The 72,089-nt window shown below is 43.0% G+C and overlaps 2 long non-coding RNA genes, 1 other non-coding gene and 4 pseudogenes across 3 annotated transcripts in view; 4 read left to right on the forward strand and 3 right to left on the reverse strand.

Annotated features, from left to right (window-relative positions):
- The first annotated feature begins 14,945 nt into the window (after positions 1 to 14,945).
- On the forward strand, positions 14,946 to 15,664 carry LOC118992532 (translationally-controlled tumor protein-like; annotated as a pseudogene).
- Positions 15,665 to 32,471: 16,807 nt separating this feature from the next.
- Positions 32,472 to 36,707, forward strand: LOC118992496 (nuclear pore complex protein Nup88-like; annotated as a pseudogene).
- Positions 36,708 to 37,317: 610 nt separating this feature from the next.
- LOC118992497 (procathepsin L-like) lies at positions 37,318 to 38,570 on the forward strand (annotated as a pseudogene).
- Positions 38,571 to 38,783: 213 nt separating this feature from the next.
- Positions 38,784 to 39,747, forward strand: LOC118992533 (Y-box-binding protein 1-like; annotated as a pseudogene).
- A 1,049-nt stretch (positions 39,748 to 40,796) lies between these two features.
- On the reverse strand, positions 40,797 to 40,961 carry LOC118992671 (U1 spliceosomal RNA). Its single transcript, XR_005067689.1, has one exon. It is a non-coding gene; the product is annotated as a U1 spliceosomal RNA (small nuclear RNA).
- A 6,986-nt stretch (positions 40,962 to 47,947) lies between these two features.
- LOC118992369 (uncharacterized) lies at positions 47,948 to 51,708 on the reverse strand. Its single transcript, XR_005067616.1, has 3 exons — positions 51,521 to 51,708; positions 49,122 to 49,279; positions 47,948 to 48,305 (listed from the first exon to the last, which is right to left on the reverse strand). It is a non-coding gene; the product is annotated as an uncharacterized LOC118992369 (long non-coding RNA).
- A 5,685-nt stretch (positions 51,709 to 57,393) lies between these two features.
- The window catches only part of LOC118992371 (uncharacterized), a 15,532-nt gene continuing 836 nt past the window's right edge, over positions 57,394 to 72,089 (reverse strand). The window contains exon 2 of the long non-coding RNA XR_005067617.1: positions 57,394 to 57,552. This is a non-coding gene — a long non-coding RNA (uncharacterized LOC118992371). The remainder of the gene's footprint in view (positions 57,553 to 72,089) is intronic.

Genomic DNA, 72,089 nt, shown 5'->3' on the forward strand with positions numbered 1-72,089 from the left:
GGCTCCTTGGCATGATAACCATTAGGGATATTGGTCAGTGGTTTTTGTGTGTACGTAGTATCTTTGTCATATTTTGGTGTCTGTTATATTCACTGAAATTATTATAAAGTGATACTACTAATAATATTATAAATGAATTGTTAATTATATTTAATAGAACATATAATTATACAAAATAAAGCTATTAATATTAAGAATTTAAAATAAAAATTTAGTGTGTAAGTTATTAGTAATTTCCTATATATTTAATGCAAGGGAGCAGTTTAAATAGCATTGTAAATGTCTTTAGCAATTTTATATTGTGATTCTCAACCTTTGGCTACATCTGAAATCACCTGGGGAGTTTTCTTAAAAACTACTGATACCTCCCACAGATGCTGATGTAATTGGTCCGGGGCACACACAGCCTGGGGTCCTAGATTTTTCAGAAGCTTTCAAAGTAATGGTAATGTAATGGGAGAGCCAGAGCCCACTGGTTTAGTAGAAGGGCCCCTACGAAACCCTCTGGGTGGTGAGCTTGTGTAGGACAGCAGTCTGACCTCTTTCTCAGCTTCTATTTTAGTTGGCCTGTTTAGATTTTTTTCTGTTGGGAAGTATCATTAAATTATACTTTCTTAGATAGTCATATCATCAAGATTTTTAAATTTATATGCAAGGTTGAGCAAAGTCAGCTTTTAGGAGCATTTTAATTTCTTCTGTACCTGTGACAATTTTTCCTTGTTTTATTTATTTTGTGTATTCAAGATTTCTCTTTTTTCCCTCTTTATTTTTTAGATAAGATTTTATTTGCCTTTTTTTAGTTTTTAAAGCACCAGCTATTGGGATTTATTTATACCCTTTTTCTGTTTTTTAATTCATTGATCTGTACTTTTATCCTTATTGCTTTATTCTGTTTTCCTTAGAAAAGAAACAAGAAAAATAAAAGTAACATATCAAATGATCAAAGCTTAAAGTTTTCAATTTTTCTTTCTAATTTATTTAGATATAATTATTATTTACAGCTATGAGATTTCCTGGGATTGCTGTTTTAGTTGTATCCCTAAGGTCTGATTTGTAGTGTTTTCATTATTCTGTATTTCACATATTCTGAAATGTCAATTTTTATTTCCTCTTTGATCCAAGTTTTGTCTATTGAGATACTATCCTTTAACCAATATCTATCAACTCTCCATACAAACACCGATAAGATTATGTTTCCTCTTTATCTTCCTTCCCTTTCTTCTCCCACCTAATTTTAGTTTATTATCTATTATTTATATTATATTATTATAAGAAAGATTACATTATCTTTGTTAGTAACTGGTAATTATGCCCATATTCTCATTAATCAATTTCTCAGTTTGAAGAAACATTTTGGCCCACAGCTATTTTTAAAAAATAGAGGAATCAGTGTCCTACCTTTTCTTCAATCCCCTCTCCACTTTCTTGTTCCAATTGTTTTCACTTTGTCAAAGTTTACAGCATTTACATTCAGGTCTGCAAGCACAATTCTAACTTTTGTTTTAGTTCTAGTCCCACAATTAGATAGATTCAGTGCTCACAGGTCGTTCTTTACAGAAGCTCCTCTGTTTATGTCTTGACTGCAGTTTGTGCTCTGATGGTTCCTGCAGTGAGAGCTCATGGAACAATATTTCCTGAGTGTTTGAGTATTGCATGTTCAAAATCATTTGTTGCCTTTAGAAGTGAATGATGGTTTGAAGTATAAACTTCCTGGGAGAGTTTTCTAGACATCGCTACATTCCCTGTCCGATATTAATTGTTATCATGGAGAAATCTGAGGCCAATCTGATTTTTTTCCCTTGTAGATGTCTTGATTCCTCCCTTCCTACATCTCCTTCCGCGTTGGCTGGTAAAGGAATTCTTTATTTTATTGATTTCTTTTAAAAAAGATTTTTAAATTTATTTTCAGGAGAGGGAAGGGAGGAATTGAGAGGGAGAGAAACATCCACCAGTTTCTCTCTGTTTCTCACATGCCCCCCAAACTGAGGATCAGCCTGCAACCCGGCCATGTGCCCTGACTGGAGACCTTTCCCTTTGCAGGATCATGCCCAGCCAACTGAGCCAACACCAGCCTGGGCTTTCCTTTATTTTAAAATTATCTTTCATTGTCCTGGCTGAGGAGCTCAGTTGGTTACAGCAACGTCCCGATTCACCAAGGTTGTGGGTTTGATCCCTGCTCAGGGCACATGCAAGTCAATCCATATTTCTCTCTTTCTCTCTCTCTAAAAATCAATTATTAAAAGCCTATCTTTTAAAAAATAAAATAAAATAATATTTTATCTTCAGCATTTAGTAAACTTATGACCATTCTGGTTGAAGATCTTTATGAAATATGGTATGCCGTTTCAGTTGATAAATATAAGTCTTTTATTCCAGGAAAGTTTTCTTGAAATGTATTTTTAAATGTCTGTTCTTGTCTATTATTCATGTTATCTTCTCAGGTTCTCTTATTTTGTGAATACTTGTTTACTCCTGCTTTTATATTTATATTTTCATTTCTCCCTGAACATTTTGTCTTTATTTACATTTCATTTTGTACCTTTTGCTCATTTCCAAACCCTATATTCCATACTGTAACTCTTTTCCCTTGCTCTCCCTCCCGTTTTGCATACATCTCTGCCAGGGTTTTGTTTTTTTCTTTTTCATTCACGTTTTCCCTGAGCTCTGTCAGTTTATGTTTCATCTTTTATTATCTCATTCTCTGTTTTCTGAGTTGTTTGTTTCATGTTTGTTTTCTGGAAACAGTTGCTTTATTAAATGTCTTTAAAATTTAAGGTAAATGATGTGTTCAAAATTGTCCTCTGCTCTGAGGTAACATTTTCATGGCAACTCTTCATCTGCATTTGTTGCTCTGTTTTTTAATTTTTTTCCTTATACTTTTGTCAGTTCCTTTTTATTCTCATCTTTGAATGAGGATAATTTTTCCTAGATTAACTATTTATTTACAGGAGTTTTGTGTTGTGAGGGGGCCCAGGGATGTGAAACACGAGATCTGTTTGGAAAAAGCCCAGCCATTGTTAATACAACAAGAACACTTTGTGTGACATCAATGTAACCTGGCAACCAAAGAGGCTGGACTGGAATGCTCATGTGCGAACAATGACGACTTCACTGTACTAGTCAGTGGGGGTGGTAGACACCACTGAGTATGTGTACTGTGTGGCCATTCGAAATGACTGAGCGAGTAGACCAAAAAATCTGCATCCAATTTTACATTAAACTTGAACATTCCTCCGCAGAAACTATTTGGAAGATTCACCACAGCTATGGGCAGTGGGTGACTGGCAGCTTCATCACAACACACTGGCTCATTCATCACATCTCGTGCAGAGTTTTTTGGTGAAACATCAAATCACCCAGGTCACACAGTCCCCCAACAGCCCACATTTGGCGTTCTGCAACTTCTGGCTTTTCCCAAAACTAAAATCAGCCTTGAAAGGGAAGAGATTTCAGACTGTCAGTAAGATCCAGGAGAATACAACAGGGCTGCTGATGGCAATTAGGAGAACAGTGTGAAATCCCAAGGTGCCTACTTTGAAGGGGACTGAGGTTTCATTGTCCTACGCACAATGTTTCTTCTATCTTGTATTTTCTTCAATAAATGTCTCTATTTTTCATATTACATGGCTGGATACTTTTCTTCTCCCCAGCCAATAAAGATAGGGAGCTGCAGAGCAGAGGAGAAAAAAGAGACTACACATATGTCCTCATGAATATACAACCGCCTGGGAATATGACTTTGTGGAATTCTATTTAATCCTGTCTCTCCTGCTATGCAAAACCAAACTAGATCCAGGGAAACTCATGCTACCAGCTGGCCCATCTGAATTAGCTGATTAAGGCTGTTGTAAAAAACTAGCACAGACTAGTTGGCTTAAAAAATAGAATTATATGCTCTCACAGTTCTGGAGGCTAGAAGTTTGAAAGGTATTAGTAGTGTTGGTTCCTTGCAGAGGTGTCCAACCCATGGCCCGTGGGCCACATGCAGCCCAGGATGGCTATGAATGTGGCCCAACACAAAACTGTAAATTTACTTAAAATGTTATGAGATTATTTGTGTGTGATAATGTGTCATAGTGCATTTAATGTGTGGCCCAAAACAACTCTTCTTCCAGTGTGGCCCAGAGAGGTCAAAAGTTTGGACACCTAGGGACTCTGAGGGAGAATCTGTTGTATGCCTCTATCCTAGTCCCTGGTGGCTGCTGGCAGCCCTGGTGTTTCTCAGCCAGTAAGTGCATCACTCCAATCTCTGTCCCTGTCTTCCCGTGACATTCTCCTCTCTGTGTCTCATTGTCTAGATTTCTGTCTTCTTGTGAAGACATCAGTCATTGCATTAGGACCCACCCTAATCCAGGGTGACCTCATCTTACCTTAGTTATATCTGTTAACTCTATTTCCAAATAAGGTCGTATTCATAGATACCAGTGGTTAGAATTTCAACACATCTTTAGTGGGGGACACAATTCAACCCATAATACCGCCATATTCCCAATGCTGTACAAACAGAATCTTTGATTTTTCACCTCAGTATATGCATCTTATAGGCTGAACTATTAAGCTCTTTCTGATGTACATATTCTTGGGTGCCCTCATTCAGCTTCCTTTCATGCCTTTTCTCAAACTCCACTACTTTTGGTACCCCTTCCACATTTTCTAAGAGTCTCACCTGTTTTAAATTTTTGATTGAAGATGGGATTTTTATTTCTCTCTCTTGCTTTCTTTTTTGTTGTTGGGTGGCTTCTGAGAGATGGCAAAAATGCCAACATTTTGTGACATCTCCAGACTCAAAATGACTTGGGTTTCTCTCATTCTTTAGGGGTCACTAACACTGAATTGAATAAGAAAGGGAAAGTATATGATTTTTAGTGCTTATTTCAGTAAAGTAATCTTCTAGTGTCCTAGTCTCAGTCTAGTGTGCTGGTTCCACCAACACTGTCTCATAGGTAGAGACTATTCAAATTTGCTTATATCGAAAATTAAATATTTTTATAAGGGTTATATTGAGGTTATATGCAATTGTGATTATTTTTTACTTTTATATAATAATTAGTGTCATATTTATTTAATTATATGGTAGCTAAGAAGTTAATATTTATTCTCCTCAGTATATAACAAGTCTGTATAGCATCTTTATAATTATGTATTATTGAAAATATTTTAAGTTTAAATTATTTTTCTTCTAGTTGAGTCTTTCTAAACATTTTAAGAAATCTTAACTACCCTATCAACTTCAGGAGTTCATTTCCAGGAATAACCATCACTTCTTAAATATAGAAAATACTTAAAATATTCTTAGTCCCCAAATATTCCTGGAATCTGCTGATTTACTGAGACTTATTCTTCTAATACTTTCCACTATAGTCTACTAAATACCTGATTTTGTTAAATGTCAATATCAAGCATGACTGTTCAAGTCTGTCCAAGCTTGTGAATTTTGAATTATTATCACTTCAGTTTCAATGTGATTCTTCTCAGTGGCAGAGTGAGCAGTTACATGCTGCTATGTAATAGTTGCACTCAACGTACAGAACTGCTCAGAATTACGGAACACATGAAGCAGCTATTTCAACCACTTCTTTGCTCGGGACTATGAAAGGTAAAATGTAATTCTATGAACTACATTTTTGCCAAAGTTGGCATTTGGGGTTGTCCAAATTTTGAATAACAAGATTCCTGAGCTACTATTAACCTAATCATGTGAACACCAATGTAGCACAGTGTTTATGAATGTAGACTTGGAGCCCAACTGCCTGGGTTCAGATCTTGGCTCTGCAAACTATCTGAGCTTGGGCAAGCTTCTTACCCCTCCTGCACCTCGGTCTCTTCATCTACAAAATTAGGTTGGTGTTGTAGTAAATTGGCTAATGTATGTAAAGCACTTTGATCTGTGCCTGGCTCACCTTAACCAGTTGTGTTAGTTATCAGGACAAGCATTAATTATTTTCTTTGTTTACTCCCCGGACCGTCAGCCAAACCAGCAGAGCAGCAACTACCGACTAAGTACATCGAGAATTGCTGGTGAAGTGACAGTCGGTGTTCAGAAACCGTTGTTGGAACTAGTCACTGACTGGAGAAGTGGTGTATTAAGGATGGGACTCCAAGATTGAACCCTCACCTCAACATCTGCCAGACAGGGTGCTGCATTCAAAAGATAAAGCACCTCAAATCTCCAAGAACAGTGTCTGGCATATGAGTGCTCTGTAGCTGTGGGAGGAATTTGCATAGTTAATGAGACTGTTTCAGAGTGGGAATGTTTAAAGCACTCATTCCAACTATAGAAAAGGAAGGATAAAGTACTGAACACCAGGGGAGGGATTGTTTCTAATAGGAAGAAATCAACTTGTAATTCTTTCAAGCAAATAAAAATTGCTGGTCCAGGAAGTAAGCATCTGGAAAAAAAAATGAATGAGATTAAGTAATAAGATTAAGTTACTGTATCTGGTCTGTTCTGTGAATAGTTTGATTCTTGTGAGTAAAACTTTTCTGTGCCTTTTCAGGAAGGACTTATAAATTTTTAACAATTAAAAGTTCTGAGCAAGGTGTTTGGTTTCCGTTTCTGTCTGTGTGGAAAGGCTGAGGTATGGCGGTTGGAATCACCCATCCTCTGTATATCCCTGACCTCTCTCACAGTCCTCAACTCACTGTTCCTCGTGACATACTTCGGTTTCTTATGGGAAGACAAAGACTTGTAAAGCTATATTGGTGCAGGTAACAGGAGGCCTGCGGATCAGATGGAAAATAAGAGCCCTGTTTAATAGGTCTGATGGTGCCATGAAAAGAACAAAGGCTTTGGAGTTACAGACTGAATTTGCAATCCAGGCTCCAGGACTAACCAGCTGGGTGATTTTAGGCCAAGTTACTTAACCCCTTTGAATCACATTTTTCCTGTCTGGAAAATGGGGTTAATATTACCTTCTGAGGCTGTTGTGAGGATTAAAGATAATCTTTGTAAAATGCTAGGGACAAAGACGGCCTTCAGTAATAGTATTTTTTCTCAAGAGTAACTGAAGACCCAGCATCTGACCTGATTCTGTTTAAGCCAGCTTGGTATTATTTCCTGTATCCAGCAGTGAGGTGAAAACTAAGAATGCTTATATCATATAAAGATTCTATTCAAAGTCTCTATGCATTAGAGAATAATAAAGGATCTAAACTTTTAGAAAACCTTCTCATATCAAACGATCAGAACAATATGGACACTTGCTTATAATGAAACAAATGAGTTTTGATGTTAGCTGAGTGGTGATATAAATAAAATAAAATTTAGACTCTGAGGGCGGGAAATACCTCCTTTTGGATTCCCGGAAACAGCTGCTCTGGTGTGACATACACAGGAAGTGCTGAAAGGTGCTTAAGTATTTTACTAAAGTGCACGTTATACATATTTATACACACATACATCCTTATTACTTATTTCTGTACCTTTGAGAATGAGTCTTAAAAATGTAGTCTAGCAAAGCTTTTGCTAGGATTGTCAAGGTTATTAGGACTGACCATTGATCCATCCTTTGTCATTGTCAACAACTCCCAGGGCCACACAAAACCAGCAAGCCTGAGTAGGCAGAGATATGTGAGGGGAGTAAGGAAGAATGTGGACTGCAGTTCTTTTAGTGCCTGCACCTCAGGTAATTTTTTCTACCTATTCTAATTTTCTTGAGTAAACTTATTACTTTTATACTTTTAAATTCTGACCTTTTCCTTCTAATCATGGAATATAAACATGCATATGTCTCCCTCCTACCCCTCTTCCACCCCAATACACACACACCCTTCTACAGATTTATTCTTGGCTAGGCTGAAAGTAAACTAAAAGATTAAGCATAGGACTGATGGACTCAGTGAAAGGGCCCTTGTTTCATTGTTCTTTTGGGATTTAAGTACTGATGTGTCAGAACAAAGTCTAAAGAGGTTTGGTTCTTGTATATAGAAGCTGACCTTAAACACATCATTTTGTCCATTGCCTTTCTTTATTTTTTAAATTATATTATGTTGCCCTGGCTGGTGTATCTCAGTGGATTGAGTGTCGGCTGTGAACCAAAGGGATGCTGGTTCGATTCCCAGTAGGGACCCATGCCTGGGTTGTGGACCTGCTCCCCAGTGGGGGCCACATGAGAGGTCACCACACACTGATGTTTCTCTTCTTTTTCTCCCTCCCTTCCCCTCTTTCTAAAAATAAATTTAAAAAATTTTTTACATTATGTCTTATTGATCATGCTATTGCAGCTGTCTCCGTTTTTGCCCCTTTCCCCCCTCCACTCAGCACCCCTCCCCCAACTCCTTCAGGCAAAACTCCCACCATTGTTCATGTCCATGGCTTATGCGTATAAGTTCTTTGGCTACTCCATTTCCTATACTGTACATCCCCGTGCCTATTCTGTAACTAACTACCTGTTTGTTCTTCTTACCTCACCTTTTCACCCATTTCTCCACATCCCCCTCCCATTTGGCAACCAACAAAATGCTCTAGGTATCCATGATTCTGTCTCTGTTTTTGTTTGCTTAGTTTGTTTTTTAGATTCAATTGTTGATAGATATGTATTTTTTGCCATTTTGTTGTTCATAGTTTTTATCTTCTTCTATTTCTTAAATAAGTCCCTTTAACATTTCATATAATAATGGTTTTGTGATGATTGAACCCCTTTAGTTTCTTCTTGTCTGGGAATCTCTTTATTTGACCTTCAATTCTAAATGGTATCTTTGTTGGGCAGAGCAATCTTGGTTATAGGTCCTTGCTTTTCATGACTTAGAATATTTCTTGCCAATTCCTCCTAGCCTGCAAAGTTTCTTCTGAGATATCAGCTGACAATGTTATGGGAACTCCTCTGTAGGTAACTAACTGATTTTCTCTGGCTGCTTTTAAGATTCTCTCTTTATCTTTAACCTTTCACATTTTAATTATGATATGTCTTGGAGCGACCCTCTTTGTATCCATCTTGTTTGAGGCTCTTTGTGCTTCCTGGACTTGCATGTTTATTTCCTTTACCAAATTAGGGAACTTTTTTTCTGTCATTATTTTTTCAAATAGATTTCCAATTTCTTGCTCTTTTTCTTCTCTTTCTGGTACCCCTATAACGAGAATGTTGGACCTCTTGAAGTTGTTCCAGAGGCTTCTTATACTATCCTTGCTGTTTTGGATTCTTTTTTCTTCTTGTTCTAATTGGTTATTTTTTGCTTCCTTATATTTCAAACCATAGATTCTATTCTCAGCCCTATCCACTCTACTGTTGTTTCCCAGTGCATTGCCCTTTATTTCAGTTAGTGTACCCTTCATTTCTGCCTGGATTTTTTTTTTACATTGTTGAGATCCTCACAAAGTTCCTTGAGCCAGTGTTTCATAATCAGAGCTCATAACCAGTGTTTTGAACTCTGCATCTGACAGACTGCTTATCTCCATTTCATTTATCTCTTTTTCTGGAATTTTGATCTGTTCTTTCATTTAGGCCTTGTTTCTTTGTCTCCTTGTTTGGGCAGCCTCCCTCTGTTTGTTTCTATGTATTAGGTAGAGATGCTTTGACTCTGTGTCCTGGTAGTGTAGGCTAATTTAGTATATGTCCTGTAGGGTCTGGTGGCACATCCTCCCCTATCATCCAAGCTGGGTACTCAAGGTTCATCCTTTGCGTGGGCTGAGTACACCCTCCTGTTATAGTTGAGCCTTGCTTGCTGTTGGCAGGTCACTGGGAGGGATTTACCCAGGCCAGTCAACTGCAAGGACTAGCTATTGCCACTGACCCCCAACTTCCACCATCAGTGGAGGATCAGGTGTGCAGGGGCAGGGTGATGGTTGCTCCAAAATGGTCTGCAGCTGTCCACTGGGTGTGCTGGCCTTGGGGTTTCTCGGGTGGTACAGGCCAAGTTTAGCCTCCACCTGTGTTTGCTTTGGCTGCCCTTCCTGAGCTACAAAGCAATCTGAGATGGCTGCTACTTGTGCTGGGCTTGAAGATTCCCATGTGATGCCAAGCTGTGAAACTAGTCTGGCTACTGCTAGTGTTGGTCCTGGGGCTTTCTGAAGCCAGCTATTGCTTGTTTGATGGGATTTAGGAAGTTGTGAAGCATAAGCCAAGACCAGCCATTCATGTGGAAAAGCAGCTTGGGTGGGCCCATAAGTGGGGTGGAAAAGAGTCTCTGGGGATCTCCACAGTGTGTCAAACAGTGTTAGTAGATTGATGGAGTCTCAGTTATGGCACCAGCTTGCAGGCTCTGTGGGGGAAGGGTTTAGAAAAGGGACAATTGCCTTTGCTTGCTCTGATACCAGACACTTTAATTACTCTCTGTTAAGCCACTGGTAACTTTCAAGCATCTAACCCAGTCCTATAGCTCAGAGGAAGTGAGTCTGAGTAGGTGAGTCTATGTGTGGGTTCTTTAAGAGGAACTGCTTGGGGCTCCAGAAATTTCTTCCACCAACTCAATCCCTGCTGGTTTTGCAGCCAGAACTTGTGGGGATTTGTCTTCCTGTCACTGGAGTCCTGGACTGGGAGGCTGGTGTGGAGCTGGGACTCCATGCTCCTGAAATATTCCTCCCAAATTTTTCTCCTCCACATGTGGGTGTGGGGTCAGCCTGTTCTGCATCTCTGACCCTCCCACCAGTCTGGAATGAGGTGGTTTCTTTAATTCTGTAGTTGTCAGACTTCCATTCAATTCAATGTCTGATGGTTCTGAGTGGTGGTTGTTTTATATTTTAGTTGTAATTTTGATGTGGTTGTGGGAGGAGCTGAGCCATGTCTCCCTACGTCACCAACTGGAAATCCCCATAGTCTTGAATTTTGATTTGATCAAAATTCAAAGATCAAATTCTGATTTGATTTGATTTTGAATTTTGATCCTTTGTCGAGGATCCCAGAAAATATGTCAAAATATTATACAACAGATTTGAATTTTAAAAATCAAGGTTATGTGAGCGTGTAATGTACATAGTTTTTGTACTGGTAATCTATTCCTCCATTAAAAAATTACCCTAAAATTCAATGCCCTAAAACACTTACCATCTCACAGTCTGCAGGCCGAGAATTTGGGACCAGCTCAGCTGGGTGGTTCTGGGGTCTTTTGGGGTCTTTCATGAGGTTGCAATCAAGATGCTGGCATTTTGAAGCTACAAAATCTGAAGGCTTGACTGGGGCGGGAGAATCCTCTTCCAAAGGAGCTCCTTCTTATGGTTGACAAGTTGGTACTGGATGTTGGCAGAAGGCCTCAGTTTCTCACCACTTGGGCTTCTCCACAGGGCTACTTGTGTGTCTTTATGGCATGACGGCTGGCCTCTCTCAAATCATCTGATCCGAGAGAGAAGGAAGCTGCAATATCTCTTAGGACTTAGTCTCAGAAGTCACATTCCATTGTTTCCACAATATCCTATTGTTTACATGGGTCAGGCCTACACAATATGGAAGGGACTACACAACAGTGTGAATGCCACCAGGCAAGCATTATCAAGGTCAGCTTGAAGGCTAACTACCAGAATTCTACAAAGTTTGATTCATTAAAAAAATCATTTTTTCACACTGTGAAGAAGAGATGGGAGTATGAGTGTGTGGAGATATTTCCTTCTCTTCCGAGGTAGTAATTTTCAACTTTAAGCCAATTCTTTTGTTATACTTACTTTTGGATATAAATTTTCTCTCCCACTTTTCTCAGTGCTTGTTCCTATCAATGTGCCTGTTTCTAAAATGTTCTCCCCTCTTTTTATTCACATTCTAGTCTGCCTGGATTTGTGGGCAAATAAAAGTATGGGGTAATGATGAAGGAGCTGAAGTGTCCTTTTCTGAGTAAAACATTTAAGTCTCAGGGAATAATTTCTCTATAATGATATATAAAAGAAAACACAAATTGGACCATGTTTAAAATATGAACATACTGATTGGGTTGGCCAAGTAATTCCTTTGGTTTTTTTCATAAGATGGCTCTAGTGGTGCTTAGTTGTCTTTAACTTCATTCAAAACAATTTTGTTAGATTGTCATATCAGCATGCATTTAAAAAACTTATCAAAATGGTAAATTTTTGTGTAGCCATTTTAATACTGAAGATGGAAGAAAATATGCAACATTTTTGGTATAGTATGCTTCATTATTTCAAGAAAGGTAAAAAAGCAACTGAAATGCAGAAAAGGATTTGTGCAGTGTATGGAGGAGGTGCTGTGACTGATTGAATGTGTCAAAAGTGGTTTAAGAAGTTTTGTGCTAGAGATTTCTTGCTGGATGATGCTCCATGATTTGGGTAGACAAGTTGAAGTTGATAGTGATCAAATCAAGACACTAATTGAGAATAATCAATACTCTTCCACATGGGAGATAGCCAACAAAGTCAAAATATCCAAATCAATAAAATTATTGGTGAAAATAAAAAATGTATTCTTTATTTTACAGGGGAAAAATTATACAGGCTTTTTGTCCAACCCAAGGCAATTGGTCATGAGAGAAAGAAATAGAATTCACTATCTATGCAATAAAGACACTTGGGCATCAAGCACTCGTGTGATACATTATGAAGTTAGATTTATTAGAAGTGATTTCTGGCCTCAAAACCACCACGTAGAGAAGAGCCAAGATGAATTTATACATTTGTAAAGATAGTTTGATGATTGTGTATTTGTAAAAAGAATACCTACTTAACCTCCATGTAAGCTCTTCAGTAGATTCATGTTTGCCAACTCTACAGGGCTATGTGTTGCTCCCAGTGTCTGGAAGAACCCACTTCATGAGATGATGCTCTTCTTCAGAGTCCATAGTAGGAGGGCTCCTTGCCCTGAGGGATGTCTGTGAGTCAGTCAATGAAAAGCATTGGGAAGGGTGGATTCTGGGTCTTCCTTTAAGAGTTTTTCGAGCTTTTTCTAACTCCACCTGTTATCTATCAATATTTTCTGTGGTCAGCCTTTACTGCACGGTTACTTCTAAGTTTTTATTTCTTCAGAACTGCTGTGAACCAGGAAAGGGAATAACCAAGTGTGGACAAAAAGGGGTTCTATGGAAAGTAATGTCGCAGTAAATAATCTGATCATAAATTCCTAAATGGGTCATGCCCCAGGCACATGACTTCTTTAGTAAATGGCTTATCTGTGCCTTAAGCAAGCCCTGCCCATTGTTTTTGCCCATCTAGGTTAACAGCTTTGAAACGCCTCTTTTCAGACCCCTGCTGCTAAAGTGAAATGGTGACCACCCTCAAGAGAGCACATAATCTTAACTATTCTGTAACCCAATCCATGTCTCGCTTTCTCCCACCTCCATGTAATCTTCCTCATGTCCCCTCCTTAATTCCACATGCATAAAAGATGGTGCAAACTATCATTTCTCAGAAGCATTTCTCTCAGCCTGTTGAGATCTTGCTTCCAGGCATATCCTCTGTTTGATGCAAATAGTTTTTATAAAATTTTTCTACAGATCTGTAAGTTCTCCTGTCCACACAAGCATATTTCATTTAAGCCTAAACATGGATATAATATTATTACTGAAATGAATAATGTAATGCTGCTTAGGCAGTATTACATGAATACAACCATTGGGACCACCTAGGATTGGCTACAAGTTGGAGGGAGCCCAGTGCTGGGGGGGGGAGGGTCACAGTAGAAGAGCTGTGAGTTAACCCAGGTAAAATGCTGACCTACCAGTCCTAAATTACTTGTGAAGAACAACTCCAAAGGAAGCCTCCTCGGGGCATTCCAAGAAGGCAAACGCATGTGACAAATGTGTGGTAGGCACAGGGGCTGTAAGAGGGCCTTTGGATTCAGTTAGTCCGGCACCTTCAGCTTACCAGCTGTGTGACTTTGAGCAGTTTCTTTACACCTCTTTTGAAAAATGGGAGATGAAAGTACCAAGTAAATAAGATTGCCATAAAAATTAATGAAAAATGTGTGTAGGGGTTTTCTTACCCGACACACAAGTTTTAAAATATTAGCCTTTATTTAAACACACACACACACACACACCTTGGATTCTCACTGTATTTCATTACTGGAGCCCATTTTTAATAGGCAAATGAGAATCTTCAGAAATTAAAACCTCTTGGTTAAAGAATAGTGTTTCAAGAATGGTCTCATGAACTAGTACTTAGGATATGATTATTGGATGGAACGTCTCCATGTATGTGTGCATTGAAGACTGTAAGCCTTTGGAAAGTATGGGTTACTATAGAAAGTGTCCCAGTAAGAGTTAGATTTTGACCTTAGTTTAAAGGGCTACAGGGGAGGATGTGGAGAATTTAGGGCAAAAAACAAAAAAGGCAAGAAGATAACCATCTAAATAAGTCATGCAGAAGCTAGGGAGAAGATGAGGTTAGGTGTTTATTAGTAGGAAAGATCTGGAAGAAAGAACTGCATCCTAGTAAAAGTGGGACTTGATTATTCACGGAAATGAAATCCAGGCTAACCTCGGCTCCCGGCAGGGCTGGATCCAAGGCTCAAATGGTGTGGTGTGGAATGGTTCCTGCCTCCACCTGCTAGTCAGAGTCTCTCTAAGTGGTGAGCAAGACACATTTTTTCAGCTCAGGACCAGCCAGGGAGTCTTTTTTGAGAAATCAAATTTCAAAGAGGCCTTCAACCTACCTGGATCATAGGTCCAACTTTCTTTAGTTACTGTGGCCTTGGAAGAAATGGGAGGTGCCAGGGAAGGGTCAGCTGATGGAACCACGCGGGCGGGTTCTCCACCACCAAGAGTTTTGTTTGCTTCCAGCAGGCAGGGCAAAATATGCTGAGCAGGCAAGAGGAACATAGCCACAGCAGGTGCTGCTCTGCCTAACCTCCCACACCATCTGCTAGCACCCCTTGGGCAGATGTAGCTTCTGTTTCAGCTTGGCACCAGCCCCCTGAGCCAACAGAAACCCGTGAGGCAATTGTGGAGTTGTGTGCTCACACAAGTTCCTAGAAAACTCATCTTACAGCAGATAGCTGTCACGAGGACTAAGTGTAGCTTTTCCCGCCCATTTCCCCCACCCACAGAGCACCACTCAGGTTGTGCTGCTCGATAGAGCTCCGGTCTCCTGCAAGCCAGCGCCACTGTCATCTCCTCCCAACCGCCACCATGATCATCTACTGGGACCTCATCAGCCATGATGAGATGTCTCCGACAGCTACAAGATCCAGGAGGTCACAGATGCACTGTATTTGGAGGCAGAGGGGAAGATGGTCAGCAGGACAGAGGGTGATGACTCGCCTGTTGGTGGAAATGCCTCCATGGAAGGCCCCGAGGGCAAGGAATGGAAAGCACAATAATTGCTGATGTTGATATTGTCATGAACCATACTTTGCAGCAAACCAGCTTCATAAAAGTAGCCTACAAGAAGGACATCAAAGATGACATGAAGTCAATCAAGGAGGAACTTGAAAAACAGAGACCAGAAAGAGTAAAGCCTTTTATGACAGGGGCTGCAGAAAAAATCAAGCACATCCTTGCTAATTTCAAAAACTACCAGTGCTTTCTGGGTGTCACCATGAATCCAGATGACATGGTTGCTCTGCTGGATGACTATGAGGAGGACAGTGTGACCCTGTATATAATTTTCTTTAAGGATGGTATAGAAATGGAAAATGTTAAAAAATGTGGCAATTTGGATTTGTCATAACCATCTGCTGCTTTCATCCCTACACCAGGACTAGGACAATGGGGCTGATGTTATCTTGAGCTCTTCATTTATTTTGACCTTGATTTATTTAGAGCGGAGACATTGTTTTTAAGAAAAAACATATCAGGTTTATCAGGTAGGTTATCTAAGAATAAAATGCATTTAAACTTTAAAAAAAGAGGACTAAGCTCTAGCTGGTGTAGCTCATTGGATTGAGTGCAGGCCTATGAACCAAAGGATCTCAGTTCAATTCCCAGTCAGGGCACATGCCTGGGTTGCAGGCCAGTTCCCAGCAGGGAATGCACAAGAGGCAACCATACATTGATATTTCTCTCCCTCTCTCATTCCCTTCCCCTCTAAAGATAAATTTTAAAAAAGGACTAAGCGTAGGTAGTTCTTTTGTTCCCAGGAATTTGGAGCTATGACAGAACCCACTGAATACCAGGTCAGTGGAACAGAGTGAAATGAGGGTATGGCTCAGGTGGTATTCAATGAATGCAGCCATCAGGACCACCTGGGATGGGCCACAGGTGGGAGCCCAGTGCTGAGTAGGTCACAGGAAAAGAGTTGTGAGTTAACTCTGGGAAAACGCTGACCCACTAATACTGAATTACATGTACAGCCCCCTTGCCAGTGTCCTTCCCATGTACTATATGTGGTCTTCAGTTCAATGGGATATGACTATTTGTGCCTAGTAGAAAAAGCCCATGAGTATTTTTAGAGAATTGCTTATTGGCCACAAGAATTAGCACACACCCTGTGCTTGACATGCATGCTTCAAAAACTTCTGTGTGAGGAGGCAGGGAGGACCGGGGCAAGAACGAGCAGAGAGAACGAGCACAGATTACTAGAATGCTTTAGAAATCCTCTCTTGCTTCAGATAAGTGGCTAATTAAATTTGGGGTTGGCTGCTGGAAAAGTGCCAGTTATGGAAACGAGCATCTGTTGATCACACGTTGCTGCAGCTCCTTGGCTCCTTACTAGAGCTGTGTTGGAAAGACAGCAGGGCACTGCTGTTAGCACCAGACAAGCAGGCAGAGTAGGAGGAATGATTCATCATATTTACTTTCAGGCTTTCGTCTTGTAACAAGATTAATTCAGTAGAACTCAACTTGCAGAGAAAAATGGACCACTCGCTGTTTTAGATTCAGGCTTAGGCACAGCAGGTGGGTTTTCCAAGTTGCCTCATCTGACGTTTCCTAGAAATGTAAGCTAACATTATTCCATTTTTTGGCAACTGGAAAGTTATATTTGAGCATTCTACAAGTCAGTTGGAAGGACTGGGAATTTCAAACACTTAACTATCTCTCTTGAGCCTGAGCTTGATTTTGTCAGGCGATTTTTAACTGTGAGACCATTTTTTTTAGACCTGGAAATTGACTCAGAAAAGTTATTTACCAAAGGTCACACATTAGAGCTGGGAATTGATGAATATTGTTTAAATCCAGTTCTTTTATATCTTGGAGTCACTTGTAATAAGTGACTTTAATTTACGAAGTGTGTAATTTTGTTTAGCACATGGACTAAGTGAAGATTTTTGACATCCCTCTTTTCCTGGCTTTTTCCCTTGGTACTTGCAGGGTTTGCTTACTGTGGTGGCTGTCTTACCGTAAGGGAGCACTGAAAGCTGCAAATCACATTTGCTCTTCCATAAGCAAACTTTCCTGCTGTGCTGGGCAGATCCCACAGGCAAATCCACTTTGCCAACAGTGATATCATATTCCAGATAATGACGTCCTTTGATCTTTTTGATTGGAAATGGTAGGACTAAGCAAATTAAGTCCAATCAAGCACCATTAGTTAATGATTTCTTAATTGTCAGACAGGTCTGATCCTCACTAGTTGACTCTCAGACACAAGTTTAATTCACTATTTTAATATATTTTATACAACTTTGGGGTTTCTCTATTCAATAATATTTTAGGTCATTCTTTGTTTTGTTTGTTTTTATGGATGTCACAGATTTCCCCCACATTCCTCTGTACTTTTGGGCTTATTTAATATAAATGTAATCTTTTCTTGTTTATAGAATTTCTGATATTTGAAAATACTTCTTGGGTTGATAAAACACAGGCATTTTCTGGATGTGTGGGTTTGAGAAGAAGAGATGAACCAGACAATGAATTTTGATGTAGACTTCTTTATTCAGATGCCTCTAGTATACCCAGGGGGAGATGGCCAATATGTACTTAGAAGTGGTTTGGAACTCAGAAGAGAATTTAGGGATAAAGATAGATCTTTGGAATTATCAGTTTAAAAGTTATATGTGAAACTATGAGAACAGATGTAAATATCCAAGGGAGAAAATATAAGTTGAGAAAGTCTAGTATTGAGGACAGTTGGGTGAGGTATGAGCGACTGGTGAGAGAGAAGACACTACATTCAAAACGACTGGCAAGTGAGAAGGTGAGAAGTACAACTGAGAAGTTTTTCAGGGTGAAGGGTGTTGACCATGTTTCTTAAACAGAAGAGGAAAAGGAGAAATTCGTGGCAAGAAAGAAATTAATGAAAGAAGAAAATGGGGCCTACTGATGACTTGAGGTTTCAGGGTGGTGAGGGTAGTCCCAGGGGCTCCATAGTAAGTCTTGGAGGGGGTCCACATCCTCCAGCTAGAAGGAAAGGCAGGACTGAAAGTCTAAGTTAGGAAGTAGAAAGGAGAGTGACTGTGGGAGTTAACTGTCCTGATGCCCTTTCCCGTCTCAATGAAGTGGGAGGCTGAGCACAATGGAGTTTGGAGGGTCTTTATCAACTATGATATATGATGCACCTGGATTCCGTGGAGCTCAGAGACTACACCTCCACTTTGAAATGTAAGTCATTTTTCACTTCCTTCTGAACCCTAAAACATCATGATCAAAAGCCAACAACTTACAACAAAAGCCATGCCAGTATGAGGGTCTCCACCACCGCTTATTAACCTCACACTGGAAATTTCTGACGGTTGAAGGCTTGTCTTCAGATGTGGCACTTGATCTAATATAGCAAATCTACGCACCTCTGACAGATGTAAAGATCGATGGGTGAGTAATTTATGCCTTAACTAATCTGACAAATTGACTCAGCCTTTAAGAATGTTATATCTTCCTTGGAGATAGAGTAAAAACTCCTTGGGGCAGGGAGGTCCCCTGAGAAATGTTAGTGCTCCTGAAGTAATAATAGGCTAAGAAAGCCTTTTATTATGGGGTGAGTGTGACAGCTAAGAAATGGAAAGAAATAAATGTGAGTCATACAAAGTCCCCCTTGCATGACCTCCAGTCACTGTCAATCATATTTAGGAAAATGTGAGGAGTTTCAGTATCATATAGTTTATTTACAGTTTATGCAATAGTTATAAATGCTGTAACTTTAGCTTCGCATCTGGTAAAAATGAGACAAATACAGTTTCACTTTCTTCCTTTGTTTTAATGTTTCTGCTGCGACAAGAGGCAGAAACTCCTTCTTTCACAGAGTGATCAGCCCTGAGAGAAGGAGCAAGGAAGGAGAGGAGATGAAGACTTTGGCATCTCAGTGGAGCCCTTAGAATTTTAAAATTTTCATTTGTTTTCTTTTGGGACTTCTTACCTTTACCCCAGGTTTCTCATTGCAGAGCCTAATTTGGAGGAGGCCCGGAGCAGACTTACCCCACGCATCCCCAGAACTCAGCAGAAGCCTGCCTGTTCTTGTCCAGGCTTCTTGCTGCACCTCAGGGTAGGTACTAAGCAGCTTTCAAAACCTCAGGTATGGCCGGCCAGAACCTGTTCATTCTTGGCCAGTGGCCAACTTTGAGGCCAGTGGTCCTGTGGCTCTCAAGGTCCTGCTAATTGGCACATTCAGTTACACACTGGTTGGGGACAGAGGACAGCCTGGGGGGACTTTGCCCTGCCTTTGGCCAAACTAGTAACACAAGACCCCTAAATATGGAGCAAACTAAATGGAAAAAAAGTAGGAAAATTAGAACCAGAAGCACTGGAAAAATTTTGCCTTTATGTAAAATTTCCCAACCTTTTTCTTCTTAAAAGAAAATTAGCTAAGAAACATTTACTAAGCACTGGTCATTTATGGCTTATAAAACTTCCGAAGACTCGGTGGCACTCGCTGTTGCACAGCTGTAGGTTTGAATGTGCCCCTGCACCTGGTTTTTCCTTTCCCAGGGCATATGTCTACGTTGTCATGTCATAGAGACCAACGGACCTCCAGAAAATAGGAGATCCTTTCGCCAGACACGTGTCCTGAGGCTTTTTCCATCCAGTGCTGCCAGATTAAGAGAGCCCTTCTTTCCCGCCTCAGACGGCACACAGGCTCTGCCTGCTCCCTGTGCCGGTCGCTCAAAGCTAGCGAAGCAGCGTGGAGCGGTCATAGATGCGGGAGCGACATGCCCCCGCCATGGTCGCAATCTCTTGCACATATTCCTCCTGCGCCCGTGAATGGATTTGAGGGTAGTCTGTGTGGATCCTTTTCCCCTGTTTTTAATGAGTGTTCTTTGTTTTCGACTGCATCGTCAAATACAGCCTGTATCTTATTTACAATTGGGTATTTCAAGAATAGTGTTTTCTTGCTTGTGAAGAGCTTAAAAAATAGGCCATATTCCTATTTTTCTGAGAATTTAGTTCTGCTTGTAAGTAAGGAGATAACAATAGCCTTCTCAACTTATGGTCCTTAAGTTTATCTCCCCTCTTCACTTTACCAGGAAGTCAACAGGACCCGAGCACATTCGGGGTGGAGGTAAGAGGTGCGGAGTGAAGTGAAGAGGTTGTTCTGCACTTAGAGGCCTGGCGAGTGTTTCGGCCCCGGAGCCCGGGAGTTGCTGCAGTAATCTAAAATCAACAGAAGCAGCAATCCAGGGCCAATGAGCAGGGCAAAGTACACAGCAGAACTCAGAGTCCGGGCTTACAAATTGATCTGAGAGTGAAGTTATGAGCCTGCATAAACTTGACTCCAGGGCTTGACTCCAGGAACTAAGGTGACTACATTTCCAAGGTAGTTTAATTTAAAGCTGGAACTTTCAGAACTTTAACAGCTTTCTGTTTTCCATAAGTGGTTGAGAACATGCTGGGCATTTGTCTGGTTTGTTTGTGTTCTGTTCAGCAACCCCCTTTCACCTGGAGGGAATTCCCCACTGCATGGGGTTTGGGGGGAGGTTATTGGACCAAGGGTGGTTGCCCTCTCCCTACCCCAGACATCCAGTGTTTGGTGTAAGACCCAGGCTCAGTCCCTCCTCTCTGGGCCTTTGAAACAAGAGAATGAAATAAATATTCCAGAAGATTTCAGAAGCCACTTTTGTTGCCAGTGCCACCCTGTGGGCAGCAGTGGGGTACTAGCAGGGGCAGATCGTCCTGTGGCATGACCTTGACTATGATCCTTACTGCCCATCCTCTCTTGGTTTCTAGCCCTCCCATCCAATCTGTGAACTATTCAGTATCTTTCTAATACATTCCAGTTTAGAGAAAATTAGCCAGGGCTGCCTCCTGTTGCTAGCGACCAAGAATCAGATTGGGCCACCTAAAGTTTCTGTCCTCGAATCTAAAGAGGTGTTCCCAGTACTGTTGGTTGGTCTCTGTTTGGAATCACTGGGACACAAGCGTGAGAGAAGCTGGCATGTTCCCCAAATGGACACAGCCAACAATGGAGAGACATTTAATTGAGTATGGGCTCCAAATAGTCAATGATTGCTGGTGGGGATCCCAGGCCACAGACCTAAGTGGCAAGAGATACTAAGTGTTTCATGTGTATAAATCAACCTAATTTCAACTTCATCTTTTCTTACACAGCAAGAAGGAAATATATTCCCAAGTATACTGGACGGGCCCCAAAGCCCCCTCACCTCAAGGGTCAGTCGGAAGCCCAGGGTCTCAAAGTGCCAAGATACAGGAGCGGCCCTCTGGTTACCAGTCATTGGACTGTCTTGGTGACTGCTGAGACACCCATTGTCCTGGCCAGTGAAGTCCCTTTAAACCTATAGGCTATTTGTTCCCCTGTGGCACTGTAGGCATGGGAATCTTTGGCAAGGCTACTGCCTAGAGTCTTATCTCCCTTGGTATACCACAGAGATAAACTTTTGAAGATTCAGTCACCTCCTTAGAGATCTACTAAGGAGATGGCTCTTGTCACTTAAAGCTTCAGGAGCCCAGAGAACTCTGTCCCTCTTTCCTGTCTCTCAGAATCTTTTAGCATAATGAACACTCCACTTTCCTCAGGTTTCCCTTACAAGCCCCCACACCCAGCTTCTGAAGAAAAAAAAGAAGGAAGATGTCTCACAGGCAAATTGTGCTCTCCCCTCTGTGACAAACCTCCTTGGCAACAAGGAGGCCCAGAACCTGTCAAAAGGGAGGAGGGTAGGGAAGGAGGAATAAAAACAAATTAATAGATTTTAAAGTTTTGCCAATAAAATGTAAAATTAGTGAAGGGGAAATAAAATAGACGTGTGAAAGGCCGTGGGCTGCCTAGCAGGAGGACTGATTGCATTTGGTGTCAGTATCTTCTGTGATTCCTTCAACTTCATCAAAGATGCAGTCTGTTTGGGCATGAATACTGTGACTCCCTCCTTTTACCCCCCCACTTTTTAGAGTCAGGAATGAGGAGTGTTTCTTGTCTGCATTCTGGAAAACAAGTCAGCATTTCTATCTCTAATTAATATGGGACTTCTACTCTAGCTGGAAACAAATATTTGTGTTATAAATGAAAGCGCCAAGATACAGGCGTGCAAGAAAAAGTGCCACATAACCCACAAGCAAGCTTATTACCGAGTCCCATCTTCCAGCTGTTCCTCTGAATAGGATCCCCTTCAATCGTGGGTAGCAAGGTGGCTTAGGTGACCTAATCATTCACTGATACCTTTAAAATAAGCATTTGCCAAATTTTTCAAATTCATTTTATATGCTGATTCCAACAAGCAAAGAACCCACATTTTGAGAAGTTACAGGTCTAGTTTATTCCACACATATGAAACCTGGATCCTGGTAAAACTGATGAATCATTAGGTAGTGGTGGTGGGTGGGGGCAGCAAATCTTCATAAAATCATAACCACTACTAAGTTCAAGTCACAGAATCTGATTCAAACAGGCTTAAACCGTAGCAGGATTTGTGTTCCATTTAACAAGGCCAGAGGTAGCTTAGGTCTAGGACTGGTCAATCCAGAGGTCAATGACATCATAGAAGACCCAGATTTGGTTCTTCATTCCCCTCTACCACCCTCTATGTGTTGGCTCTTCCCCTTATGGTCCCAAGACAGCTAAAGCACTTGTAACCATCAAGAGTTCCAGAGTGATCCATCACTGGTGTGGCTCAGTCGGTTGGGTGTAGACCTGTAAAGCGAAAGGTCGCCAGTTCAATTCCTGGTCAGGGCACTTCCTGGGTTGTGGATTCAGACCCTAGATGGCATACACTGATTTATGTTTCTCTCCCTCTTTCTCCTTCCCTTGCTCTCTCTCTAAAAAAAAAAATTAATAAAATCTTTAAAAAAAAGATTTCCAGAGTGAGAGGAAAAGAATGGTTTCTTCTTGCTTATCTTTTCTTAATAGCAAGAGAATTTCTCTCAGAACTATGCCTGACCCCAAAGAAGGGGTAAATTTAGACAGGTAACAAGTGGTGTATTTCATGCCAATTTATACTCCATGAGCTTACACATACCTTGTAAATGTCTTGTATACATTTCCGTTCCTGTGTTTCTTAATGATCTCTCCACATGCCCCATGCTTGGGGTTACCCGCCCCCCCCCCGCCATTATCCTTTCCCTAATGACTTCAAGTGTCTTCTCTCTCCAAACCACACCCCATCACATACCCCACTGACAAGACTGAGAGCTCACAAGTCTGTTCTCTTAGTTATTGATTCACTTCATATATATTTATCAAGTGTCTACCATATGTCAGTCTGGCAGAGTGCTAGGCACTAAGGATACAAAGGTACTTAAAGCACAGCTTCTGCCCTTAAGGAACCTGAGGAGGAAGTCAGTAAATAGGCAAACCATCTAGTATGAGGGTTGTTATAGAAACCACATTATAAGTGGGGAGTAAGAGAACTACTGATAACGTGGTTCAGGGACACTGTGGGGAAAATACATATTTGCAAGGTGGATTGGGAACCAAGCCACATTGCTGGTGTTTTCCAATTAATGGCTTAAAAATAAATTTTTGAAGAATAATTAATTTCCAGATTAGGAGCCATACAAAGTGTTCCATATTAAGAGGAAAGCATGAAGGGAAGGGGTTAAATTCTTTAGCTTTTCAAAGCAGTTGGTGACTTTGTCCTTTACTCATTTTATTAGAAACATCTCTTATATAGATTTTAATTAGCAGTAAATATATGATGTTAAATTATGTTCTAACTGCTGAATGGTTTTGTAAATTTTCATGAAGTTTCAGAAGAAACAAAATATTTCAGAATGAGCCCCTTAGTGATCAGCCTTTCTTACTCAAGATCACGTTTTCCAGAGAGGTGTTTCAGGAGTTAAGGAGATGTTACGTGATTTGGAGGCACCTACTCCAGGAGAATCATTCCGAATTCCCAGATGACTTTCTTAGCTCTCCTTCATAGTCATCCAGACATCGTCTCCACAACTTAATCCTTTGCTCTTCTCTGTACACACCCTCTCCCCTGGAGATGGCATCTGCAAATGCAATTCTCCTATCAAAACTACATGAATTATGCCCAAATTTACACTTTGGTTCTCTCTCTCTTCCATATGCTGAATCACATTTCCATATGACTGATGGATATTTTCAATTGGGTACGTTGCTAGTAATTCAAACTTAGTACACTTAAAGTCATCACACCCTCTCCCATAACCTCCAATTCTATTCTTAATATTTATCTATTCAGGACCAATCAGTTCAAGTCCCACCTTCCTTATAATGTATCAAGTGCCTTTTATGGGACTTGACCTATCCTAGACCAGAGTACAGAATGGCAAGCCTAGAGCTAGGTGACGATGTTTCAGGTAATGACAAGTCATCTCAATCATCTTGCTAAAACTGACTTCTTATTTCTGATCTTCTGAACTTTCATTGTCAGATACAGCCATAACAATGGCTCACTTTGAAGAGAATTTGCTTTGTGTTGGGTGCTACTGTGACTGCTTAACACACAGTAACTCTATTTAATCTTCACAATGACCCTGTGGGATTTTAGCACTGTTTCTCCTACCATTTTTTACAGAAGAGGAAACAATGACAGACTGAGGTCAAGCAACTCACCCAGGGTTACAAAGCTAGTGAGTGATGAGTTTGCTTCCATGAAAGCCAAGAAAATAAAATGATAACAAATTCTATTTGGGGTAAAATAAAATATTTAAATATAATGTGTTAAACACCTACCTTGTAATTTTCAATATTTTATCAACCACATTACTGTTCTGGGAAAAAATCAACCATTAAAACATACACTGAACCATGTCCAAAGGGACGTACATTTTTCCTTTGGTCTTGGGCTCTAATATGACCTGACACAGCATTATTGGAACGTGTCTTTGAACTTTTGCTATTCTGTACATCAGAGTTTCTCCATTAATTTGATTTTTTTAAATATTGCATTAAATTTTGTGCCGGAAGTGAGTGCCTTTCTCTAATCTTGTCCTTGAGTGGTAGCACTAGGGTTCAAACTAAAGCCAATGGGCTCTGAGTCTGTGCTCCTGACCATTACACTCTACTCATGTCCTAGAGTACTTGATTTTTGTATCTATATCTACATATCACTGCTCTTTCCAAGGCAACTAAAAATGCCTTGAGGGCATAGGCCATTTATTACACTGCCTTCTTTATTCCCAAAGCATCTAGCATAGTGTTTGGTCAGCATGTGAGGATATTTGATAAAGTCTGGCTGGAAGGAATCAAAAGAAACTTTTCTAATGGGCTGAAATTTACCATCACCACCAGCTACTGTTACAACTTTAGTTTTGCTTTTTATTTTCACTGCAATTCCCCTCTTATATATTGCATTTTAATATTATAAAAATAATTAGCTGAAAGTCTATCTCATATAAAGGTAGTGAATGAACACAATAATAACATTATGAAAATAAAATGCTTTCTTCAGCTAGTGTTGGTCTTTGGGAAGAAAACCTACAAGTTTTAGTTTTGTGAGTGAACAGATTGGTGTAGTGCAGAGAAGGTACTATGTTCATCGACATCGTTGCCAGCTCTTTAGTTACAATGTGGTAGTTTCTGAAAGCACAGCAGTTCTGTGAGCTCATGCCTTCCTGCAAACCTGAGGTTCACCTCCTACACCCTGCTGTGCAACCCTCTTCACTTGTGGGTGTGTCCATCTCAGTGTGGTAACATCATGCCAGGCTGGTTGTATTTTCCCCAGCACTACTTCCGGGAATGACGGCAGGGGATGACTATTTTTCCTCCTGCCACTGAATGACCAGAAATGTGGCTTTTTGGAGGTGGGATCAATGATGAATACAACAATTTCTTCAGGGGGCATGACATAAAACCCCTTGAGAGCTCTGCTCAGGGTGGGGGTCTTGAAGACAAAATGAAGAAAATGTGTAGCACCAGGGGATAGTCACAGCAGGTGACTTCTGGAGGGCTCCTCTTGCTGAGCGTTGTCACTGTCAAAGGGTCGGTTCTACACCCTTCCTGCCAGTCCTCTCCCAGGCTGGCTTGGAAAAGATACATATCATGTTAACTTGTTTGTCCGAATGTTAAAATCCCAGAGTAGGTTTGAGCTGCTCTTGAATTTTATTTTGGAGTATTGTATACTTCCTAGTTTATTGATTCATTTTACAAAGAGCTTTTAAAGAATAGAGCCAGACAAATGATCACCTGCTTGAAAGTTGGGGTTCACATTGATGCTTCCTGATACTCTTGGGTTCTGCAGGGAATAAAATACTGTACTCAGATTAATTTGGAAACCACGTTGTTATTCGATGTAGTGTGAAGCATTGTGTAATTACCAAAACTCCACAGCTATTATAATTTGCCCACGCTTTGTCTCACTATGAAAGAATGAGGTATAAGGAGAACTGAATGGAATTGTTAATTTGCTCTAAAGACAGTTTTGCTGAACATCATTCTCCCTAACAGATTTGTGCACTGAAAACCCTGCCCTATTCCTGGTGCAAATACAACTTCATGAATTTTGGGGAAGAAGAGACACTACTGGAGAACACAGCATTTTCTTGATGCTGCTGTTAGCAACTGAGGACACCTTACTCTACATCACCTAGACCACCATCAAGAATAATGGGGGATAAAAATTTTAAAGTTTAACTAACACTCAAATCCATGGTAACTTCACTTTTAATAATCCAAGCAAAAAATTTTTAGACTATCTGAGTTACAGTAAATTGCTAAGAGATAGTCTCCAAATACATGAAGGAGAGTAGTGAGAAGAGTCAGTACAAAGTGAGAAGAAAGATTGCAAAGGATGGACAGTGGCAGGCCCCGGGCCTAAGCCCTGGTGCTGTGTGTTACCTCTCTGAGTGTCCCCAGGGGAAAGGGGGGAACGTTTTGAAAATAAGACAGCCAGAACCTCATCTGGGGTCAGCCAGACTCAGACCAGGGCACAGCAGAGGTTAACACGTATCTTACTACTCCTTCTGTATCAAGGCCAGTTCTATGTAGATGGCAGGGGGCTAAAATTTAGAGAAATGAGAATTTAAAGTTGACATCTAGTCTTAGATTTAGATGTCAAAAGGTTAAGAAAGTAATAACTGGGGAGGTCTGGGAGGATGTGATTCAAGAAACATGAAATGAGAACCCATCACGGGGCAGGCGCTGACACAGTGCTGAAGACACAGACGACCTCAGACATAATGCCGTCCTCATGGAGCTGTGATCTATCTGTCCAGGGTCATGTGGCTTACATCCCAGCCTACTGCAGGTTTCCAAGATTGCATGGTGTTAGCTAAACTGCAAGTACTCTTTCAGAACCACATGCTAATGTGGATGGGAATTTTAACCAGAAAGGTCTACAGTGATAACACCCCCTTTTCATCACCTACTTCAGTGGCATTGCCTACACTGCAAATAACCTCTGTACCCATCTTCCCAATCTTCCACACAATGTTTCTTCAACACCTGCCTTGACTTTTCTCCTGCTGAGCTCTGCTCTACCATACCTTTGCCTCCCCAGAGAGCTCATTATAAGCCTCTATTTTTGTGCCTACTTACAATGAAAGCTTGTGTCACATACCTATACACAAATTTCAAAGGTCATAATTCTAAAACAGTGATGGAGCAATGCTCTTCGATATATTCCCTGTCCAAGTGATGGTTCAGGGAAGTTGAGATAGGTCTGGTCTGGTCAGTGCTGGCCAAGTTGGTGCCCCATAAGTGTTTATTGATGATAACCATCATCATGATGATGAGATGACCTAGTGCAAGTTTATTTGGGACATTTTCTATTTATAAAGAGGCAGAGGAATCTCTGTGTTCATCAAGATCAGAGCTTAGGCTACAGCATTCTGGGAGGTAAGTGCACACTTTGCAAGGCCGCAGAGTTTTTCAGTTGCTCTTCTCTACCTTGAGAAATAATGTTTCTGATCTAACAGTAGCTGGGGATATTTGAACACTGGGTCTTAAGTTTTAGATTTTTAATCACAGCCTTTCTTGTTAATAATGTCATAACCTCTTTTAGGGCTTTGGTCTCTGATCCAGTTCTAAATGGCTGGGATGCTGTTATCACAGCCTCTTCTCAATTTCACAGGAATGAGGTGAAAAGTGGGGGAAAGGTAGAAATAGGAACAGTGTAAATGTTGATTTACCTACACTTTGCATTTGGAAAAGGAAACTCAGGTCTTCCAAATTTTCTTTTCTTGTCTATTTAGGGTTGAAAGCTCTATAGAAATACCCCTCCCTCTAACACAAAACAAACAAAACCTCTGTTCAGAGCTTTCATGCACTTTTGTGTTTAAAGATGGAAATACCTGTGGGACTGAGAGTCCTCAAGCCTCACTGCAGACAACTAGGGAGTTGCTGTGAGATTCTATAAAACCTTGTATTGCTGAAAACCCTCCTCCGTCTTCCTTCCATTTGGAAGCACAGTCCAGCATTTTATCAGATTGACAGCAGGGGAACGTTTTACCGGTCTGACTTGTTCTCACTATTGTATTCAGGTCTCACTCAAAGTTTCGACACTTGGCTGGGCGTGGGAGGTGTGACTCATCAGGTGAGGCGGTATGAGCTGTGTGCGAGTCCAGGGTGTTGCAGGGTGTTTGAGGAACTCCACGTTCCGGCCTGGCGCCATTTTGTTTCTTCTCTTGTTCCTTCGCTTATTCACTTGGCCACTGCTCCCAAGGAGAACCAGTCTGTTGAGTGTTCGAGTGTTAAATCAATTCCTCTTTCTGCACAAGTAGCCAAACAAGTTTTCTTTTTTACTGGAAACACAGACTAGTGCCTGAGGAAAGCTGGGGGTGAGGAGAAGAAAGACTAAGTTTAAGAGGCAAAGGAACCTGCAGGAAATGGCTTTTCTGCCTAATTACAAGTCTGATGACACTTTTTCATTGTCTGTGATCTTTGTGCATAAACAGACCAAGAAAGTATTTTAGTGAGAGTAACCTCACATTAATTTGTACTAAGAAGCTTCCTCTTTCTGGTCACAGCACCATCCACTTGGCCCAGAGCTCAGAGAGGGACCTGGCCCCTGGCCATCTGATTCCCCTGAGTGGCATTTTGCACATAGTACCTCTTCCTTTCACTCTCTTTCAGACTAAGGGCTTGTGTAGAACTCTAGTGGCTACAGATCTGCTACAACTGTGGGAAGAAGCTAGTTGAATGGGAGCTGCTACAGTCAGATGAAGCTGCACACAAGCGCAGCCTGGTTCCTCCTGTGGGCAATAAAGCGATTCTAGGGAAGTAATCTTACAGGGCGATCTGATCATAGATTCCTGACTGGGCAGGTCATGGTGGATAGTCATGCCCCAGACACATAAAAGAACCCACAGCTAACATCATACTCAATGATGAAAGACTGAACGCTTTTCTCCTAAGATCAGGAACAAAACAAGGATACCCACTTTTTTCAACATAATATTGGAAGTTCTAGCCAGCATGATTAAGCATGAGAAAGAAATAAAAGGTATCCAGATTGGAAAGGAAAAGTAACATTATTTCTGCTCACAGATGATATAATCTTCTATGTAGAAAAGTCTAAGGGTTTCACACACTTGTGTGCACACACACCACAGCTAGAGCTGATAAATTTAGTAGTTGCAGGATTCAACTGACACAAAAATGTCAATTATATTTCTATACACTAGCAATCAAAAATCTGAAAAGGAAATTAAGAAAATAATTTTACTTATCATGGTATTAAAAAGAATAAATGCTTGATAATTTTTTTCGAGAGAGGAGAAAGGAGGGAGAAAGAGAAGGAGAGAAACATCGATGTGAGAGAGAAACAGGGATTGGTTGCCTCTCGTACATGCCCCAGTTGGGGACCGAACTTGCAACCCGGGCACTGGCCCTGACTGGAAATCAAACTGGCAACCTTTCAGTTTGCAGGGCAATGCCCAACCAACTGAGCCATGCTGACCAGGGCAAGAATAAATCTTTATCCAAGGAAGCTAAAGACTTGTACACTGAAAATTATAAAAGACTGCTGAGAGAAATTATAGAAAATGTAAGTAAATGGAAAGACACACTGTGTTCATGTGTTGCAAGACTTAATATTGTTAAGATAAAAATACTACTCAAATTGCTCTACATATTGAATGCACTCCAAACCAAAATCCCAACAGCACTATCTACACAGAATAGAAAAACCCATTCTAAAATTCACATGGAATCTCAAAGGACCCTGAATAGTCAAAAACAATCTTGCAAAAGAACAAAGTTGAAGGTCTCACACTCCCTGATTTTAAAACCTACTACAAAGCTGCAGTAATCAAAGCAGCACAACACTGGCATATAGACAGATATATAGACCAAAGGAATAGAATAGAGAAAACTCTCCACAAGAAACTCTCTTGCATATACATATGGTCAAACAATTTTTGGCAAAGGCGCCAAGACCATCCAGTGGGGAAAAGACAATCTTTTCAACAAATAGGGCTGGAAAAACTGGATATTCATAGTCAAAAGGATTAAATTGGAACTTATGCCATATACAAAAACCAACTCAAAACAGAACAAAGACCTAAGCTTAAGTGCTAAATTAGAAAATTAGAAGTAAACAGAGGAGAATTTTTTTATGACATTGGATTTGGTATTATTTTTGGATATGACATCAAAAGCACAAACAAAAAAAGAAAAATTGGGCTTAAACAAAATAAAAAAATTTAGTGCATCAAAAATCAGTATTAGGAGAGTGAAAAGACAATACAAAGGATGGGAAAAGATTGGCAAATCACATATCTGATAAAGGATTAATATCCAGAATATATTGAAAATTGATCTAACCCAAAACCAGAAAAAACAAAACAACATAATTTCAAAATGGGCGAAGAACATGAGTGAGGTCTTCTTGGCTCTTCCAGGCCAGCTCAGGTACCAAATAAATGCAGCCACATGAGTGGCCCCAGCCAACAGGACTATCCCCACTCTACCTTCAGAATTTGGAGAAATAATAAATTGCTATTTTTTAATGAGCAAAACCTTAAATATTTCTTCAAAGAAGATATACATATAGCCAATAAGTACATGAAAATATGCTCAACATTACTAATCATTAAGGAAATCAAAACCATGATGAAATATTGCTTCATAAACCCTTGGGTGGCTATTAGAAAGAAAAAGAAAAAAAGAAAAACAAACAAACAAAACTACCAGAAAATAATAAGAATTGTCAAAGATGTGGAGAAATTGGAACTCTTGTACATTGCTGATGAAAATGTAGAATGGTGCAGCTATTGTGGAAAACAGGTTAGTGCTTCCTCACAAAGTTAAACATAAGATTATCATATGACCCAGAAATTTCTCCTAAAGGAATTGAAAACATGTCCTATTCTTATAGCTCTGGGAGGGACTGAAAATCCAGAGCTCACCAGAGGCTGAGAAACCAGCTTCTTACCACTGCGTTGGCCATCAGCACTGCTACCACAGTTGCTGACAAGAAACGTGGTCTTAGGCCTCCAGGAGAGCGCTTTCTGTGGGATGGGATCTCTTTCTTAGTGGTTTGCCTTCTAGGTGTCAGTGGCGCTGATAAGGAGACCTCCCTCTCTTAGAACCAGAGATTGTGTTGCATAATTCTGCCTGTTTGAAATCTATTAAGTCTTAAGTCCAATACAACATCATGTAGCACTGATATGAATAAAAGGACTTAGCCAGGTCTGTCTGGAAAATGCCCAGTCATTGTTAATATAATGAGACTGGTTTGTGCAACATCAATGCAACCTGGCAGCCAAGGAGAGTGGAGTGTAATACACATGCATGAACAATAATGACTTCATTGTACTAGTCAGGGGGCAGTAGATGCCATTGAGTGTGCATGTGTACTATGTAGCCACTACATTCAAAATGACTGAGTGAGTAGAGCAACAAATCTGCATCAGATTTTCTGTTAAGCTTGAACATTCGTCCGTGGAAACTATGTGGCTGATACAGAAGTTCACAGCTGTGGACAGCTGGTGATTGGCAGCTTCATCATGACAATGCACTCATGCATACATCATGCCTCATGCAGAGTTTTTTGGTCAAACATCAAATCACCGAGGTCACTCATCCTCCTTACAGCCCAGATTTGGTGCCCTGAAACTTAATGGCTTTTCCCAAAACTAAAATCACCTTTGAAAAGGAAGAGATTTCAGACCATCAGTGAGACTCAGGAAAATATGACAGGGCAGCTGATAGTGATTGGGAGAACTGTGTGAGGTCCCAAGGTGCCTACTTTGAGGGGGACTGAGGTGTCATTGCCCTATGTACAATGTTTCTTCTATCTTGTATCTTCTTCAATAAATGTTTCTATTTGTCATAGTACATTGTTGGACATTCTCTGGGAAGACCCTTGTATGTGATTAGAATTACTTAAAAGTTGGTGAAAGAATTCTGAATTTAGGGACTTCTGGTCAAAATGGAGGTATAGATAAATACACTTTGCCTCCTTACACAACAAAAAGAAGGATGACTACTAATCTCAAAACAAAAAACACCCAGAACTGCCAGAAACTTGAATCATATGGAAGTCCAACAGTCAAAGATTTAAAGAACCTACATTCATCCAGACAGGTAGGAGGGGCAGAGATGGGGAGCTTGGGCAGAGAGGACAAGGTGTGGTGCTGGTATGGTGGTGGCATGGAGGTGGCAGTGGCCAGCAGAACAAAGGGTGCCACATTCATGTGTGATGGATAAAAATTGGGAGGGATACCTGGGGAGCAAGTGATCCCAGCCCCAGACCATATTGTGCAGCCAAGATTTCCAGTGCTGGAAAAATAAAGCCTCATAACTTATGGCTGTAAAAACTAGTGGGGATGAGGGCAGCAGGAGAAAATGCTGCTCTCTCAGAAGAGTTCATTTGAAGGGTCCTCATGGTCCTAGAATGTATGCAAACCCACCTACTCTGGGAACCATAACTAGGGCAAAAGCTAGAGGGATGCCAGTTGTGTATGGGAAGTGGGTAAAGTGACTGGAAATGAAGCAATTGTCTTGCAAGCCTCCAGCAGCTAGGCAGTGGCATTGTCCCTTTTTTGACCCCTCCCCCATATATAGAGCCACGAAGCAGTGAAGCAGGTTGCCCTGCCCTGGCAATTAGCTAAGGCTCCACCCCATACAATGTAACAGGTATGCCAAGACAGGGAGTCAAAGTAGATCTACCTAATACACAGAAACAAACATGATAAGGCTGCCAAATTGGGGAGATGAAAAATTATGGCTCAAAAGAAAAACAGAACAATCCCAGAAAAGGAACTAAACAAAACAGAGATAGCCAACCTGTCAGATGCAGAGTTTGAAACACTGGTAATCAGGATGCTCATAGAAATCACTGAGTATGGCAAAAGCATAAGGGAGGAAGTGAAGGTTACACTAAGAGCAATCAAGAAAAATCCACAGGGAATTAACAGTGAAGGGAAGGAAGTTGGGGTTCAGATCAATGATTTGGAACATAAGGAAGAAATAAACATTCAACCAGAATAAAATGAAGAAACAAGAATTCAAAAACATGAGGAGAGAATAAGAAGACTCTGGGACATCTCCAAAAGTGCCAACATCTGAATCATAGGTATGCCAGAGGGAGAAAAGGAAGAGGAAGAAACCAAAAACTTTAAAAAAATAATTAAAGAAAATCTTAATTTGGCCAAGGAAATGGACATACAAGTGAATGAAGCACAGAGAATCTCAAACAAGTTGGACCCAAAGAGGACCACACCAAGACACATCATAATTAAAATGCCAAAGGTTAAAGACAAGGAGAGAATCTTAAAAGCAGCAAGAGAAAAGCAGACAGTTACCTACAAAAGAGTTCCCATAAGACTATCAGCTGATTTCTCAACAGAAATTTTGTAGGCAAGAAGAAGCTGGCAAGAAGTGTTCAAAGTCATGAAAGGCAATGACCTACAACTAAGATTACTCTCTCCAGCAAACTTATCATTTAGAATGAAAGGACAGATAAAGTGCTTCCCAGACAAGGTAAAGCTAAAGGAGTTCATCATCACTAAGCTCTTATTATATGAATTGTTAAAGCAACTTATTTAAGAAAAAGATCAAAACTCTGAACAGTAAAATAACAACAAACTTGCAACTCTCAACAACTGAATCTAAAAAACAAAAACAAACTAAGCAAACAACTATGGAACAGGAACAGAATCATAGATATGGAGATCACTTGGAGGGTTATCAGTAGGGAGAGGGAAGAAGGAGAATGGGGCAAAACGTGCAAGGATTAAGAAGTATAATTTGTAGGTACAAAATAGTCAGGGAGATGTTGAGAATAGTATGGGAAATGGAGGAACATGTGTAAAGGACTCATGGACATAGACAGTGGGGTAGGGGGAGGATTGAAGGTGGGAGGTGCTGGTGGGTAGGGCAGGGAGAGTAATGGGGAAAATGGGGACAATTGTAATTGAGTAACAATAAAAAAGAGAATAGTATAGCAAATAGAAAAGCCAAAGAACGTATGTGCATGACTCATGGACATGAACTAAGAGGGGGATTGTTGGAGGGAAGGGAGTACTGGGCAAATCGGGGCAAAGGAAGAAACATTGAGACGACCCTAACAGCATAATCAATAAAATATACTTAAAAAAATCAACGAACGAATGCATGAATAAGTGGAACAATAAATTGCTGTTTCTCTTTCTTTCAAGAAAAGAAAGAATTCTGAATTGGAAGGTGGAAAATCAACACTGAACTATAGTGCCATTCCAGTCGCTGAGATTATCTACCAGTTCTACCTCTCCGACTCCAGCATGCTGCCTGGTATCCAAATGAAATGTTGCGTCCCCACAGAGTGCTGTGAACATCAGGCAGCGTAATAAGAATTTACTCTGTATGTGAGCCCCAGACACCCACTAAGGTCATCACATTGCCAGAAGCAGAAGAGGAAAGTCTAATGTTCAAACAAAGGAAGGGTATACACCACATGTCTAGGAGAGACAGCAGTTGTATTTGACTTTGGACCATTAGCCGCAGTCCCCAAAAACATATTTGGATGAAAAGGGCAAAGATTAAGTTGTGTATACCCACTGCACAACCTATGTGAGAATGGGGGAACTTTTCTTACATACATTAGTGTGTTATACAGCCCTGGGAATATCAGGGAACTGTGAGGTCCACTGCCCATGCATCCTGCAGCTGAAGATAACTATGGTTACAATGCTTGCGGTGTACTCTGCTTACCCTATGTGTCCAGCTTCTTCCTGACTGCTGCTCAATCAGGAATGCTGCGTTGCTGGGTTGGGCTGCAAGGGGAAGAAGAAGATGGCCAATCATCAGAAAAGTCCTGGGGTTGCAGGGCCGACTTCATTCCTTCTCTGCCTGTGTTGGAGTGTGCTGAGTTGGAGCTTGCCCTGAAACTGGCATTTCTAGAGGATGATCCCTCTTTGACTCTGACTTTTCTCGTCGGGTCAGCCTTCACAGAAATCCGAAGTGTCCCTCAAGATATAACTGGACTCAGGAAGCTGGTGTACATAGGTTTGGGCTAACTTGGATTTACAAACTTCCAAAATGTCTTGGATGAGATAAAGAAGATAAGGATAGTCTGGGAACTTGCTACTGGACAGAAATGCTCTGTGGAACACGTCCTTTGTACGAAGCACTGCCATGCAGGCAGCCAGCTCCAATTCAAAGGTTTTGAGCCAGCGATGATTTGCACCACCAGTACCTGCAAATGCCTCCTAAAACCCTTATTAAGCACAGTACATACAGCATTTCCTCCCCTGCTTCATACCCAAGAAAATGTTGAATTGGTAGAGCATTCCTTCTAAATTCTGGCTAAAACCCCAATTCCTTTGAAAAACACATTAGGAGCACTTTGCAACATACTGTTGAAAATCTAGCACTTTATGTCACCAAAGACACTGAAATACAGAACGTGCTGACAGGGTCCAGAGGGGAGAGGGGAGAGAATCACAGGGGAAAAGGGGAAGGACTCACATGAACAAGTATAAAGGACACATGGACAATAACTAAGGTGGGGGGCGGAAATGGGAGGGAGGTGGGGAGCACTGGGGGGCAGGGCTGGGAATACAAGACAGAAAACTGTACTTGAGCAAGAATTAAATAAAAGAAAGGTTGTTTTCTCTTTTAAAAAATCTAGCATTTTAAAAATCATCTGAAAAAGATATGGCTCCCAAAAAGTGTCTTCATCTCAACAGCAGAGCCATCCAGGTGTCCAGAGAACAGTACATTCTTAAATAGGAAATGGCAAAGGAGATGACTCAGTGGAAGGTCACATTATTACGTGACCCCAAAAAGAAAAAACTAGAAGATCTATGAGAAATGGTTGAGTGCTTAGCTGACAAATATGAGGAAGCCAAGAAAAAAAAACTATATCATGAACAGGATGAATAGAGTACTTCACAGTTTTTATTCTCAGCTCCCAGATCTTTCTGACAGTGAGAGAGAAATGAGGAAACAATTACGGCTAATACCTGAGCAATTTGGACTTTCAGGCTCTGCCATCAAACAGGTTATTATGAAAAAAAACTATTAGCAGCAAAAGGTGGAAAAGGTACTGGGTCCTCAAACACCCACGACTCCTCTCAGCACCTGGGTACCAAGGTACTTTCAGTCCATCCTGAAGGCAGAGGGTGAACACATAGGAGAAATGCTGAAGCAAATTAATGATATCCGAAGTTGTGTGAAGTTCTGACACCACCAGGAACACAGTCATACCTGAAGTGAAGCAAGTGAGGGCTTAAATTCATCTTGTAAAACAAACAGGTAGCATTATTTAATTTATAAAGAGGCATTTGGATTTAAAAAATTGAAAACAAAAAAATTAAAAACAGGGACTGAAATAGATACTTATACACCAATGTTCATAGTGGCATTATTCACAATAGCCAAAAAGGTAGGAATAACCCAGTGGTCTCACCAACAGATGAGGAGATAAACAAAATCTTGTGTGTGTGCATGTATATTATTTAGCTATAAAAAGGAATAAAATTCTAATACATGCTATGACATAGATAAACCCTGAAAAATCATGTTAAGTGAAATAAGCCAAACATGAAAGGACAAATATTTTGTGGTTCCATTTATACGAGGTGCCCAGAAGGTTGAACAGAGGTTGCCAGGAGTTTGGGGGAGTCACCGCTTAACAGGTACAGGATTTCTGTGTGAGATCAGGATAGTGGTGGTGGTGACACAAATGGCGAATGCACTTAATGGCATAGAATTGTGTACTTAAAATGGTTAGTTAAAGTGGTAAATTTCATATGATGTGTATTTTCCCACAGTACAAAAACATTCTAAAAAACATGCACATGCTGCAGTCTTGCCTGAAGTCCCATGGACCCGCGCAGGGTGAGGACTGCGCCTGCGCAGCTGCACCCACCGCAGGTTTTTCAAACCGGAATCTTTCGCTGTTCCTGAGTGCCGTTTGCTCAGGAACAGCTTCAGCTGCTCCAAACTTCGTGGCAGTTTAGATGCACAATGGAACCAGTGGAACCACACACAGGAAACTCTGCGGCTTGAATGAAGAAGGATGGAGGAGAGCAGTGTGGGAGAAGAACATGAAAATGATTGATCAGCACAGCAAGCAATTCAATCTAGGGAAACAGAGCTTCCCCATGGCAGCAAATGTCTTTGGTGACACGACCAGTGGAAGAATTCAGGCAGGTGATGAAACGTCTTCAAAACCAAAAGCAGCCCTGGCTGGTGTGGCTCAGTGGATTGAGTGCGGCCTGTGAATCAAAGTGTCGCTGGTTTGATTCCCAATCAGGGCACACACCTGGGTTGTGGGCCAGGTCCCCAGTAGGGCAACCACACACTGATGTTTCTCTCCCTCTCTACCTTCTTCCTTTCCCCTCTGTCTAAAAATAAATAAATAAAATCTTTTAAAAAAATCACAAGAAGCTGAAATTCCCCTGACCATGGACTGGAGAGAGGAAATCTATGTAATTCCTGTGAAGGGTCAGAGCTACTGTGATTTTGGGGCTTTTAGTGCATCCAGTGCTCCTGAAAGACACGTATTCCAGAAAACTGTCCAACTTATTTCACTGAGCGAGTGGAACCTTGTGGACGGCTCTCAGTCTTAAGGCAACGAGGTCTGCAGTGGTGGCTGAATGAATAAGGTCTTCCTCTGCGTTAAGTCCTGCCAGGCCTGGACTCCAAGGAATCCTATCCATATCATGCAAAGGTTGGATCCTGCAAAAACAAGCCTGACAATTCTGTTGCCAATGACAGTGGCTTCATTGACATTCATCAGCAACAGCCGTCCCTCATGAAGACTGTGAGGCCCATCTCCGTTGCTATACAGGCAGGCCATGGCAGCTCCAGGTTCTATGAACAAGGCATTTATTATGGTCCACACTGCAGCAGCGAAGACCCAGATCATGGTGTTCTGGTGGTTTGCTATCGCTTTAAAGGGGCAGTATAAACTAACAATAAACACGGGATTGTCAGGGGCAGCTGGAGTACAGCTTGGGGCGAGAATGGCTACGTGAAGATGGCTGAAGACTGGAACGACCACTGTGGAACCACCACCCAGGGCAGCTATGCTACTGTGTAAAACGCTGGTGACAAAGAAAGATTTCATTGAAAGCAGGATAACCAGAGGAGGAATTTTGTGTTAAAACTGACCACATTTTAGTTCGATCGGTAGCAAGAGCAGAGTGGACCCTCAGAGAGCCCTGAGCAGCCCCAGGGCCGCCAGCCTGGTTACTACCACACCTCGGAGGAGCTGCGGCTGCTGCAACGGACCCCAGTCACCATCACTGCAACCATGAGCAGTGAGGCCGAGACTCAGCAGCCGCCTGCACCCCCTCCCTGCCCCTCAGAGCCCCACCCTCAGCACTGCGGATGCCAAGCCCGGTACCCTGCGCAGCAGTGCAGGGAGCAGCAACGGGCAGCCTCACATTGGCAGGACGAGAAGATCGTTGCAACGAAGATTTTGGGAACACTAAAACGGTTCAATGTAAGTAACAGATACAGTTTCATCAACAGGAATGACACCAAGGAAGATGTATTTGTCCACCAGACTGCCACACAGAAGAATAACCCCAGGAAGAACCTTCGCGGGATAGGGGCTGAACAGACTGTGCAGTTTGATGCTGTTGAAGGAGAAAAGGGCGCGGAGGCAGCAAATGTTACGGGCCTTGGTGGAGTTCCGGTGGATTCCAGTGGATTCCAGTGCAAGGCGGTAAATGTGCAGCAGATCGTAACCATTATAGACGCTATCCACGTTGCAGGGGTCCTCCACGCAATTACCAGCAGAATTACCAGAAGAGTGAGAGTGGGGGAGTGAGGCATCAGAGAGTGCTCCTGAAGGCCAGGCCCAAGGGCGCTGGCCCTACCGCAGGTGACAGTTCCCACCTTACTTCATGCAGAGACCTATGGGCTTGACCACGACATTCCAGCCCTCCTGTGCAGGGAGAAGTGATGGAGGTGCTGATAATCAGGGTGTGGGAGAACAAGGTAGACAGTGAAACAGAATACGTATCGGGCCTACAGACCACATTTCGCAGGGACCCTCCTCGCCAAAGACAGCCTAGAGAGGACTGCAATGAAGAAGGTAAGGAAATCAAGGACTGAGACCAAAGGTCAGCAGCCACCTCAACGGTAACTTCAAATACTGATGGGGACGCCCAGAAAACCCTAAACCACAAGATGGCAAAGAGACAAAAGCAGCGGATCCACCGGCTGAGAACTTGTCTGCTGTGGAGGTTGAACAGGGTGGGGCTGAATAGATGTGGCTTACTGGCTCTACCATCATCCGGTTTAGTCATCCAACAAGAAGGAAGGAATATGAAATTCCAGCAATAAGAAGTGAACAAAAAATTGGAGGTGAAGACCTTCAGTGCTTGCTTTTTGCCTGTTGACCAGATGAGTAGAACTATCTACATTTTCTATACAGCATGGGGTTTTTATTATTTTTATTTAAAGACATCTCTTTTTGGTAATGACAAATGTGGTGGGGTTTTTTGTTGTTGTTATTTTTATTTGTTTTTAAATAAGCCTGGGTTTTTCTCGATGCACCTTTAGAGTTTTTTTTAATTGTTTCATATCTGGTCAAGTTGAGATTTTTAAGAACTTAATTTTGAATTTGTAGTAAAAGTTTACAACTTGATTTTTTCCCAAAAAAGTCAACAAACTGCAAGCACCTGTTAATAAAGATCTTAAATAATTGTAAAACAACACAGAACGAAAACTGGCCACATTTTACTGCATGGAATAAAACACTTGAATCTTGAAGATCCAAGTTGTGATTTGAATTTGGTGATGTTTTGCACTGGTAAAATGTTACCACCTCTTTAATTACTGCTGTGAACAGCTTTGTATGACTGACTTGACTAATACTTTTGAAGTTTTATGTTTTAAAAGTGTGTATAAAGTTTAACCTTTAAAAATAAAACTTAATTTTGTATGCAACAAAAAGAAGTACATGTACCCCAGTCTTGAAGAGGCTAATTCACTGATGCAGTAAATATAGATTGGGGACCTGGAATTGGTATTTTTTAAAGGCCTTCCTGTCTTTCTCAGGCATGGCTAGGTTTGAAAACCGAGGATTTAATATCTGCCAGTTCTTTTTAAGGGAACTGGTGCCCGTCTGTGAGGAAATGCTCACCAATCCATGTGAAATACATGTGTATTTTTGTAGATCTAAGTGTATGAAACTTATAAAGTGCTGTTTTTAAAGTCTGAGATCATGTGACCACTCATGGTAAGGTGCCCACTCATTTAAGTGATGATGACAATCATTCAGGTTGCTCTTTATTTTTATTTTTATTATTTTTTTCAGGGGAGAGCATGAACACAGCCCCCCCATGACTACAAGTTATGCAGTCGAGTTTCCCACATTTGGGGACATCACGGGGGTCAGCACAGCCGGAGCGCAGTGGGTGAGCCTGGCCCTGGGAAAACCACTGCTGTGACCACAGCATCTCCCCTGCCAGATAAGTGTGATAGTTCAGGTTATGCTTCACAAAATAAAAATCAGCCACCTTAAATTTTTGGAATTTTAATGGTTCATTAAATTCCAAAGTCAGGGAAGCTTTGCTCCAGACACCAACATTTTGAAAATAATAGAGACCGTGTCTGCTATTTATTTTATTTGCACAATAAGAAGTAGAAAGGACGGGTACATTTTTCTGTTGTTCATAGGATGCCGGAGCAAAAAACGGCAGAGTCGAAACTGACAGTATTAGGATGTTACTTCTCTTGCTGCCTGTGGCAGTGTTCTTCCTCAGCCCACAGGAAGAAGGTTAGGCCAGGAGGACATAGGTGGAGGTGGGGCCAGGACAGTACGGAACAGTGTAACTCTTCCTGGAGAACAGGCAGAAAGGAAGTTGTTGCGGCCGGGACAGTGCCTTGAAGGCCCTCCTCGTCTTGCCCAGCGGAGTCTGGGAGCTGAGGGAAGGCAGGGGCTGAGAAACAGCCATTTCTGGGGAACGCCTTGGCATTCCAGAGAGAGGAGCAGGGGACAGAGGGGAGGGAGCGCTCAGTCTTGGAGAGCCCAGCCCCGTCCTTTAGGCGGATTAGTTAATTACTGGAAAGCACCTCTGCAGCAGGAGGATCTGGAGACACTGCCGGTGCTGTCGCTCAGGCCTGTGTGGGAGCTGGCATTTCGCAGGCGCCAAGGCGCTTCTAGGAGGCGGCGGTGGACGAAGAAACAGCTCCTTCCTGTTTCGGGGCAGTCCTCTCAGGGAGACAGTCTCGGGGAGCTCTCGAGAGCGCTGCAATCTGTTTCAAGAGGGAAGCTGAGTTTATTTTGTGAGATACTTGAGTAAATGAGTCACACCAGATTTTAGTTTTGTTTTCCATTTTTTGTGAGTTTTTAAAGTTTACATTCAGGTCATTTATACATAAACAAGATCACGCAACAACCATCTGTTCTGGGATTTTTTTTCTTTTTACTTTAACAATGGAAAAGTAAATCCCTGTAGCTCTTCCCGTGTTGGTACCCATCAGCTTCCCCCATTAACAGCCACGTTCCTTCCAGACTGTACAGCTGTATTACGGTTTCTTTGCCTACTATTCTAGCACAGGACACATAGCTAGTTTATCTTCTTTTTTTACCACTACAAACAACATTGTAACACACATTCTTGTATACAAATTTGTGTGCATATGTGTATTTCTAAAAGATATATTCCGAGGAATGGAATGTCTGGACCAAAGGACACGCGCATTCAATTTTTGGTAAATAAGATCAAGGCTCTCTCCTGCAACTCTGTTCTAATTTAGATAGCCACCATCATACTCATCAACACTGGGCATTATCCGTTTTTTTTAACTACCAGCATCATGTACAGAAAGGTTATGTCATTTAAAATTTCATCTCTCTGATTTACTAGTTCAATGGTGCATCTCTTCATAGGCCTGCTGATCATTTGGATTTTTAAAAACTTTTTTCTTGAATTTTAAAATACCAAAAAGATATTCAAGTCACAAGTAGACTGCCTAAGGAATTAATACAAGGTGAATTCTTCTTGTAATCACCATCCGACTCAAGAAATAGAATATTACCAGACCTTCTCCCATTTCCCCCAAAGTAGTCACTGTCCTGATATCTAACCCCTACAGATTAGTCGTGCCTGTTTTTGAACTTCAGATAAATGGAATTAAAAAGAGCATGTACTCTTTTGCATCTGGCTTTCTTTATTCAACATTATGTTTGAGTCATTCATGTTCTTGCCTGTAACTGTAATATATTCATTTACATTTCTTACTATATTCCATTATGTCAATATACCAAAATTTATTCACTGACGGACATATGGATTGTTTCCAACTTAAAGCTATTAGCAAATAATGTTGCCATGAACATTCTTATGCCTGTCTTTTTGTATATATGCACATAAAATTCTACTGGGTACATATCTAAAAATAAAACTTGGGGTTGTGAGCAGCGTTTTACCAACATACCCTGGCCAATTATATTTGTGAATTTCCTATGAATATTCCTTGCACATTAAATATTGGGTTGTTTGTTTCTATATTGATTTGTATGTGCTGTGTTTATTCTGGATATTAATTCTGTGTTATATCTGCTGTAAGTATTTCTCCTAGTCTTTACTTATATTGCCTTTTACTTTCTAAAGCTTAAAACTTTACACAGTGAAATCTGTAAATCTTTTTCTTTATGGTTTCTGGGTTTTATATCTTGCTTGGAAAATACTTCCCTATGTCAAGGTGATAAATATTCTCTTACATTTCCTTCTAATATTAATTTTATTTTGATTTTCACTTTAGGCTCTTTGATCAGTCTGGAATTTATTTGTGAGGATGAGAGACAGAAGCTAGTTTATTATCTAACTCTTGGAGAATGAACAAAATTATACCGTTTGTTGCCTAGATTTATTTTATTTTATTTTTCAAAATCTCAAGACAGATGATAATACCACAGAGGTAAGAAACCATACAAAATCAAGGGTTTTTTATTTGCTTGTTTTTTTTACTGTGGGCTAGTCCCCCCAAAGTTTAGTCCAAGTTAACATCCAAACAGGCACGTGCTCTAAACTGGCAGTTGGCACCCAAACTGCCATGCATACGAATGGCCAGTGACTGGTCATTCACTGTGTATGTACGGAACTTTAAAGGGCAGTTCTCACAGGCTGTGTGTCCAACGAGGAGGAAGACTCCATCGTGGCCCCCTCCAGGCATCTGGGCTGCACTCCAGACCTGCATTGGGAAAACCACAACTGCTTCTTCCCTCCTAACACCCCCTATCCCGCAATCTGAGTAGATGCCCTGAAATAGATTATGTGCTCTGAACTCATCTCCAGTATAGACAGAGGTCCAGTTTGAACTTCATTGCAAACCCCCAGGGTAAACTTTGGGTTACTCACATGACTTCCCTAGGCAAGACTGACCACTTGAAGGAAACTACTTTCTTGGCTGGCTTGGCAATGGGTGTAGAGTCACATATGGGAAATGTGTCCATTTTCCCCCTTTGTCTAAAACCAAGCACTGGCTTGCCCTGCCTTGCAGTGCTCAGGGTGGAATTAATTGGTTGTATGCATATTCTCCAGTTGCTCATGGTATGAGGTGGTTTTGTCCAGCTTGTCCCTCCTCTTTCCTTTTTCCTTACACATTTTTTGGGAAAGTCTATTACTTGAGATTTAGTTGATTACTTGGAGCTTGAGCTGGGGTGAGGAGAAGAAACGTCCCCCTTAGCGTGACAAAGAGCTTGGTTTAAGACTAGTGAGCTGATGAGCAACTGTGAACTGCCTGAGCTGGTTTTCTTGGAAATTGCTCTGCTGGCCAAGCTCCAGAAATGTAATCAAAAGTGGCCTGAAATCACACATTTTACTGCTTGAGTTCTTAGTTTTGCAATTTAAGGATTTGGCTGGTGCCTGTCCTGAAAGCGCAGAATTTTCTACTGTTAGTAGCACGTGTCATTGAGTGTGTGCATATGTGTGTGTGTGCATGGACATGTGCAGTGCACACGGGCTTGGGCTTGTCTGCACGGGCATGTTTTGCAGCTGAACTGTTTATGCCTACTGGGAGGCAGTGACTAAAGAACAGTTATGGCATGTTTTCTTTGATTTCAAGAATTGCACACCCGGGTTTGTAAGTCAGTGCCTTTGGGGAAATGCAGTGGAGAATCTTGCATGTAAGTGCAACTGATCCACTGGGCACAGGACCTTACCTCAGAAATACCTGGGGATGATTTACTTGAGAATTCACGTACCATCTTTTGGAGGGACAGGTATGTTTGGCCACACATCGGGGGAAGTGAAGACGTGAGCTTTAAGGAAGTCAAGTTTCACACTACCACAGGCAGTTATTTATATCAGAATGATGTGTATTGAAAGCAGAAGACTTTCACTCCACCACTGTCACCGAACTTTTTTGAGAAGAGGAAGAGCGTGTATTTCACCCTATTAAATATCTCCTGCACTAACGGCTTTGGTGCTGTTCAGACTTCTGGCAGTCCACACCCAGGCTCCACTGTCAATGAATGGGATGCTTGTACTCTTCCTTCGGCCTACTTTGCAGATAAAGTGGCTCACTTCCAATTGATTGATAGATGTCTGACTTGATTCTGCATTCCTTTCCCCAAATGCCCCCCACCTCCTCATGTGAGCAGCCTGGAATGTAAGTGTGGAGGGAGGGGAATGACTTCTTATTGTGTCTAAGCTCAAAATAAGGACACTGGACTCTAACAATGACCAAAAACAATAATCTAGGAACTTTTGTGTTTGCTATTATAATAAATGAAGCCTCACATAACTAGTGTCCATTGTCTACATTTCTTGAGTTCTAAAGTCTGTCCCTGCCCTGCCCCCGCCCCCTGCCTCCCATCTCATCAAACTCTTCTGATTTAGGGGAATGAGTGCGTTTTGGGACAAGCATATCAGAATCATGAGGGAGAAACTTGGCAGTGGAACAGACTACATGATATGCTTGACAAGAACTGAAAAACAATACATTGAAGATTTTCTGACACAGTCTTCAATTTTAGGTTCATAAATAATACGGAGAAGCCACAAAAGGAAAGTACCTTACAGCTTCATTAGGACCATTAACAGTTAGTTTTCACTAAGGAGCCAACAGAAAATATTTCTGCACAGAAAGATGAAAGGCCAGCAGGAGGAAAACTTAGTCCTGCTTCCACCAGGGGTAGATGGAAATTGGAAGGAGAGAACATGTGGTTGGTCATTTGTTTAAATGGGAAGACAAAGGAGATAGGTATCCCAAAAGCAGAATGCAGAATACTTGAGCAGTGAGGAAGTGCTAGGTGGGAGGGAACACAAGCCTGTTTGCATAAACGTTGAGATTTTTTGGGCCTTGCCTAATCCCAGGCCTTCAGACCTTGCCTTTTGTGAGGGCAAATATGGTTTCATAGTGAGCAAATATTAGTTCATGTAATTAAAACCTATTGAGTTGAACAGGAAACATTCAAGAGAAATCTGCAGGTACTTGCAAGCAAGGGGGACAAGAGCAGAAACTTGGTATGTTGGCTCCTTCTCCCCAGGGTTGTCCCTGGAATGAAGCCACCAACGACAGAAGAGGAAACAGATGGTGTGTAAAAAGTATGAGCAGCATGGAAAGGTCCTGAACTTATTAATAAGCCGCTAGACCTGGAGAGAGTGTAACAGGCATCTGGGGTATTTGCATGTTTGTTTATTGAAGGGAGGAAGGCTTCTCACAATCCTCTTTCTCTCTAATTCATTCAGGACGTGACATTTCCAAGACTACTGCCAACTGAGGGTTTGTATCTGTTTTCAGCTTCCCTCCAGGTTTCATCACGCATGTTAAAGGCAGACATTCCAGGATGACATCGAAAAGGAACGCCAGTCTGACTTCTAAAATGCCACTTCGCACCGTGGATGGAGCCATGAGATTTCTCCCTCCATGCCACGCCACGTTCTTTCCATTCCAATGCCTGGTCACATCAGGACAGAAACCTTAATGCCCAGGCTTTTGGTGATGAATGGAAGGCGTGCCCTGCTCAAGCTCTGCCTGAAGTTTCTTTCAAACCCAAGTGGAGACAAATGGGTGTGTAACTCACCATAATCCACGGCAAGATATGATACATGCCATGAGAGAAAAATAAACAAAGTGCTGATGGAAAATTAATCTCATTAGGGAGATTTGTTTGTGGTACATTTGAAAGGAGCCTGAAAAATGAGTAGGATTTTGACAGATGGGAAAGAGCGTCCCTGGCATTATTATGGTATTTACATTTGATAACATCTAAAGGGATCTGGATGTGTGCAGGGCACTTTGAGCTTCTGCAAGGCCTGGCCTCATCACACTACCATGCTGGCAGGAGCATCCCAACAAGCCTTTGGAAGACCATCTTTTTCCCACTCTCAACCTAAGTGGTTTAAATGAGGCTGACCTCACCCCAGGCTCCAGGCTCAGGCATGTGACCCAGACTAGCCAGTAAGAGAACCATATTCCCTTAGTTTGCTGACTGGCTCAAGGATGGGCCTGTGACCCACACTGGGTCAGTCCTGACATTTTTTCTGGAACCACTGGGGAAAACGCTTCCTCTTTCTGCTGGGGTTGCTGCACGGGTGGAGTGTAATCTAGGAGCGGCAAGGGACCTGTTTTGTTTACTAAGAGGGAGAACCTGAGCTATGGAGAAATTCCTGAGCACCTGGATTTAGTCATTGAAACTACTGTTGGGCATTTTAGTCACTCAAGCCAATAAACTCATTTTTTTAACAAGCCGTTTTATGCTTTTCCTCGGCAAACAAAAAAAGTATTAGCCAAAATAAGAATCTTAAAATAATTTGCAAAAATAAGCAAAAACAACAACAAAAAACAAACCCAACCACACAACTAACAGAAACGAATAAACAATAACAGAAAATACAGAAAAAAAAACTGTGAGGGTCAGTGGGGGTGGCAGATTCACAGCACAGGTTACTAGCAAAAGGAAATCTAACTATTGCTAACATTTTTCCAGGTCAGCTTCTTTGGGCCCCAGTGACTTAGATATTGGAAACTTTATTTTTAACCCCCGTGGTCTGAGGCCTCTCACCAATATAGCTGACTCTCGTGTGCTGGATATTTTTCCATGAATCAGAAATGAAATATGCAAGTGCTGGAGCCACAAAGCGATGAAAACAGCTCGTTTGGTTTTTGTGTCTCTCCAAGCTTTGTTCTCCCGGGGTCGCACGTTGTAAGTGAAGAGTCACAGTGATAAGTCTGTCTGGATTTATTAACAGTTGAACAGATGACTGAGAGAGGCTTGCTAACCACAGAGGCAAATCCAGCAGGAGAATGGCGAGCAGAGAGTGGGGCAACTGCCTTGAGCCAGCTAATTTTCTGGCCCTTCAGGGAAAATTCTTGGATGTTTAAAATCAAATGCCACATATGGAAATGTGGGGAGGTGATTGCTTTGATCAAATGCTTATATGTCCTCGGTACTAAAAACAATGCATTGCTTGCATTCCCTTAATTCCATCGACTCCACAAGGTCAGCCCTAATCCTGGTCCTGTGTCACAGGTGAGGAACGAGGCAGGTACTACCAGTGGCTATGCAGCACCCATTTTCTCTCTGTTCCTCCCGGCAGAGTCAACCCCACACAATTACTCCTTCTGATCTAAAGTTTAGGCTCTCAGAACAATTACTGTAGCCTCTTCCGCAGTTATCGATGGCTATGTGATTCCGTCTGGCCGGTGAGACCTGAATCAAAGTCTTCTGGGAGACTTCAGGGAAAGAGCTGCTTTCCTGATACCGGCATTGCCTTTTCTTCCCTGTTCCTTCCTTCTCCCGGCCTGGAACGTCGAGATGAGGCTGCTGGCAGATCAGCCCAGCTGTGGGCATGTGAAGGAGAGCCGTGTTCTACGGGAGGTGGAGCAGGAGAGAGAAGGAAACTGGGATATTGCTGACATTGCAAAGCCACTGTTTCCGCCCTGGAAGCACTACTTTTCAACTCTCAATGTGAAGAAAAACAACATTATTTGTTTAACACAGTTTCTGTTATAGGCAACTGAATGCAATCCCTAACGGATGCGGGAAAACTGGAGGAGTTTAAGGGACTTGCTCTCCCTTCCAAATAAAATGGTACACCAAAGCCAAATAAGACGTAGTATCCACACTTGAAGAATTCAAGCCCAGTTTGGGAGGCAGATACATAAAGAAACAATTGCAATATAATGTCTTTGGTGCAATGAGCGTGGTTTGTACAAGTTACCGTGAGTGTCTAGGAGAAGAAAAAAATGATACAAAGTGGAACAGAAGTTAACCAAGCAAAGGAGAGAGATGGGAAAAGGAGTTACAGCTCGAAAAGAGTAAGGAAGTGAGACGCAGCATGGCATGTACAACAAGCCACAAGCTGGTGGGAGTTGCTGGGGCATAAAGTGTAAGGCAGGCAATGGGGAGAAAGGCAGCTGGAGAGGTGTTTCACTTAGCTGTTACTGCACAATAATCTACCCCCAAACTTAGTGGCTTAAAACTACATTTAGCATTTAGCATAATTCCACAATCTGAGCTTGAATTCAGCTGGGTGGTTCTTCCATTCGTGGAGTATCTGTTGGGGTTGGAACATCCAAGAAAACTTCTTAACTTCCATAGCTGTCTGAGTTTGCACCTCTCTCTCTCTCTCTCTCTCTCTCTCTCTCGCTCCTCCTCCCCACCCCAGTCCCCTCCTTCCCTCACTTCTCCCTGTGGATAGCTAGGACTTCCTTGAAGCATGACGGTCTCAGGGTGATTGGCCTTCGTACATGGTGGATGGCTTCTCATCGAGAGAAAGAGGAAGCTGCCAGTGCCTTTCAGATCTTGGCTCAGAAGTACCAGAACATCATTTCCACTGCACTCTGTTGATCAAAGCAAGTCACAAGGCCACCCCTGCACCAGGGAGAGGAAGTAGCTTCTGCTTCTTGATGGGAGGGTGCTCATCTCTACTTCGTGATGAGCACGTACAGGGAGAGATGAATCCACAGTGGTTATCTCTGCAGACTCCCCACCACAGAGGTAAGAAGTGCACAGATGAAGGACAGCCTTGTCTGCTGGTCAGGTAGGTTGACGTGAACACCAGATGTGGGGGATTTGCCCTGCCTCGTATTTGGGATCTGAAAGGAGGATGCCTTTCAGACTGCCCTGACCCATCAGAGTAAAACAGACAGAGGAGTGTGATGGGACAGAGGAAGGGCTGGAGTTTGACTTCCCTGAACCCTCATTCAGTTTCCATGTGGCATGGACAGCACTCAAAGGTTCCCATATGTCATCGGAGATGGTTGAGTTGAGAGTCAGAGAGCCTTCTCTGGGGTCTCATTCTGTGAAGGGCAAGGTGAACCCATAAGAGAGGTTAGGCGGGCCTCTTAGGCCACAGGCTACAGGGGTGACTGGCAGAGAACCCCTGGAGTCAGGTTGGCGGGGGAAGCTAAGCAGGCCAGGCCACGTCCACCTGGGAGAAGGGCTGAGGCCCCGGCTAAGCCAAGGGTCCCGAGGAGGAGCCACCCGTAGCAGAGATCGGCGAGCATCTGGAAGATGTGGTAAAGTTGTTTTTGTTCCAAACTGAAATTAAGACAATTTGGGAAGACCCCAAACTACAAAGTTGCACTTCAGACATATCAATGTCTCTAAGCTTTTCTCAAAATAAAAAAGATTTTGATTATAGTATGAAATCTATTGATAAAAATGTTAAAAGGGTTTTGGTTTTCTAAAACCAATACTATGTTCAAAAGTAACATAGCTATGAAATAAGATAATCAAGAAAGGAAAGTTTTCATGTAAAAAGCATTTGAATGAATCAGTCCAAACTGTTATGGCATCTCCTTTGAGACGTTAGAATTGCTTTCTGAGTGCTTTTCTTACAAGCATTTTGGAACCCCGTTGCATAAACTGTAACCTTCTGGTCTGCCATACGTGCCTGTAAGAATAGGTATGGGCAGAGAAGCCCATGACTTCGGTCTTCACCCCATTCTTGCACTTTCCCAGACCTATGCGGGGGCTTTCCCAAGGCCCACCGCTTCCCCCCTCTGCTTCCAGATGTTGAACACAAGCCATCTCAGACAGCAGGGTGGTGGTTTCCTTTCAAGGACTCCTCTGAAGACCTGCCCACCCTTTTGGATTTGGTTTTCCTGTCTCGAGCATCTGATTCTTTTTCTGTCCTTTTAGCTCTCAGGACCTTCACTGCTACCTCTTATTCTGGGCTGGTCCTTCTGGGATGGTGGTTCTGCCCCAGACCTTCCGTCCAGGCCTTATTCTGAGCCAGGTGCTAACAGCCAGCAGATTGGATCAATAACCTGGGCGAAAGGCAGAGGTCTTGGAGTTGAATGTGGTGCTTCTTACAGGTAACATGTTTACATTCTAATAGCGTCTCCTGTGGGGAAGAGGTGTTCATTTAAAGGGGTTTCCAGACATTGAACAAACTGGAATGTGTAGAGGGTGGGGGAGGGGGGTGGTGTCTATCAGAGAGAAGGAGGAGGAGGAGGAGATAGAGGAAGAGGACAAGGAGGAGAAGGAAAAAGAGGAGGCAGAAATAAGTGGATCAATGCAACAGAAAGAACATGGAGAGTACCTTCAATCCCTTCCATTCAGAGGCTAACACTACTAATATTTCGTGTAGGTATGAATGAACATCTTTACCTCTAGAAGTCAAATTGAATCACTTTCATAGAACTCAGAAGCTGCATACTTGGTTTCCACGTGTACCTTTTAGTAACACACTCCTTGTTTCAGTAACCCCACTTCTAGGAATTTATCCCAAAGAAAAATCTAGAATAATAAGTATGACATTAGCTGTCACATACTGAATTTTAGTTGTGTACCAAGAGCTCTACACACATTGGCTTGTTTAATTCTTGCACTGAGACTTTAGAGCAGAAAATATCACCTGTTGCCTGAGGCTGCAAAAGTTAAGGACCTTGTCCAGAGCTAACAGGTTGGTCTGGGAATGGGGCTCCGTGTGGGGGAGGGTATCCCAGGAAAAGACCTCATCTACCCGGACCCTCTCAGAGATGAGTGTAACTTCTTGTCCCAGAGTCTCCTGTCCTCCCCCAGTTCTCCAAAGGCCCTGGGTTGGGGGGCAGTGTGCCCGGGAGTCTGGCCCTCACCTTCAGGGGTTGGGTGGCAGCACGTGACAGTGCCTCTTCCATGAAGCCTTTCCTCAGTGTCTCAGACCAATTCAGTCTCTTCTTTCTCTGTCGGTTTGGTGCTTGGACCTACCTCAGTACAACACAGAAGATACTGTACAGCCTTCCGTCTCATCAAAGTGTTTCACAAAATGCGTTCTTAGGATCCCAGTCAGAATCCTCTGGGAGCTGCTAAAAGCGCAGACCGACTGAGTCATCCGGTGGTGACGGAGCCCGGGAACCTGCATCTCACACACGTGTCGAGCCGCTCACAGCCCACTCCTCCGAGCGGGGCTCTTGCAGGGCCCTTTGTGTCCCCAGCGCACTCAGCATGGCGATGCACAGCAGACACAGTGTTTGGTGAATTCAGGGCACAGATGTATTTCTTAGGAAGGAAATGAGAGGGAGGAAGTGGAAAAAATAGGGTTATGGGTGTGGAATAACTAAAGAGGGTGTAATTTGAGAGCTGTTGTAGGAGAGTAAATAAAATGGCAACTCTCAGGGCTGATTTGGGGTCCACTGTTGAGACCCCTGGAGCGCTACCATAGAAATTCAGTCAACACCTCTTCCCCTCCTTTTCTTCTTCAGACACGTACTTTAGTCGCAGTAATTTTTTTTGAAACCTGAACTTTCTATGCCAGAATGAGAAATCGTGTACAAAGTGGGTCATGAGGAAGTGATAACTAATGCACAGACTATTTTAACTGCTGAATCAGAAATCTCTACATTATGAAATATGCAGGAAGGAAAATAAGCAGATGATAAGAGTGGAAGGAATCCTAAAATAATATTTTCACAAACAATTCTGGCCCAACATATGTCTGGGGTGGGGGTGGAGGAACAGAATGAAATTGCTGAGCCGGAAATTTTTCCAGATGACGTAGGACCTCCCAAGGCACATGACCACTCAAACCCTCAGCCCGAAAGGCTGTGGCAGCGGCTTGGGGTCATCTCAGTCACTCTGCTTCATAGCACAGGCAGGCAGGGCTTAAAGAAAGCAAGGACAAGAAGAAACAAAACCCACATACAAAATTTAAAGTCTGGTGCCCACCATTTTGGTTTAATTTCTTTCAGAGATATTTTTTATTGTGGCAAAATATACACGACATAAAAATGACCATTTTAATCACATGTAAATGTAAAGCTCAGTGGCCAGCGAGTACATTCCCAATGCTGTGAAACTGTCCCCACTATCTATTTCTAGAACTTTTCATCATCCTAACAGTAACTGTAGGCCCAATAAGCAACAGCTTCCCATCCCCCATCCTGTAGTCCCCGGTAACCATCATGCTACTTTCTGTCTCTACACATTTGCCTATTCTGGGCACCTCATATAAATGGAATCATACGATATTTATCCTTTTGTGTCTGCTTATTTCACTTAGCCAGATGTTTTCAAGGCCCATCCATGTTATAGCATGTACATCAGAATTCCACTCCTCTTTAGGACTGAGTAACATTCCATCACATGTACCCTGCATTTTATTCCAGTCCTTCACTTCTCAGGCATGTGTATCACTGGACCATCCGCACCCCACCGCCCTGCTCAGATACGTGGGGCCAGAATCTGTTGGTAAAAATATTATTTCCAGATTGCTCCCACTCCGATCACCTTCTTATTTTCCTTTTATAATGTAGACAGAGATCTTTGGTTCAGCTGTTAAGTAGTCTGTGGTAACACCGACTTTTGCTGATCCCTCCGTGTGCCAGTGGAGAGTGGGGTGGTTTCTACCATCGCTGTTGTGAACAACGCCGTCAGCATCGGTGTACAAGTCCCTATTTTCAGTTCTTTTGAGTATATACTAAGGGGCAGAATTCCTGAATTACATGGTGATTTTACGTGTAACTCCCGAGGGACCACAAGTTGTTTTTCTCTAGTGGCCTCCTGTTTTACATTCCTACCAGCAGCACAGGAGGGCTCCAGTTTCTCCACATTCTTGCCAGTATTTGCTCTTTTCCTATTTCTTAATAAAATAATAGTCATCTCAATGGGTGTGAAATGGTATCTCTTTGTGGATTGGACAGAGGTTTAAACAGAAATCATACTGAGGGCAGGTATTAAAGGCAATTTCACATTGTTTAGGTTTTTGACCAGAAAATAAGAATCATAATGCACTGAAAATAACATGAGGTCTTTCTAGAAGGTATCCAGCCATGCAATATTAAAAATAGAGGCATTTATTAAACAAGATTCAAGATACAAGAAACATGGTACATAGGACAACAATGCCTCAGTCCCCTTCAAAGGAGGAACCTTGGGACCTCACACAGTTCTCCCAATTGCTATCAGCTGCCTCGTCATATTTTCCTGGATCTCATTGACAATCTGATATCTCTTCCCTTTTAAAGGTGGTTTTGGTAAAGCCAGAGGTGAGTTTGGGAAAAGCCAGAAGTTGCAGGGCATCAAATCTAGGCTGTAGGGGAGCTGCGTGACCTGGGTGATTTGATGTTTCACAAAAAAAATGCTGCACAAGACCTAATGCATGAGTGGGGGCATTGTTGTAATGAAGCTGTCAATCACCAGTTGTCCATAGCTGTGAACTTCTGTATCAGCCACATAGTTTCCACAGACGAATGTTCAAGCTTAACAGAAAATCTGATGCAGATTTGTTGCTCTACCTGCTCAGTCATTTTAAATGCAGTGGCCACACAACACACATGCTCACTCAATGGCATCTACCGCCCCCCTGATTAGTACAATGAAGTGGTCATTGTTCGCGCATGTGCGTTCCAGTCCACTCTCCTTGGCTGCCAGGTTACATCAATGTTGCACAAACTGTTCTCATTAGATTAATGATGGCTGGGCTTTTTCCGACCAGACTTCAAACAAAGGATATTTGTAACTCATCTTATTATGCACAGTAGCTTTTCGTTTATCCTGTTTTTGGTGTAAAAGTCTGCATTGTTCTATATTCTCATCTTGTGTTTGAATTTTTCTTCCTGATACAAGTTTTGAATTTTTTCCAATGTTTTAAAAACAACTTTTGTACTTTCAAAGTACAAAACATCTTTGACTTTCAAAGATGTTTTGATCTCTGATGACAATTATTGTTACTTCTGGTATCCTATTGAAGCAGACTTTGAGGTTGTGTAGGCTTTTGAAAAAAATTTTTAATCCTTACCTGAGGATATGTTTAAGAATTTTTTTAATTTATGTTTTAAAAGGTTTTATTTATTTATTTTTAGAGAGCGGGGAAGAGAGGGAGAAAGAGAGGGAGAGAAACATCAGGATATTTGGTGTGGTTACCTCTCTCATGCCCCACACTGGGGACCTGGCCTGCAATGCAGGCATGTGCCCTGACTGGGAATCGAATGTGCCACATTTTGGTGTACAGGGTGACACTCCAACCAACTGAGCCACTCAGCCAGTGCAAGAATCTTTTGATTCCATTGTTATGTGGCATCTTGTTGTCCTTAGGAACAAAGCTAAGAAATTGGTTCTTTGAAGCTGAGCTACGGTTTTTTTCTTAAAACACTTACTGTAGTCAAATGACAGACCTAACATACTGAAATACTCTCTGTTAAATGTTAATTTTCTCTGGGCCTAACCAACACATTTGATAAAGAGACACCTTTCAAGAGCACTTTGTCAGTAAATTTTTGAAAGCCTACTCTCAGCCAGCCATTATGCTGGGAGCTAGATAACACTGGTGAGTGAATAGGCCTCAAGCACCAGGTATAAGTTTGCAGAAAGGGGAAGTTCTATTGTTTTTCCTTCTTGATTAATAACTTAAGAGACAACTCAGGAAAGTTCAGGGACACACTTGGCCTGGGACCAAATTGTATTTATTGAGTTCATTTTTTACACATATTTCCCAGAAGGGTTTGAGTTAGTTTATAAGAGATACATACAATAATGTTAACATAGAGAAAGATAGAAACAGGACCAATAAGTAAGGAAGACAGCAACACACTAGCATATGTTTGACACAGTTCCTGTTATGTAATCACTATGTTATTAAGTTTGACACAAACACTAGGGATGCATTTGCCTGAAACAAAAACAAAACCAACGTTGACATAACCAAGTTAGAGTCTCATTTATCTCAAAGAACCAGAACCTGAAATTAATTACGCAATCCAGGGCTAGTGCAGCAACTCTCCGCTGGGGACCCAGAGTCTTCACGTTTCTTCTCTGTCATTTCATCTTCAGAAGTAGACTGTCGCCTTATGGTCCCAGATTGGTCACTTTACCTCAAGGCAGGCGGAAAGGGGAAGGGCCTAGAGGCCAGAGCTTTCTCCTGCCTCACTTCTTTATTCTGGAAGGAATATCTTGTCAAGAACTGTGGAGAGTCTGAGATTTCACCCTATTGACAAACTAAAAGTTTGTCTGCCATGGTTTCCCAGGTGCTGGCAGAAGTCGTGAGACTCCTGGGGCAGAGGGAAAGAACTTTATCACTCACAACACATCACGTAGCAGGAGTATCAGCATTATTTGTAGCAGTTCTCCTTGCCCTCAAGACCCAAAGGAGCAACACAGAGAGGCCCGCAGGAGTGCACGACAGGAGAGGAAACTGAACTTAGGAAACTCAAATCTTGCAGAACAGTCAGTAGGTAAGCTTGGCCTTTGCCCTGGGGTCAAACAGGATCTCTGTCTTCCAAGATTCGGAGAGGCAGTTCGTCTCTCTTCCAGGAGTGTATGCCGTGCAACTATCCTTGGGAGGAGAAGGTAAAACAAAAGACAGTGCCTCCACTCGCAGGATAAACAGATACAGGAGAGACCAGGGAGAATTGTCTCCCAACAATACCCTCCTCAGGGACTTCCACCTGAATGCTATTGGCCAGAACTCCGTCACGTGGCCACCTCTAACTGCAAGGCAGGGTATGAAACTGAGTGTTTTGGGCTGAGCACACTGCTACTCTAAATAAAATTGTGGTTCTGCTAGCAAGGGAACGAAAGCGAGGGAAGGAGCTTGGCAAAAACTGTGCACAAGTGTCTTCATCTGTGTTCCCGACGTCTTTTCCCCAGTGCATAACACATTTTATGACACTTTATTTATTGAACCTGCCAGAAATAATTTGTACAACTTAGAAGAAAACTCCTAGTCAAGTACCACTTTACATATTTCAAATAAGCCTTTGGTAACTTAGTGCAGAATGTTAATGTCACAACTGCATGAAATATCTAAGTGGACAGGCCCATAAATCCTTAGAACTCTCTTCACTTAAAAAACCTATATTATTTTACAGACTACCTTTTGAGAGATGAGAATAACAATTCTTTTAAGAAAATGTTTATGTCATGAAATTTCCCCCAAATCTTTGAGTATCTACAGCCTAAAGGACACATTCTACTTTGTGAACAGATAGGTGTTCGGTAAGAGGTTTATAAATATACTTTTTCTGCTTTCATTTATTTTAAGAAGGTTTTTTCACCTCATGACAGTCATTTGGGGCTGACAATGTTACCATGGTAACCATGCTCCAAAATACTGGTCGCCAGTAAATATCGATCCTTGGCACATCAGCGCCTTTCACTACAGGGCTCACCCCCTTCCCAGAACGGGGCTTTGCTCAGAAGCATTTAGGTCAAGGAGCCCACACCCCGTGGCGAGTAGGTACGATAACAGAAATTGACTGGATTTTCCTCCCAGGAACCAGTCTAAGGATTCCATTGAGAACTCTGGCTCAACCCACATCATTACGGCTCTGCATTTCCACAGACACAGACAGGGCAAAACTTTATTTTCTTTTCAGCTGCATCGTGAGAGCTCAGCGGCTCAGTCAGTGCACCACCTAAGGCCTGGAGGGACAATTTCAGACGTGAATGGACTTGCCTTCCCCAGAGGCAAAAAAGTTTGCAAATTAATTTTCAAGGTCCTTATTTCGTGATTTTGAAATTTTTAAAAAAATGCTTCTCCCCTGAAAGGGAGGGTGAGATTTGGGTCTGGGCAGTGTACACTGGGAACTTAAGACTGACCCAGGTCAGGTCCAGAGATGTTGTGGAGCAGACTGACCTCGGTTGTCCACCTCTGCCCTGTGAGCGGGGAGAGCCTCTGCCCTTCAGTGAGGAGCTGCAAGGATGAGAAAAGGGAGACTGGTCAGAGAGAGCGGCTCTGAGAACTGAGCCTCCTTGCCAAGAACTAATGGACAGTCTTCAACGTGCATGAAAAATGTGCTCTGCTCGGGACCAGAGAATCTGGATGAGGCCTCCACAGACCCGATTTGGTGTCAGTCTATTGCAGTGTGTGAAGACCTGGATGCACTTACTTTACTCTCTTGCCGTAACCGAGAAAAAAAAAAAAAACCAACCTGAAAAGGTTCAATGAGACAGAAGTCAGGTCATGCAAAAGGAATTTGAACCAAGATAACGTTAGTTACATTTTATCCACGTGTTCCTGGAGCCCGTGCACTTTCAGTTGAACACACATGACTTAGCCTTTCATCATTAGATTAAAATGGGATCAGATCAGCATAGACTTTGTATAATTAAGAGACTCTACATATACACGTGGGCACACAGGTATCTTTTGATAGGTCAAGAACTACTGACAGAGCTAAAGGACAGTAAGATGTTCCCCTTTCTTATCATCTCTGTCCTGTGTCGGGAAGGGCCAACGTGTGTTTCAGTGAAGCCCCCAGGGAGAACGTGCAGTAGAAGCCCTTCCCCTCTCGCTTGGCGAAAGCTCGCATTTGTGGCGCTCTGACTGAGAGCCAGGCATTGTTCTCCGGGCTCTGTAGCAGGGTTTTGTTGAACGCTCCTGAACAGTCCTATCGGGTAAATGTGATCACGGAGGCACAGAGGAGGTTAAGTGACTTGCCCAACATCACACAGCTGGTTGGACAGGTCCCATGTCCCTTGTGCAAAATGATGTACATCACAGCTGTCCTCCCCACCTCCACCAGCTTCATGGCTCAGGGTCCTCTGGGCAAAATACTGCAGCAGGGAGAGGGGAGGATGCAGGCTTTGGTACGCTGGAGTGGAGAAAAACAAAGGGAGGTCCTTATAGTCAAGGCAAGAACAGTGTCTCCAAGGATGGTGCAATGTCTCACCAGTGAGGTGGTGGTCAGGCTCCCCAGCCTCAGAGGCCTGTCCAGGGTTTCTTTGCCGCCAGGGTCACGTTGCTCAACTGCCTGTAGGATGCTGCAGCCCTGGAAAGGAGCCCAGGCTGTCGGGCTGCCAGGTCCTGGCTGAGTTTCTACTCAGCGACAGAGGCGAATGTCACTCCTCGGTAAGTTCTCCTTCAAATGACCTTTCTGAGTCCTATCTGTTTCACTGTCTGCGCTCCTTAGTGTTTCTTCATCAGCACCAAAAGGACATATCTTCTGATATCCAACCAGTTCCCCGGTGTCCTTGGGTGCTGGTGACTGTTTGCGCTCCGAGGGGAGTGGAGTCATTCCCAGTATTGCCTTTCTGACAGTGCTGTGACGCCCAAGAACAGACCGGCTTATCAGCAAAACGCACTTCTTTTTAGTTGATGCTGCCTGTTTTCCGGGGAGAATAAAGCTTTCTGTAAGCCAAGTACTATATGGGAAATACTTGGAACTGTGATGTCACCATCTGTTGTTGGAAACTGAAAAGCAGAGAGGACGTGTGCCAACACCTTCTTTTGGAATTTATCTACCCTCTCAATATAGGAATGGAGCCTCTTACAGCTCGGACCTTTCCACCGTGTAGCATTTGGCTGTCATGATAACGAATGCTCTGGCCCTGAAACGCGTGCTATCACAAACGTTTGTTTAGAATGAATATGACCAGACCAATCAACAAGCTTTCTAAATCCAGATCCCTCTCAGTTAAACCTACAAAGCTAGGTCTCACAGGTTTAGTTTTACATTTAAAGCAATGCTTTAAAGCATAATTCAGCCCTGGCCGGTGTGGCTCAGTTGGTTGGGCGTTGTCCCACCAATGATCGCAGCTCAGGTTCCCTGGTCAGGGCATGTGTGGGAAATCAATCCAGGTTTCCCTCTCACATCAATGCTTCTCTCCCTCCCTTCCCCTTCCTCTAAAATCAATAAGCATGTCCCCAGGTGAGGACTGAAAAAATAAAAATGAAATGTTAAAGTGTAATTTTACCTATTCCTCTGAAATCGTGAACTTAAAAAAAAACAGTCGGGGATCATTGTTCATGTCTGTTTAATGATGTTTTTATTTGAAAAGACATAATAGGAAGTAAAATTTTGCATTTTTTACAATAGCTTTTAGTTAATTATTAAAACCAAAATGAGGAAATTTGTGTGAAAGAACCAGATAATTCTGAGAGCTATTCTTTATATGAGGACTCAAAAGAACGCATTTTGTTGCCATTATCAGACACTATTTGTGTGCTTTGCGCAGGTGAGGTAGGGAGGAGACGTTCTGTCTCTGTCTAGACAATAATTCACTTCATTACCATTGTCTGAGTTTTCCTTGTGTGTGCTCTTTATGGATGACTGAGCCCTGCAATGCTATCTATGAGGCCTGAAATGTACCATTAGGGTCATAAGAATTTGAGAGAATAAAAAAAATATCATCATCCTGGCCTCCCTCAATTACTTATACCCGGGCAAAATCACACCTGTTATCCGTGAAGATGTGGAAGAGCCCAGCCCTGGCTCAGTTGCTGCTGCTGACCATGACCGTGTTGCCCTAGGCCACGCAGGCCTCATCCATGGGGTTTAGAACATTGAGGACAGAAGGAAGTTATGAACTGACTCTTGAAGAGCAGACCTGTGTTGGCAAGCGCGTAGTTCCAGGGAAGGACTAGTGAATGAAGAAGGGTAAGTATGAATGTAGTCTAACTGGAGCATGACAGAGATGACGTTCAAGTGTGCAATGAGTTAAATTGAAGCCAAGGTTCTCATGAAAGACTAATGTTGTCTAATACAAGACAGTCGCTGCTCAAAACGTGCTTCTTAACCGAATAAACCAGAAGCTGCTGGTCAGGGCTCCCTGGGTGGGGTGCAGTAGGGAACCAACTTGGGATGTGAAGGGTCCATGAGAGGGTAATTGCAGTTTGAACCAGGACGTCTCCTTGGAAACAGGCACCAAGCAGCAGAGCTAAACACAGAAGCCCAACTTGTTTGATAAGTAGGGTGGGGCAGAAATTGCTAGTTGCCTACCCAGTGTCTACTCTCCCATTTTACTGTAGGAACACAACCCAGATTTTAATCTGGGTGGCAATGTACCCAGCTAAAATATTACATTTGTCAGTGACATTTGTAGCTGGACTGGCCATTGAGGTATAAACAGAAGTTGTTAGGTGGGTCTTTTGTGAAGACTCCTTGAGAGGGGCTGGACTACAAACACATTCATTTTTTTCTCCTTCTTCCTTCCTTCTGTACCTTCCTGGAATATGAATATCAGTGTGATGGCTGGAGCTCCAGCTTCCACATTGGACCATGAAGTGAATCTAAAGATAAAAGCTATGTAAGAATAGCAGAACAAAAAGGTAGAAGAAACATGGGACCTTGATGACATGATAGCTCTCACACCAGCCAGATTCCATCCGCCTTTTATATGATAGAGAAATAAGTTTCTATCTTGTTGAAATCACTGTTATTTTCTCATTCACCTGAGACAGCATAAGCCTAGGGATCTTGGGAAGACTTTGACTAAAGAGTGAAAAATTAGGAGTTTTGTTTTTTGGTGTGTTTGTTTAAGTTACGTAAGCTATAAGTTAAAGGTAATTTAAGATGAAAAAATACAGCCTCTGAGATCAGTTATACAAAAGAATCAAGGGGTTATAATATTGTGTTGTATGTTTATTTAGCTTAAACCCAAAAGAGGCTTTATCTGTTAGGTCACTGAAAAGTCCAGAAGTCAGGTAGGCTTATGTAGTAGCTGGACAAGTCAGTGAAGTCCCAGTGGCTTCATGGTACTAGTTTGCCATGGCACTGTCTACCCTACCCGGAGTGGGTCTGCCTGGGGCCTGCCAGTAGTGTGTGGGTTCTTGACGTCATGCAGGGAAGATTTCACAACACGAGTCCTGGTGATTTTGAGAGTATGTTTATTACAGCTGAGGACAGTGAAACAAGGAAGGGCTCGAGGTAGAAGAAGCAACAAGAGAGATAAAGTGAGAAAGGAGGCCTTGGAGACAGGTTCAGGGCGTAAGCTGGGGATGAGCTGCCTCTGCCCAGTGCTCCCCTCTTTGCAAGTCTCCTGGGGTCCCTTCCAGTTTAGGAGAAAAACAGCAGAGACACAAGGCTTGGGCATGCTCTAGTGAGAACCCCCAAAGGTTCTTTGTCTTGCGGCTTTTTATCTTTCTTTGGTCCACCCTCTCAAATCCTAGGGGAGGGTCTTAACAGAATATTCATTAGCTTTTCAAAGAAAGACCAGGACCAAGGCCATTCCATCCTGGGACAGTGTTGAATGTGTAAACCATTTGCTCCTAAGGGTCCTTGATTAAGGAAGACGAAACCTTGTGTTTCTTTAGCTGGCTATAAATTGCTCAAATCATTTGGCCTCGTTTAATTATTTTGTCACAGTTTTCCTCATTCCACTTGTCAAGGAATTTCCCTTGCTTCTTACTATCCTGTCACAGCACTGGCTTTATTCTTTAGCTGGCTCACCTGATGACCTCAAGATCCCAGAGGCCCTTGGTAAAGCCACCTTGCATTGGGGCCAGAGGGCCATCTCCAAACCAATATCTGTGGCAAGGATGGCGAGGACCAGGGAGCCCACTGGATGGTGGAGGACTACCAAGGTCCATCCAGACAACGGCAACTACGTTGATCCCTCCCCACTGCATGGGTGGGAAGCATGGAAACTTTATAGGAAGGGAAGGAAAGGGAATGCACGCGGGGAGGTCGTCCCATGTCCTGTATCTCTCCGGGCCATTCTCGCCAGGTAGTGTTATTTAAAAGTCTTCCACTTTTAAAAAGGCAAAGGCCGTTGCTCCCAAATTCATTTTTACTAGCCAATATGCCAGTATTGGTTTGGGGTAAGGCATGGGATTTCCAGAGAATCTTTGCTATTCTTCCTGTCATTCATTCATTAACAATAAACTTTTCTGGGATACTGGCTATGTGTGATACAACCTGAAGGTCTTGCCTGAGAGGATGGGCACATATTAGGACATTATGATTAGTGGGCAGCCCACGGGGGCACACATACTCTTTATGAAGGCCAGAAGCAAGTATGAGGGTGTGGGAAATAGGACCGGTCGGCCTTGCTAGTGATGAGGAAATGAAAGGAGGAGCTGAGTATTGGGGATGCCCGGAGACAGTGAACCTGTGTGGGCCCCCCACCAAGGCCCCTGGGCAGGTTGTTGGCTCTGTGAACCCGAGAAAGGGAAAGCAGGATGTGAGGGGCACGAGTAGGGGCTTCAAACTGTGCCTGTTTTGCTGTTTTACCAGGGCTGGCTTTTTCATAGGGGTTCTGAGTCCCCCTGGAAGTCTCTGGGTAGAGTTAGTGGTTCTTAATTTGGGCTTTATGGGTATAATGCTAGGAAGGGAGAGAAATTCCTGAAACTCCCGGGGAGAATCTTCCCCGATCCAGCTAGCCTGCTGCTCTCCTGACCCTGGAACAGCTTCCTGGGCTTTTCAGTTTATCGTGACACAATTCTTTCTTTCTGCAAGAGTCAGGGAATAAGGGCTTCATAACCAAAATAGTTCACACAGCATGCTATTTGTCTCTATTTAAAATCATCTCCCATGGGGTTCAATTAACAATGTACATGTCAAATTATGTCACACCCATTACTTGCTCTAATTTGGCTAGGCTGGGTCAGGCAGTCCCTGAAATGACAGAGCCGTTCCCCTCCCAGCACGCCATCACAGCTGCAGTGCCCGACTGCCCTTGGCCTAAGTTGCATCAGGGTGTAACATCCACTAGGAAGTATAAGGCAGTGCTACAGGAAAGGTCAAACTCGTGACGACAGTGGCCTGTCATCAACCCCGTGTCAGATCTTTGCCCCTAGACCTGAAGTATGTAGGCTTGAATCATGGCTCTGTCATTTAGCAGACAGGTGATCTTGGGCAAGTTCTTTAAATACTTTGAGTCTTGTTTTCCACGTCTGTAAATGGGAATGCTCACAACACTTCATTTATATGAGGATTAAATATGATAATATATATGAAGGATCTGGCAGAGTGCCTGTACTTAATAACAACTCAGTGCTAGCTATTTATTAGTAGTAGTAGTATTTAATTTCTTATCTTGTCCAGTCCTTCAAAACTGGGGCTCCTCCCATGATCGCCCACAGGAAATACTTTGCCACACCTCCAGAAACCAAGAGAAGGCAGATGGCCCTTCCTGGAGGGCATGCAGGGTAGCCAGAAGAACCACAATGATATTTTGACATCCGAATTATTAAAAATGTGGCAGGAGTGACCTGGACTTCAAGAATAACTTTGCGTGGGTACAGAAGGCTTCTTTTTCTGCCCAGGAGCAAATCACCAGACGCCTTTGTGTGGCCATTCAATCAGTCTGCAGAGTGCTGAAGAAGCAGACATAAGAATGCCAGTCATTCTCTACATGGTATAAAGAGGTAAACTGAGGCACAGAGAAGTCTACTCTCACATACACAGTCCTTTCCCCTACCTTGCGAAGAACAAGTGAAACTGTGGTAAAGATAGAGCTGGAAGCAGAATCTCCTGCTCAGATGACTTGAGACTGAGACATCTGGGTCATAAACCACAACGGAAGCCAACACGGGGAAATCACCTGGGGCTACTTTACATGCACAAAGACTATGCTTCTGACCCTCTTTCACATTCAGAATCTCTGGGTGGTCTGGAAGGCCCTTTGTGAGCTCATCCAGGAGGAGGTGGTGTGCTGCAGAAAAAGCCCTGGGTTGCAGTCAAGAGACCTAGTCCTGTCGAACCAGCTGAGTGGCCTGGGAAAAGTTAGGTACCCTGGGATTATATTTCAGAAACAGGTGAAGGTTTCGGACAATGTGGTTCCCAAACCTGCCTGCTCAGGAGAATCACTGTGTGTGTGTGTGTGTGTGTGTGTGTGTGTGTGTGTGTGTGTTGGGGGGAAAAGGTATGAGAGCTGCAGCCTGGGAACCTGTATTTTGAACATGTTCTAGGTGATTCTGAAGAGCAGCCACAATCAGTAACCCCAGGGCAGATGTCATCCAAGATGCTGACAGGGCTCTGCTGCCTTCTGACTCTGGGGCCCCTTTTAGCCCATTCCACACTATTCAGTCCAGAGGAAATGGCAGCCCTCATAGTGGGCCCCCAAGAGAAAGTCGGTGTGTGACTTCAGGGAGCAGCCAACGTGGCCCAGAGTCCTGCTCCAGGGCTGCCAGGTGTGCTTGGGCTCCAGGACAAACCTATTTCTTGGCTGGTTCAGCTTTGGAGCCTGAAGATAGGGCTCTCTGGGGCCAGTAGTGCTTGGCCCTGACCGTGATCATCCATGCCTTGGTCCTGAAGATGCGGGCCCTGTGACCACTGTGCTGTGGTCTGGGACACAGAGTCAGCCCTGAGTCTGAAAGCATGTCAAGAATCCTGACAAGCAGGCCTTGCCTCATTGAGGCAGGTCCCCTTCACATGAGTTTTGAATTTGGTCATGTGTCTCCAGTTGTCCCAGGACTGTGGAATGCTAAGGCTAAAGCTGCCTTTAGCTCTTCTTTCGAAAGTTTCAATTATGGCTTAATCCTGACATTCTTTGGCTTTAGTAAACGGGGAGGAGGCTTTTATGTTTTACACAGTGGCTCCCAGGGCTGACTTTAATCTGGAAACGTGTGTCTAGACTCCCTCTGAGTGGCAGAGAGAACAGGGAAGTGTGTCCCCTCGCTGTCTGCAGGGTACCCAAGCAGGAAGGGGGCAGCATGCGCATGTGCTGTAGGGAGGAGAGGAGAGGGCATTCTGTTACAAAAATAAATGAACATGTATTTTTTTAAAAGGGACTTCCGATCAAGATGGTGGCATAGGTAAACATAGCTTGCCACCTCATACAATCACATCAAAATTACAACTAAAGTATAGAACAACCATCATTCAGAAACATCAGAAATTGACTTGAATGGAAGTCTGACCTATAAAATTAAAGAAACAACAACCATCCAGACTGGTAGGAGGGGCAGAGATGTGTAACAAGCTGGTGTCAGATACACATATGGTGGATAAAATTTTGGGAGGGGTATCTTGGGAGTGAGGAGTCCCAGCCCCACACCAGGTCCCCCAGCCCAAAGTTCCAGTGCCAGGAAGATAAGTCCCCATAACTTCTGGCTACAAAAACCAGCAGGAATTAAATTGGTGGAAGACATTCCTGGAGTCCCAAGTAGTTCCTCTTCAAGAACCCACACAAGGACTTCCTCAGAGTCACTCCCTCTGACCTCTGGCATTAGGGTAGTAGCTTGAAAGGCACCAGGGGCACACAGGAAGGAACTGAAGTGTCTGACAGCAATGTGGGAGCTGGGGGACAGTTTTCTCTCAGACAGAAAGGCAGGCAGAGGCCCTTGTCCCTTTGTTGAGCCCTCCCCTAATAGAACTACAGAGCCAGCAGGTGGGTGCCATGTCTGCAACACTATCAACCTGGCTAACACCGTTTTCCCTGCCTTGGAGATCCCCTGAGACTTCGTGACACCCAACCTGTGAGCCTACCCACGCTGTTCACTGTGACTTTTCCATAAGAATGGCTGATTTTGGCTCGTGCTTCACAACTCCTTAAATCCTATCAAACAGTAAACAGCTAAGCTCAACCCCAGACCCCATACTTCTTAGTAAGTGGCCCCAGGCCCAGCATTAGCAGCAGCCAGACTAGATTCATACCTTGGCTTTGAATCATAGCCTGGGAATCTTCAAGCCCAGCAAAAGCAGCAGCCATCTCAGACAGCTTTATGGCTCAGGAAGAGCAGCCAAGGCAGAACACAGGTGGGGGCTAACCTTGGTTTGCACCACCCAGGAAATCCCACACCAGCGCACCCAGTGGACAGCTACAGACCATGTCAGAGCACCACCACCTGCCCCTGCACACCTGATCCTCCACAGATGGTAGACGTTGGGGGTCAGTGGTCACAGCCAGTCATTGCAGCTGGATGGCCTGGGTAAATCCCTCCCATTGATCTTCCAATAGCAACCAAGGCTCAACTACAAGAGGAGGGTGTACTCAGCCCACAGCCAAGGTGAACCTCAAGTACCCCAGCTTGGGTGATAGGGGAGGCTGTGCCACTGGACCCTACAAGACACCTACTGCATTAGGCCAACTACCAAGACACAAAGTCAAAGCAGCTCTACCTAATACATAGAAACAAACACAGGGAGGCTGCCAGAATGAAGAGACAAAGAAACATGGCCCAAACGAAAGAACAGATCAAAACTCCAGAAAAAGAAATAAACAAAATGGAGATAAACAATCTGTCAGATGCAGAGTTCAAAACACTGGTTATAAGGATGCTCAAGAAGCTTAGTGAGGACCTCAAGAGCATAAAAAAGATCCAGTCAGAAACGAAGAATACACTCATTGAAATAAAGAACAATTTATAGGGAAACAACAGTAGAGTGCATGAAGTTGAGAATCAGATCAATGATTAGGAACATAAGGAAGCAAAAAACAACCAACCAGAAGAAGAAGAAGAGAAAATACAGAAAACGAGGATAGTGTAATCAGCCTCTGGGACAACTTTAAGCATTCCAACATTTGCATCATTGGGATGCCAGGGGGAGAAGAGAAAAAGCAAGAAGTTGGAAATATATTTGAAAAATAATGAAAGAAAACCTCCCTAATTTAGTGAAGAAAATAGACATGCGAGTCCAGGAAGCACAGAGTGTCCCAAACAAGATGGATGCAAAGAGACATACTCCAAGACACATCATAATTAAAATGCCAAAGTTAAAAATAAAGAGAGAAACTTACAAGCAGCAAGAGAAAAGAAGTTAGTTACCTACAGGAAAAGTTCCCATAAGACTATTAGCTGATATCTCAAAAGAAACTTTACAGGCTAGACTGGTCTAGAATAATATTCAAAATCATGACAAACGGGGGCCTACAGCTGAGATTTTACTACCCAGCAAAGACATCATTTAGTTTCAACGGGCAAATAAAGTGCTTCCTAGACAAGAAAAAACTAAAGGAGTCCATCATCACCAAACCATTATTACATGAAATGTTAAAGGGACTTATTTAAGAAAAAGATCAAAACTATAGACAATAAAATGGCAAAAAATACAAATCTATCAACAATTTAATCTAAAAAACAAACCAAGCAAAAAGAAGAACAGAGACAGAATCATGGATATAGAGAGCATTTTGATGTTTACCGATGGAGGTGTGGGGTGTGGGGGAATGGGTAAGGCCATGAATGGATTAAGAAGTACAAATAGGTAATTACAGAATAGCCACAGGGATGTAAAGTACAGTATAGGAAATGGAGTAGCTAAAGAACCTATATGCATGACCCATGGACATGAACAATGGTGTGGGACTGCCTGAGGGAGTTAAGGTGCCGGGTAGCAGGGGGCAAAGGGGCAAAAACTGAGACGACTGTAATAGCATAATCAATCAATAAAAAAAATAAACCTGCTTTGGTTGATGTTAAACAAACAAACAAAAAACAACCTCCAGGAGCCAAGTGTTGGCCCTGCCATCGTGATTTGTCAGGCTGTTGTGAATGGGGAGAGACATGGGCCGGATGAGAGCCCAGAACAACCCAGGGGCAACACTGGCCCCACTGCTCAAGAACGTATTCAATTTGGTGGTTAAGACTTTTGAGCCTAGTCCCTGAAAGTATCCTGGACCCAGAAGATCCATTCTTACCTCTAGGCTGAGCCATTCAGGGTAAAAACAAACCAACTCCTTGGCAAAGGTCAGTGGTAATGTCAGTAGCATCCCAGACACCTGTTCCCAGGAGACTCTTCTGCCAGGTGGCCAGATGGCTCATTACACCAACACATAGCCCTCCAGGCCCAGTGCCAGGGCTTGTTGGCAACAGATAGCATGAGGGACCGGGACTTACTCTCATTCCTCAGAATATACCTCAGAGGATCCTGCCCATGATCCCCTTGCAGGGATCAGCAAACTCGGGGGAGACTAGGGAAGATCTCCTTAGAGTCTGGTTCAAAGTGACTTCGAAACTTTACAAAGGTAGTACAAAATGAGATACTTGTTACTGCCAGGAAGTGGCTGAGTTCTCTCTGTCACCATAATGCTATTATTTGGTATTATTATTTCAAGTAAGTGATCCATGCATAACTCAGAGGGCTTCAATATTTAAAAATAAATACATAGACAAATTGGTGGTTGTCATCACACTTATGAACTGCCTCAACAGCACACGATTCTGTTCTGGAAAACTGGCCATCGGCAACTGGCAGGAACTTGCACTGTTCTCGCTTAAATGTATCTGTTAATAGATGGTTTGACTGCACCTTTTTCCTTCGACTTTTCAAGCGGTAGTAATTCAACACGGAAAAGGAATGTGATGTTTGTAGCTTATGTTTCTCCTCAGGAACAAAGACATCTGGCAGCACACACACGCAGGCATGGATGTTCACACAGGTGTGGACCTGCCTTTGGAGTTATGCACGATTTATTTTTTAGTTGGAGTGTGTGTTTGGGGGACAAGGGGACAAAAGCCGCTTCTGCAGAGGGGGTTGCTCCACACCGCCTCTTCCTCTATCCTACGCCAGCTCCCTGAGCCGCTCCGGGGTGTGTGCTAGGCTTTCATCTGCCTCCCTGAGCTCACCCACAACACTTCCTTACCGCCTCCCTCGGGTCTGACCCACCAGGAAGCCCCACCGCAGGAGAGAGGCTGAAGGGGAGCGTCTGCCCTGGCCCTTGTGGCGGATGGTGACCTCGAGGACAGGACTGAGGCTTGGGGTCACTTCACAGCGTGACCATCTTTCTACTTCCCATTTTGCTGTAGAACTCCATTGGTTTTCTTTGTCTCAAATACCCTCATCAGTCTGTGTGTCCCCCAAAGTCTCTTCTGGTTTGCTACATCTGAGTCTGCTGAACACAGATAATAAGATGGTGGCTGAGACAAGAGGTTTGGTAACATTAGTTCCCAGCGATATGAGATATAGACAATACATGTGCAATTTCTCAACATGCACGTGGCCTAAACACCGTCACGCGCAGCATCTTGAGAGTAGAGAGTGACTTTAATTTTTTTTAAAGGAATGACAGTAATCCAACAAACACAAATCACCTGAGAACCCTTATTCCTTTCCAGGCACTATCGCAAGACCATGGAATTCATCGTCAGAGAACCCCTGCCCTCTAGAGTCTCACAGTTTGTTGGAAAGAGATTCTTGTTAAAAAGGGAAAATCCAAACCACTCTTGCTTCTCGTGTTGGGTCCTTATCTCTAGGGGTCAGCCACAGCCTGCCGAGCGCCAGGAGAGCAGGGAGCCACAGGCTGGCCATGGCTCACACTCTCCTGGAATCAAATGACCTCAGAGATTTGGAGGGAACATTGATTTTTTAAAAAATTAAAATAATCACAAACGTATTCTGGAATAACATAGAAAACCACCTAGCTCACCCCATCCCCAATTGCATTCCCTCCTTTACCCATGTTTCCTCAGTGGAAAGGGGGCTGCTCCTTAAGATAAGGGGTTCGGGGGAAACAGAGGAGCGGAGGGCACAGTGGGGAAGAGGGAAGAAGCAGGGCCTGCCAGAGGGGCATCGGAGAGGGCAGGGGCACCAAAATGGTGTCGCCCACAGACAGGAGCCCTGTGAGGGGAGGTTAGGGCACTCCTGTAGAGAGAGGCCCATGGGCCCACTTAGAGAGAGAAATACAGAAATGTCCTTGGGGACCTTGTGAATACCAACAGCTCTTCATTTTGTTTCAGAAACGAGGGAGAAACACTAACTGAGTGCTTCTGACTGGGAGGAGACACAGCCTTTGAAGCAAGCCAGGGTCCTCTCAGCGGCAGCCTTGTCTGCTTTGAAGTTCTCGGCCACTCTCCCCGGGAAGTGGGGAGGCTCTCCAGCGACTGCAGCAGAGAATTTGTGTAGAACAGAAAGAGAGGAGGGAGGCACGCATGCCCTCCAGCACGGCAGCCTGGCAGGAAGCTCTGCTGAGTGACTTTGGTTTTAGTTGGAAACCTTCTGTCATGTTCCTGTGGTGGTGGCAGCAGCAGTGGGGAGTGTGGTTTGATTTCCTCCTTCCTTGCAGCAGACAGGGGTGGGGATGGAGGGGCGAGGGGGAGGGAGCGAAGGACAAGTGGAGAAGTGACCTCGGGAGGAGGAGGTGGAGGTCACCACAGAAGGTTTTCAATTCATAAAAGCACTTCTGCTGTGAGGAGAACGAGAGGCATTCGCCCATGGAACAGGCCCCTGGAGATTCCAGAGACGGACCCGCCCAGGCCTCCTGACTTGTGGCTTTAATTATCCAGTTACTCATTGGTTTACTGTCATCCAAGTTTAATAATGACCTGTGAGCAAAAATGCTGCCCAGGCCGGAAAAAAAAAGGACGAAAGAAAGAAAGAAAAGAAATGAAACCACTCTGGGCTGCCTAGCAGGCTGAGGCAGAACCCTCAGAGCCCACCAGCCTTGCAGACGTGGGGACTGCCTGTTTTTTCTCTTCTTTCTTTGGAGCTGTGATCTTGAACTCAGGGCCTCAAGCACAGGCCAGTCAGGTCAAACTGGAAAAATTTAGGAGTCAACAGCTCAGAGAGAAATTTCACTAGCACAGAGCACCCTTGAAAGGCAGAAGCCAGATTCACAAGCCTAGGAGGGTGTGGGTGAGGTGCTAGGACTCTGCCACCAGCTGCTCACCCAGTTTTTCATGGGAGCTGGCAGATCTCTGTCGGCCCTGGCCCCCTGCCCATGCCCTGGGAAGAACGGGTGTGTTTGGATGGCGTCTTCCTCGATGGGAATAGGCAGGTTTTTGTCCACCTGACCTTGAGCAAAGCCTGAAACTCACCGTGCAGAGCTCAGGCTTCGATGCCGAGAAATGTGATCCTTGGACCCGAACACTCTGCTCTTTGTGTTTTGTACAACAGGATGGTCCTGCTCCTCGCTCAGCTCAGTGAACGTTCTGGCTTCAGCTTCCCTGCTGAGCACCTGACGGTGGCTGTCGGTTTACTGGGACTCACTGCCACTATATCTGCCTGGACTTATGTTTCCAGCCTCCCACCAGAGTTGCTGGGACACCTCTCCCCAGCAAGGCTTTCCACTCAGAGGCTGCCAGGCCAGCAGGAAGGAGACCTCCAATCCATCCGTCAGGATTTGAAAAATTTCATCCATACATACTTCTCTTTGAACCACCCGGGCTATTTTAGTTTCCCTGAACCATAAAAGCCAGAGGCGCCGTCAGCCTGCTCCTGGTGCCCGAGGAGCCCCAGCACACTGGTTTCTTTGTGAGGTCATCTTTGTGGTGGTTTCCGGCACTCTGGCCTCCTTCCTGGTAGCTTCACACATTCTGGTTTGCCAGAGTTCTGAAGCTGTTTCAGTTTAGTAAAAACATACAGGCATTCTGAGCATACACTCCTGTACTTCGCATGGTGGAGGACACAGAAGTCCCCAGGGGACTTCTCCAAGACTTATCGAAGGTGTGTCCACCCAACAAGAGCCCCCCAAAGAAAGAGTTCTATTGTCAATTAGATTGGGAAATCTTAATGATTGAAAACACGTGTTTATAAAAGGGTGGGCAAAAGTATAGGTTTACAGTTGTGAGTACATGAATCAGTTTATTTTTGTATTATTAATCATTGCATTATTTATTCGTATTAGAAC

The sequence above is a fragment of the Sturnira hondurensis genome, unplaced genomic scaffold, assembly GCF_014824575.4.
Source record: "Sturnira hondurensis isolate 20B ecotype Veracruz unplaced genomic scaffold, ASM1482457v3 Scaffold0008196, whole genome shotgun sequence".
Taxonomy (NCBI): Eukaryota; Metazoa; Chordata; class Mammalia; order Chiroptera; family Phyllostomidae; genus Sturnira; species Sturnira hondurensis.